Raw genomic sequence first — 72,089 nt, 5'->3', positions numbered from 1 at the left:
TGCGTTATTAGGGCAGTTTACGAGTTCTGAGCGTATCTACACATCTGTGTGAAGAATTATTTAGTAGCAGTTTGCTATAGTGTGTACTGAAATTATGATTGGGTGCGTGTCTGTGGGGTGCGCAACATGGTCCAGGGCACATCTGGGTGGGTGTTTTGTGGTAGCGTGGTAAATGTAATGTATGGTTAAATAAGTTGTTCGAAAAAATAAATAGAGTGTTCTCAATGATTACACGCACCTGCAGCACAGATCAGAGTGATTGGTTTTCCGTCACCATGTCGGCTGCATGCGAGTAGTAAATGTTTTCCCAGCCACGTTAATCATGTGTGTCAACGAGCTATGTTCTATTCTGAGAATAGACGTGAAGGCAGGTCCCGACCTGAGACGCCGGCGGTATACATGAGAAGGACAATGCAGCTTTGACATGTGTCAGAGGAGAGTGCCCTTTCTGGGCGGCTGTCGCGAGCGCTCGGATGCTGAACTTGGTTGGAGGTTCTGGAATCCCCACACCCGCCGACCGCACGCGTGCGCGGCCTGCCTTGGAGCGTAATCTGAGGCGCATAGGCCATATCAATTTCTCCAGTGTTAGGCACGGATGCGACTGTGTTGAGGTCGTGTTTAGGGGAGGCCGAGCAGAGAGTTTTGGTCGGTTTGGCAGCTGTGGGTGTTTGGGCGCGTCTGCTGCACTATTTCCTGAGCATGTCTGTGCACTGTGCTGTGCTTTATTTGGAGAGTTTAAGAGTGCAGACCTCGTCTGCTGATATTGTGTACTGCATTATTTAAGAGCTGTTTGTTATTTTGTGGTAAAATTAGGAGTTGTTTACGTGTTTGTGGCCTGTGTCAAATGACCACAGTCGGATCGGTGCGGGTGTTTTGTGACAAATATACTCCACGACTAAATAAAAGGGCTCCAAATAAATAGAGTGCAGTCCTTCCTTACTTCCCCGAGCAGCACAGCACAGTCTGAGTGTTTTTTGCGCAAAAACTGCAATCTGGTCAGACTGTGAGTGATTCAACAAATAACTGGACAAATTTATCTGTAGAGGAGTTAGAGGTGTGGATTGGAATGAATATCTTGATGGGTGTGGTTGTGTTGCCACGTGTAGTGCACTACTGGAGTTCAGAACCTGCCTTATGTCAGCCTTACATATCGAAACCTATGGGATACAAAAGTTTCAAAAAGATATGTCCCAAATAAATAAAGTACACTCGTTCCACCTTCCATCAGCCTATGGACTGAAAATATTTACGAAAATTAGGACTTGTTTGGCTATTTGGACGTAAATATTTTGCATTATTTACGAGCGGTTCGCATGTATGTAGGCTGTTCAATGAATTACTTTCAAATGTTTACAATTGGCACGCGTGTGTCTAGAGCATTATAAATGAGTTATGTAGGAGTGTTTTGCAGGTCTGTATGGTGTGGAACATGTTGGTGTGATACATATACTCCATTCCTAAATAAAGTAAATTGGTTCCTCTATCCATGGGCCTAGTGCAGGGTGAGTCCTTTTAACCGAAACGTGTAGGAAGAGGTTGAGTGCTGGTGGCTTAGTTTAGTGGTGATGAGCTTCGTTTGCAACAATTTTCTTAGGTTGGTGGCGGAAGCGCAAGTGAGCTTTGTTTACTGGCAGATTTCCAACTTGGTGCTGGATACTAGGAGGAAGTGGCGGTCGGGTGGCTGAGCTTAGTACAAGTGCCCTTACTTTCCAACAATTTTGTTTGTTCGGTAGAGAAAGCGGAGGTGACCTTTCTTTACTGCCGGAATTCAAACTCGGCGCTGGTTCCTAGGAAGAGTTGGCTGTCTGGTCCTCGAAAAGTAGTTGAAATTCGTTAGCTGAACACCTTTGTATAGTATATGAGACTGATGACCATAGTGACCATAGTGCTCAGAGCCATACGTATATGAAATTGTAAATTGAATTATTTAATATGATTAAAACCAAAATGGCATTAAGGATTTAGGTATTTACAGAAGACTAGGTATGTCGCGTGTATGGAGGGTGTGTGACGCAATCGGGGCGGCGGCGCAGCGATTGTACAGTTATTACACGCGCACTAGAGAGAGTCAATTAGCGAGCGTTCTAGTGCCAACCTAACGTGCTGTGATACAGTCATGGCGGATTCCACTGTCGAGCAAACTTTGCCGCCAAAAGTGTAGCACTGCGTTCTCACTCGCACAATGACACGTGGTGGATGGTGAGCTGTCAGCATCGACAGATTTGAACGTGCCCAAGAAAACAACTTTGGCACCAAAAGTGTGGCAGGGAACGGCCGACCGTTGTGTGATTCAGCTCCGAGGCAAACAATTTTGGCGGGAAACGTGCAGAGGCGACGAATACATGTGGTGGGCGGACAAGGGACCGCTGTGACGTCAAACTCGGCAAGTTACAGCCTGTCCAGCGAAAACATGTTTACGACGTGGGAGCGATCGCTGGGCTCGCCCCCAGCGTACCGGCGGTCCAGGGTGAGTCGCCGGCCACCTCGCGTGACAGGCTCGGCAGTGTCTCCGCGCGAGGATTGGAACTAATTCAGTTGGAGTGCGGACGTCGTGGCGACTGCGCTGCGATATCAAAGATGATTGCTGATTGTGTTGGAGAACAAGTGATGACTGTACTGCTTGAAATAAAGTCTTCAGCCCCTTCCCCCCTGCAAAATCAAAGGACGTGACTTACGTTACTATAAGTGCAGCTTATTATTTGACGCGATTATGATAGGCTACCAGCGAAAAAAGATAAGTGACGGAGAAAGTACGTACGTTTGATCGATTATGGTGTTGGGATTTGAACTTGTGATAGATTTTTGTTATGGATGTAAGGAAAATGGCTTTCTCGCCGAGAAAATCGGACATCTTGAATAAATAATAAATGATGATAATAAATAGAAGTACAGTTTTCGAGACATTATCGTGTTGGAATTTGGAGCAATTTTCTAGGGCAGGTAGGCCTATAATAATAAATAATAATAATAATTGATAATGAATGATAATAAATGATAATGAATGATAATATATGACAATGAATGATAATGAATGTTAATAAATGATCATGAATAATAAACAAAAGTAAGGTTTTGCAGCCATTATCATGTTGGAATTTGAATTTGGAGGGAATTTTCTAGTGGAGGCAGGTCAATAATAATAAATAATAATAAATGATAATAAACAGTAATAAATGATAATAAATAAAAATAAATGATAATGAATGTTAATAAATAATAATCAATAATAATGAATAATAATAAAGATAAGTACAGTTTTGCATGCATTATCCTGTTGGAATTCAAACTTCCCGCCATTTTTTCTTCTGGAGTCTTAGGTTAGTGGACGTGGCACAATTGGTCTATTTTCCCGCCAAAATTCAAACTTCGCGCCATTTTTTCCTGAGGTTAGGTTAGTGTACATAGCACAATTGACCTATTTTCCTGCCAAAAGTGGCCATCTTGGATGACGTCATGCACTGTTGCCAAGTCTAAATGCTGCCATCTTGGATGACGTCATCGCTGCCATCTTGAATAAATTTGGCAACAATGCAGCGTGCCCTCGTACATTGGTTGTCCTTCTACTAATATGGTCAGCACATCACTTTACTGACCTTGCTTGTATCTATTAAACAGATGTTTTGTGACAACATCATGGTATTTAAAATCTTTCATCAAATGGACTGTCAAGAACAGTCAGATAGCGAACTGTCTGTAGTGTTAAGAAGAGAAATTTTTGGTACATTTCACAATTATCTACACGATAAATTATCCTAGTTCATCTCGGCAAGGCATGGAGTCAAGGTGAAGCTACCGTTTCTCTCACATGGAAATAATTGTAAATGACATAGCCACAGCGAGGGGCATGTTGGAAAAAAACTAGAGAAGAAGCAGTGGAAAACATACTTCTTAATTAATATTTACGTTATAGCAAAGAAATACTTACATTAAACGAATTAGTCTTTGGAATAAGCCCAACGTAAACAAGCAACATGCATTATGCAATATTCTTTAGTAATCTAACTTATATTTCATCATCATCAGCATTCTGCCATAGGGCATACTTTCTTCGTTTTTCGTAATTGTTTCCTGTCCTTGTACTACCCACCACCTCATTCCTTCTTCTTCCACTCATCGTTCCTTCCATAGTATCCATCAATCTCTTCTTATCCACTGTTCAAGCCAGTTGTGTTCCCTCTTCGTGATTACCTTTAAAATTTCTCTCTCTTCCCCCCTCTCCTCATCACCTACTTATTCCTCTGTTTGTTTACCCATTTTATCCCTTTCGTCATGCTTCAGATCCACATCTCACGCGTCTGTATTCTTCTTTCTTCCTCTTTCCTAAGTATGCATGTCACAGCTCCGTGTAACGCCACACTCCACATGAAGCACTTGGCCTCTCCCTTCCTCACGTTTATGTCCCTGCACTCACATAGAAGACACCTTTGGCTCTTTAATGTCTCATTGACTATTTCTATACGTGTTTTCAGCTAGTTATTACATCTCATGCCATCCATAATAATTCTTACCAGCCTTATGTTCAAATGTGTGTGAATTCCTAAGGGGCCAAACTGCTGAGGTCATCGGTCCTTAGACTTACACACTATTTAATCTAACTTACGCTATGAACAACACACACACACACACACACACACACACACACCCATGCCCGAGGGAGGACTCGAACCTCCGGCGGGAGCGGCCGCGCAATCCGTGACATGGCGCCTCTAACCCCGCGGCCCCTCAGCGTGACTTACCAGCCTGAAAACACTAACGTATTCTATATGTCTTAACTTTATAGTTGTTCATACTTTCGTTGAACTTACCACCAAACATTTTATCTTTTTCTTATTAATTTTCAGTCCAAATTCCTCAAGCCATTGTTTAATTCTTCTAACATTCCAGTCATAGCTCTTCCACTCTCTGCCAATAGCATCATATACATTCTGTTCTTGCCCGGCCCCTCCCGCCAGAGGTTCGAGTCCTCCCTCGGGCATGGGTGTGTGTGTATTGTTCTTAGCATAAGTTAGTTTAAGTAGTGTCTAAGTCCAGGGGCCGATGACCTCAGCAGTTTGGTCCCTTAGTAATTCAGCCACACACATTCTGTCCTCCTACCAAGAACCCACACGCCTCTATTTTGTTTCAAACATTTCTGGGTAATATGCTCCATATATACGTTAAACATTATTGGGGTGAGGTATCAGCCTTGCCTCATTCCCCTTCCAATTGTGCTTCCTTCTGTCATGTCATTTCCTGTCTGTAGTTGTATTCTCTATTGTAGGTGTAGGTTTTTAAACAGCCTTCCATCCGGAAAGTCGATACCATTCTTCCTTAGAATGTTCATTAATTTAGTCGACTGTACCCTATCAAAGGCTTTCTCCCAGTCAATAGAAACAGTATACACTTATATTTCACACTTCTGGAAAAATGTAAGCAGAATATCGACAATAGTACCTACGATAAACTCCGATGTTTCGTAACATTTTCATTCACTGAAAAACAATGGATCTTAAGGGTTGAAATGTATGAGGTAAGATAAACACGGTTCTAGTCGCTACAGTCTGGAGCCGAGTGACCGCTCCGGTCGCAGGTTCGCATCCTGCCTCGTGCATGGATGTGTGTGATGTCCTTAGCCGGCCGGAGTGGCCGTGCGGTTCTAGGCGTTACAGTCTGGAGCCGGGCGACCGCTACGGTCGCAGGTTCGAATCCTGCCTCGGGCATGGATGTGTGTGGTGTCCTTAGGTTAGTTAGGTTTAATTAGTTCTAAGTTCTAGGCGACTGATGACCTCAGAAGTTAAGTCGCATAGTGCTCAGAGCCATTTTGTGATGTACTTAGGTTAGTTAGGTTTAATTAGTTCTAAGTTCTAGGTGACTGATGACCTCAGAAGTTAAGTCGCATAGTGCTCAGAGCCATTTGAACCAACATAAACATGCAGTAAAACAGCATATGAGGTTGATCTGCAATAAGACACAAATCGGAAAAGACTACCGTTAGCAAAATAGACTGATTATATCGTTAGATCAGATGGGCACATATTGTGCAAGACGGGGCAGGAGACGTGGATAGCTTCACGACTCCACCAGCAGCGTCGCCCGAGAGATGCGTACAGCCAGAAGGCGGCGGGCGCGGGCAGAAGACGGCGGGGACTCCTGAGGGAGGCAAGAGGCTCGGCCGGACAACACAGTGGGGCGAATTCCGAGTTGTTACATCCACTCTGGTGAGGAGAGCTGATGGGTTAATTATCGGTCGGAAGGCGGTATAAGGAGACCGCAACGTGTGGTTATAAATAAATGAACAACTTTATTTTCAGAGAGCGAACAGACGTGGTGCACTAAGGCAAAAAGAGTCCGGTAACAATTGAAAAGTGTCCAGTAATTGTTGGCGTCAGAACTATAGTGAAAGTCGAATGAGAATAATAAAAGGAAGAGAGTGTTGGTTTTTCTTATTTCCAGTCCAGTCCAGTGGCAACAAATTTACACAGAAACACAGACGATGGTGGCTGTAGTGGTAGATGAGCTGCATCTGTCGTTAGCATCACATGCGAGCATGTTTTATGATCCTTGAGTACTAAGACTTTCTGGTCTACACGGAAGGATGCCGGTGATGGGAGTAGCTCAGAGGTTTTGTAGGGAAGCAGCCTACTCACGCTGTAGTAAATTCACATCAGTTTCCATTGTGTGCCAGCCAGTCTGCTGTAACTAGCTCTGACGTCATAAATGTTGCGCAATACCTTAAAATTCAAGCAAATGATCTGAAACTTTTCCAGCATGTAAGGAATAATACTAAATTAATGTGTATTAAATATCAGTTCGATAACTTCAGCCATGTTTGTAATTTGGACGTTTTTCTAAAAAAATAATTGGCGCAACAGAAAGGAGCTAGAGACTTCAAAATTTATATTTAGACTCATCTTTCATAATGATTTAATAAAAACTGTACTTTGGATTTCACAGGTTGAGACCTTAGTGGAAATTCATGATTTTCTGGTTTTCATCTCAAAACTGAAGGAAGCAAGATAGATTAAGTAGGCTGATGAATAAGACCAGGATGTTAGATTTAAATAGGTTGGAGGTCCGCTATGACTATGAAGATGTGAAAAGTTTCTTTTGAATACCTATAAAATTATAGCGATAGCGGATCTCCAAAGGGCCAGTTCAGAGCTCATATGCTGCGTGCAGCGTAACTTAATTATTTCTCTCGCCCAAGATATTTAACTTAGCCACGTCATAATTTTATTATAAATACTTACCTGCGTGCTAAATGCACGATTAAATTAACAGCTTCATAAGCCATCAGCAAAAGAAGCTATAAATTGTTATGTAACTTGAAGTGGTGCGTTACTAGCCCAGCGGCCAGTCGTGAGAGCCGAGTTAGAACCGGCGTTCTCTTAGCCGTCCGCACCGAGGCTATATATATAAGAGCACTGCGCGAGTAAGGCAAGGCCCCAGTTCTCTCCAGACGCTGAATAGCACGTCAGCTGTGTCGGGAGTCGCTTCGCTACGGTAGCGCTGCTACAAACTGCCTCGGGTGCCGTATTGAGTTACGATGTATACGCGTAACTGTGAAAACATTTCAAATGAAGGATTATTTTTGGAATGATTTTCATTATCTAGCTTCAGTTTGCGTGTTGTTGTATTTTCACGTGCCGTCGCGGGACAGACATTCTACCAATTATTTAGCGTGGCGTTTGATGAGATTTTCTCATCAAATTTTGGCGAGCATTCTTTTGACATTCAATTCGGACATTTATAGTTGCATCAGCGAATTAGACTCTGAACTGCTCTGTTTGTTAGGCTGTTGGGATAATTGTGATGTTATCAGTGAATTTCAGAATATACTCAACTATTTTGGAAAATTGTTTTTGATTAGAAATCCCGAACAATCTCCTACTTCTTCAGAGCTATAAGCTGCAGCTATAATAAAATTCTCAGGTTAAGTGGGCACTAGGAACTCTCATTACAGGCTCCACGTTTCGTTAAATCACTTTCTGGGTGCCAAAAAGCAAAGAGAGAGCCAGTGTTGAGAACGGCGAAAGACAGCATTATACAACATTCCAAAAGCCGGGAAGTGCAGTGTTTTTCCCACGTTTAAATAACAAACTTTATTTCACAAGCAATTTGCTTACTCACTCGCCGCCCCACATATGGTGCATCGGCCGGGAAATCAACTAAGTGAAAGTGATTTTTAACTATTCGGATTCGCGAGTGAAATGCGACACGCAACTGAGTAATGGAACAGTGAAAGTGTGACATGGGCAGGTGGGCAACGCAGTTGAATTAACAACGCATCTAGATTGACGGAGCTGGCACTGAGTCTAGCGGTGCTGCCGGCATCGCGAGAAGCCAGTTTCGCCGTACCGCAGTCGTCCGCCGTAGCAGCCGTAGCCGCGCCTGCAATTGCGGGCCACGCAATTGCACCACAGCCGTCGGAGTGCCGTCTGCAGTTCAACGTGCCACGTCGCATCAGGAATCCTGGTACGCCGCGCCGGCAACAACAACGTCGTGCAGAAGGAACTAAGTTAAGTGAAAAACTGTTTAAAATTTTACTAACCTGCACTAAAAGACTGTCGGCGATGGAACCGCCAAAAGAAACTGGGGTTAAACTTAAATCAGAACCTATGTCTGTTGAGCAAACTGTAAATCCAGACAACGTTTCAAGTGTAAATATGCATAAAAGTGGTAATGTTAAAGTAAAATATGAAGTATTATCTCCTGACAGTAGTGTGGGAAGGGGTAATGATTCAATAATAGAGACCCCTGTAGTAAAGCAGAAAGTAGAAATTGTAAATTTATTGGATGATAGTTTCTCTGATGAATTAAAAATGAAACAGTCATCAGAGATGGTAGAGTTTAAGAAGGAGAAGTTAGATAGGACTAATCAATCAGAAGTTTCATTTAATTTTGATGATTCTGGTGTTGGAGCTAGTTTTTCGTCACCTGAGTGTGATAAAAAGCCAGCTAGTGAGCAACCCAAAAATGCTGGGGCTGTTGATCTAAATGTTATATTACAAGCAATCGCTGCCAGTAATGCACAAATGACAGCTGAATTAAAATCTGAAATAACTGAGGTCAAAAATAGTAATGCAAAAATAGCTGCCAGTAATGCTGAATTAAAGTATGAGATTATGGCCAGTCAAACAAATTTTAATAAAAGATTGGAGGTAATGGACGATACCTTCAAGGCTGGTTGCAATAAGTTGAAAGAGGATCTAGACAGTTTGAATTATAAAATTGATTACAACCATGAGGATATTAAGAAAAAGGTTGCTCAACAATTTTCTGAAATGTATAAAACAGTTAAATCTGAAGTTGCTGAGGTTCGCAAAGACTTCCAAATGGAAGATGCGAAGCTGGAGCACAAATTAACAGAAAAGATCGAGTCGGAATCTGAACTGTGCTAAGATAGATTTAAAGATGTTAATATTAAAGTAAACATATGTCAAGCAGACGTAGATGCAATCAAAAGTGATACTACTCATATTGTACAAAGAGTAGATAATGTTGAATTGAGAGTAGAAAATATCAGTACTAACATTGCTAACATTGAGAGTAAAGTAGCTTCAGTAACTTCTGGTAATGGTAGTGTACAACAAGTTGTAGCTGCAAACGCCGCATTTATCGGGTGTCGGCAGTTCTTGCGGTTTGATCCAGATAAAAATATCCACCCGCTAGATTTCTGGAACGATTTTGAAGATGTAATTCCACCAAATTGGTCTGAACGAGAGAAAATCTCATTTATTAAAAGCCATTTAGCAGGTGACGCCTTGCGTTGGTCCGCTGATGTTATGTTGAAGTGTAAAACTTTAACGGAGTTTAAAACAGCTTTCATTAATGAATATTGGTCTAGTAATAAGCAAAATGAAGTGTTAAGAGAATTTTGGAGTGGAAAACGCTTCAGTGCAGGCAAGGAATCAATTAAAGAATTTGCTAGGTCATGGATTTCACGTTTGTCACATTTGGCGGAAAAGCTAAAGCCAGAAATGATTATATTAGGTCTTGAAGCCAAACTGCCATGGTATTGGCAAACCAGAATTATATCGGCCCCTAGAGACAATCTTGATCGTTTCATTGAATATCTGGAACGTGTAGAACGTGTTGCTGCCAATGAGGAGCAGGCACGTAATAACAGAAATGCCACTAACAATAATAGTAATTTTAGGAATGAGCAAAATGGTAATGTAAACATCAGAACAGTAGGTATTCGCCATCCTAAGAGAGGTAGGAATTGGGGAAATAATTATCAGAACCAACAATGGCGTCCAAGGGATAATAATTTTGTTCCAAACAGAAATATGCATGTAAACAACAGTACGGAAAGTAATGCTGTGCCAATCAACTATAATGAAACTAAAGGAAACAGCAGTAGGCCGAGGCAGGAAAACTAGTTCCCGTCTATGAGGACACTGGCGCTCACCAGGCGGTTACTTTTCCTAAGCCAGTAGTTAAGGGAATTGGTAAGACAGATCAGAATACTCAAACTGAACATGTGGATGAAGAGTCGGTAGCATCTAAAGATACAACAGAAATATTAGATCACTCACAGTATTTGATAGATACCGTGTTAGAAACGCTTTCTAAGTGGGAAGAGAAAGAGAAGGCGCAGCAGTGTAACAATAGGGAAGAGCTACAAAATATTGAATTGACAGGTGAAGAAGCAGAAGAAATTCATGCTTATATTTACGATGAGGATGATGTGCTCTTATCTAAAGTGCCTCTGCAGGATGTTGATAATGTACTAATAGACTTAGGACAGGAGATAAGTGAGAATGTAGAGGGTAGGCTGTTGAGGGTCAATGAACCCAGTAGCTGTGACCAGTTGTCACTTGAGAAGGAAACCGACGATAATGGTGAAAATAGTTTAGCTGTAACTAGTGTTATGCCCGGTCTGGAGACGCAGAATCGCTCAGACTACAGTAATTTGGGTTATGTTCAGCAAACTAAATGTAATGAAGTCGTGAGGTGTTTCGATTTAAAATTAATAGACCGACTGGAAAAGGCAGCTGAAAATGTAATTCAGGAAACCCCTACACACTGTGACCTAAATGTAATGAAGACAGATGTCAATCACTTTAGTTGGAGACAAATCCAAAAGGAACTACTAGATGAATTTGAGGAACCACCTGTACAACCTAGAATAAGCCACCCTATAATAATAGTGAATATGTTGGGTATCAATGTACGTTGTCTCTTAGACAGTGGAAGTGAGGTGAGTGCAATATCTCAGGCCTTCTTTGATGCATTACCTGGTAAAGACAAGCTTCCAGTAATGAGGGTATCAGGACTAAGAATAATTGGTGCTACTGGCAAGGTTTCAAAAACGGTAAAGCAAGAAGCTTTACTACCCTTTAACATTAATGGTAATTTAATTGATCATCCATGTTTAATTGTAAACAATCTCAGTATTGAGGTTTTAATTGGTATAGATTTCTTGTCAAAATATCAGAGTGTTGTGGACTTTGAGAACAGCCAATTAAAAATGGTCTTACCAATAACCGGAGTAATTATAGTACCTTTTAGTGATAAACATGTAGTAATTGATCATGAAACTTGGGAGCTGCCTATACGAGTTCTTGAAAAATAGGAAGTATTGGGACGAAGGTGTTAATCTTAGTAACAGTAAGCTGAACACAGAAGAAGAAGAAGAAGCAATTATTTTAGACAAAATAGAAGCTAAATTGCAGGAAATCGATAAGATTTCAGACAATCAAAAGGAAGAACTGAGACAGGTTCTAAAAAGGCATCATAAGGTATTTTCAGATCGACGTGGCGTGGTCAAAGGCTATGAATGAATGCTGTAGGGAGGAGGTTGTTCTGTAACCTCTACACAGTGTGGCAGCTGTGCAGTCCCAGCTGTGTGAGATCTTCTTTCCCTTTCAGGTCTCACTCATTCTTCCTCTTTCCTGTCCTCAACAATTTCCACCTCTTCTTTCATACATTAAATTTTCCGGTATGGTTATCAATACAGCATTAAACTAATGAATGCTGTAGGGAGGAGGTTGTTCTGTAACCTCTACACAGTGTGGCAGCTGTGCAGTCCCAGCTGTGTGAGATCTTCTTTCCCTTTCAGGTCTCACTCATTCTTCCTCTTGCCTGTCCTCAAAAATTTCGACCTTTTCTTTCCAAATACTAAAATTTTCCGTTATGACTATCAAGCCAGCATTCAGCCAATGAATGCTGTAGGGAGGAGGTTGTTCTGTAACCTCTACACAGTGTGGCAGCTGTGCAGTCCCAGCTGTGTGAGATCTTCTTTCCCTTTCAGGTCTCACTCATTCTTCATCTTTCCTATCCACCAAAATTTAGATCTCTTCTTTCAGACATGAAATTTTTCTGTCATGACTATCAGGCCATGAGTTATGTTACCATTCTATCTACCGATCAGTGAAGAAAGATACCTAATGTGATAAACTGAATAGTGACAAACAATAGAGAAGTATGATGTAATTAAGATGCAATGTATTTGAGTAACAAGTATGTATAGAACCCTGGTAATATGGTAAGTACAAAGTGTTGTTTGGTTGGAAATGGTCCATCAACAGTAATTTAAAAAGATGTATGAATTCGTGTACAAGCAGAATCTGAAGTAGTAATGAAACCTAGTGGATACATTAGAGCTAACTAATAAATAATAAGAAAGAGATTGCTAAGTGTTATGAAAAATATGCAGATAAGTTGTAAGTTTAAACTCACCTGATGTAGCAAGGAAAGGCAGTGTAATAGAAGTGAGCAGTGTTTGTGGTTGAGTCGTGAAGGACACATCCCTGAAGTATTTATAAGGTTGGAGCTGGCCATTATTTTAGTGTAGTGTGTGACAGGATACACCTACGCGTATTGAGGTTATGAGTTGGAAGCGTGAATGCGACCATAGGTACCCTTATGTTAGATGAGACAGAGCAGCTCATGGTGTCCTATAGGTTTAAGGAATTTAGCATTACGCTCGTCCATAATTATTTGATGCACTTTAGTGGTAGGTCCGATAGAGACTACCTGAGGTTTCAGCATCCGATCGAGTGGAAATGGATTGCCACGTGAGCAAACTAATCAGCCGCAATACACTATGAATATGAAATAAATGTGCTGTCCTATGCTTTAAATATTAATAGAGTGAGTGGTAAATAAGTACATACACTAGCAATATAAATAAGAAACATAATAGCAGACGTGAAACAGTAATTTTAGCTCAGCATAAATACACTTCAAAGTAAGTAAGACCCTAATTGCAGATGTGGAACTGACAACAGCAGAGGACCAATAAGTGGATTTTGTAGGCAACTAAACGTAGTGTGTTTTGAACACTCAGGACTGTACTATTACCAAAAGTTACTCACATATACAAAGAAGCTGAGAAAACAACCACTAATCATACTCATACTATCTCTAAGAATAAGATAATCAAAGATGATTCAGTTAAGTGCTTAATATACAAATGTCAGGAATGTACCGAGCATTGGTTCAGTGTTCCGGCCCAGAAATAATAAATTGACGTTAAATAGGATTCATGATTGTATGCCATGAGCATAGATTTTCTCTAGTACGTGACTAACGGCGTTTTGAGCCATTTATTTACCGATTTTATGACATTTAAGTAACCGCAAGAGTAATGTTGAAAAAAAAAAGTTCTGTTAACTTTGTTCCAGTAATATATTGGAAGTTAAAATGTATATATCCCCATTTCATTGTGACCCACCCTTAGATATTAAGTGAACAGAGTCTGAGGCACTCTTTTGTTTGTTCTACAGGACAAACCAGATAATGGCAGCCTGGTAGCTGCGTGAAAGCGTGGAGTGACTTGGACACAACTCACAGTGACCCTCCCCTTTCCCCCATGTAAGTTAGAGAGAACGTGAAGGACGCACACCATAGCAACTTCCCCTCCTCTACCTTTGTGAATGGAAGTGTAGGACGCCAGCCAAAGCGGCTACAACCACGTGTGTAAAAATTATTTGTGAACTTTCTTTCAGGTTTAGAAAAGACTGCTAAGAGATAATCATCTGTTTATGTATCATGTTATTTTCTTTGAATTTGTGTATGTAAAATTGTATTTAATGTATTTAATGGGTCTAAGATTTTCATAAATTTTCAATTCGTATGTGTTTGTTTGTCTAAGGCAATATGTATGCCAAAATATTTCATTGACTTTGCTTAAAATTTTGAGTAATGACATTGTTTAAAAGGCAGTGAACATGCCCACAATTTAAATAATTAATGTAGGTAATCAGTTTTCTTTAATGTTTCTACATGTTTATATTTCAATTTTGATTTTTATAGGGTGTTAAATTGTACTCTTGCTTCCCTTTTTATAATTAAATTTTTTTTCTCATTCATTAACATTCATAAACAAAAAATTTAAGTAGAGGGTGATGTAGGGAAGCAGCCTACTCACGCTGTAGTAAATTCACATCAGTTTCCATTGTGTGCCAGCCAGTCTGCTGTAACTAGCTCTGACGTCATAAATGTTGCGCAATACCTTAAAATTCAAGCAAATGATCTGAAACTTTTCCAGCATGTAAGGAATAATACTAAATTAATGTGTATTAAATATCAGTTCGATAACTTCAGCCATGTTTGTAATTTGGACGTTTTTCTAAAAAAATAATTGGCGCAACAGAAAGGAGCTAGAGACTTCAAAATTTATATTTAGACTCATCTTTCATAATGATTTAATAAAAACTGTACTTTGGATTTCACAGGTTGAGACCTTAGTGGAAATTCATGATTTTCTGGTTTTCATCTCAAAACTGAAGGAAGCAAGATAGATTAAGTAGGCTGATGAATAAGACCAGGATGTTAGATTTAAATAGGTTGGAGGTCCGCTATGACTATGAAGATGTGAAAAGTTTCTTTTGAATACCTATAAAATTATAGCGATAGCGGATCTCCAAAGGGCCAGTTCAGAGCTCATATGCTGCGTGCAGCGTAACTTAATTATTTCTCTCGCCCAAGATATTTAACTTAGCCACGTCATAATTTTATTATAAATACTTACCTGCGTGCTAAATGCACGATTAAATTAACAGCTTCATAAGCCATCAGCAAAAGAAGCTATAAATTGTTATGTAACTTGAAGTGGTGCGTTACTAGCCCAGCGGCCAGTCGTGAGAGCCGAGTTAGAACCGGCGTTCTCTTAGCCGTCCGCACCGAGGCTATATATATAAGAGCACTGCGCGAGTAAGGCAAGGCCCCAGTTCTCTCCAGACGCTGAATAGCACGTCAGCTGTGTCGGGAGTCGCTTCGCTACGGTAGCGCTGCTACAAACTGCCTCGGGTGCCGTATTGAGTTACGATGTATACGCGTAACTGTGAAAACATTTCAAATGAAGGATTATTTTTGGAATGATTTTCATTATCTAGCTTCAGTTTGCGTGTTGTTGTATTTTCACGTGCCGTCGCGGGACAGACATTCTACCAATTATTTAGCGTGGCGTTTGATGAGATTTTCTCATCAAATTTTGGCGAGCATTCTTTTGACATTCAATTCGGACATTTATAGTTGCATCAGCGAATTAGACTCTGAACTGCTCTGTTTGTTAGGCTGTTGGGATAATTGTGATGTTATCAGTGAATTTCAGAATATACTCAACTATTTTGGAAAATTGTTTTTGATTAGAAATCCCGAACAATCTCCTACTTCTTCAGAGCTATAAGCTGCAGCTATAATAATAGTCTCAGGTTAAGTGGGCACTAGGAACTCTCATTACAGGCTCCACGTTTCGTTAAATCACTTTCTGGGTGCCAAAAAGCAAAGAGAGAGCCAGTGTTGAGAACGGCGAAAGACAGCATTATACAACATTCCAAAAGCCGGGAAGTGCAGTGTTTTTCCCACGTTTAAATAACAAACTTTATTTCACAAGCAATTTGCTATACTCACTCGCCGCCCCACAGTTTGGATCCGGACTTGTTGCAATGAAAATGGCAGCTCTGGTTCAAGTGACAGGTGCTGTGCAGGAAGAAACTACGGCCATGTGTGTAGTTTTTTCCTTAAACAGTTTCCGCTGTCAGTGTTCCGGTGTCTGGTTTGAGAGCTGTGCGGAGGTCCAGTAAGACCAAAGGCAGCACGGCGGTACAGCTGTTCCGTGGCACGTAAGAACGACTTTTACAGTTCTGTACCCTATTGCTTCCAGGATGGAGTCTAGTCATACGGTCGTGTTCGTAAGCTTACTTTTGGACAGTTCGATGAACTACATCGACTCAATGTCGCGCCCTTGGTCAGTAGTGATAAGACTTGCACAACCGAAAAGGAAATTCATCGTGAAAAAGGTTATTGCGGTTCTTTCCTCTCAGAAGTCACTGACGGCGTCGCCTTAGTCCATCAAGTGTATCAACAGCCGTAAATATATATAGACAACCCTCTGACGGAGAAATTGCACCCACAAGATCTATGAGTAGTTGAAAGAAATGGCGTGTTGTTTCAGGAAAATCTCCGACTATGTTGTAAGTTATATATATTTGACGATTTTGTACTGCTGACTTATGACACAGGTTCTCGACTGGTGGCAATGGTCTTTTTTGTGCTGGGTAACACTTAATTCTCTGTCATTAGTTTCATGGTGGCTTTCATGATGGAATGGGCGTGGGTATCAACGCCGTCAAATACTGCTTTACGTAAAATTTCAGACACGAATGTTCTGGTTGAGGGTCGAGACACATGATACCAAATGAAGTCTTTGTTATCTATTAACTGTTTTTTTTAAGCTGGCGGTCAGTTCAGTTGCTTAGCAAACACTCCTGTAGCTTTTTCTTGTTCTAAATGCCGTCATGGGTCCCAAAAATGTTATTAACCAGGTAGTTAACTTCGGTCAGCTACAACCATCTTCAGGCCTGGGTGAGTCCAGTGTAAATGGTACACACACAATAATGAGCCATACAAACTTCTTCACAAAATCCAAAAATTTTTCCGGGTATCGTGTACGCTATTACGTTAGACATGTTGACACTGTACAGAGTTGAGATATACACAAACACAACGAAAAAACACTAATTAATACATACAATTCGTCTCTAATCACCTTATATAGTGAGAGTGTAACAATATAAACCACACAACACCCGTCCTCTCTGTCATACTTAGGCCTAAATTTAAACCGACAACTTGCGTTGTTACTGACACTGGAAACCTAAATTATACCAAGTGGTATGATCCTTAGCCCAGAATAATACAAAAAACGTGCCTATGCTTGTTACATATCTCTTTTGTGACGACATGATGGTAATTAAAATCTGTCATTAAATAGACTGTTAACAGGAATTAGAGAGTGGACGGTCTGTGATGTTAAAAAGGGAAATGCATGGTACATTTCACTGTTATCTACATGGTGAGAGATCCTAGTTCATCTCGGCAACACAAAGCATCAAGGCGAAGCTACAATTTCTCCGACATGGAAGTGACTGCAAATGACGGTGCCTCAGCAAGAACTTGTAGATGAAACAGTGGAAATCATTACGGTGAAATATAAAAATCCTGTGTCTCTACCACATAAAATGGAATTTTTTGATGTTAAACTGACTGTTCTGATGGACCAACTGCCTGAGACAATGCAGTAGCTCTTTGTTACCTTACGAGCCTTGATATAACGAAAGATTTAACTAGGACTGCTAAAAAAAAACGAAGATCTGCAACTGCCAGACATAACCCACAGCTTTTATGTACAAGAAGCCTACCTAAGAAATGCCGATTTCATTGTAAACAATGATATGAGTTTTGGGATAGATTGTTTACTTTGATGAGCTACTATTGTAGAGAAAAGATATATAACACATTTATATGTCAAATCATAAGCCCAAGGGTGAAAGAAGTTATTGGTAACCATTTTATCGATTTTATAAAATACCGCCGTATATGAGAAAGTATATCATCTTCCTTGGCTTATCAGAGTGGAGGCCACAACGTACAATTACCCAATATATTATGCGTTTGACTCTATGTACGACTGTTTAAGTGTCTTAAGCACCAATGAGGAGCATTAACAAAGCGCTCCCATATACTACGTGCTAACTGCTTCCATGCGGTGTAAATTATTATTCAGCTTGTAGAAGAGTTGTTGTGTTATGCTTAACAGTGTTCAATCTTACCACGTTTTAATTATTTTACTGCAAACTATGTGGAAACCGTTAACAGAGACTGTAACAAACATGGTTTAACTATTATACACAAGAGTTATATTACAGTTAGAAGAAAAAAGTTTTCTCCGCAAAATCACCAAAAATTCATATTGTTGAATTAGGAATGGTTCCTGTGTATAATACTGTTCCTTAGGTCTTACGAAAAAGAATAAATGTATCAAACAGACTTACACAGTTCCCTACAAAAGAAATTATTTCTTTCAGTGCAATTAACGTATTATGTATACACAAAAGAGAACTGGAAATGAAAGAGATGGAAGTCAGAAAAACGAAAATTGAAATATTTGGCGGAAACAACTGCCACAATAGAGAAATATAAACTACAATTTGAAAAAGAAGAAAGCGTTCCAGATGTGCAAGAAAGGCTTACATATTACGTGGAAAACAGTGTAAGGAAACATCTGAATATTACTGTGGAACACAATATATCAACTTTTACTGTAAATGGCAATGGAAAGTGGTCCCATGTTGTAGTACTAGCAGAAACCAATGGATCCAAAAACGTTTACAGCATTGATATACAAAATTTCTGTTTGTAGACCACCACTCCTGTTACGATCTGCTTAAAAAGCATAGTTAAATTGTATCTCTGTATAGGGGACTGTACAGTGTGCATTTATCAACAAGAAAACCAGCTGCACAGTTTAACCCTGCTGTTCTGTTCGGGTCTATATGACCCGAAACGAATATGAACGTTATTTTACATTATGTAAATACCAATATATATTTATGAAACTTTGTGACTTTGTCTGAAAATGGATGAGCAGCATGTGTTTTAAAAGGTTTTAAAAAAGTTTAAGAAGTTTGGGCTTCAACTGTAATAGTTGCATATGTAATGTTCGGGTCATAATGACCCGACACAAATATGTTTAGTGTAACTCGTATTTATTTCTAAAATCTGGAAATGGCGAAAATTATTTTTGTTGTGTTGTGTGGGAATAGTGACTGCATCATTCCAACTTACTCTCAACAATCACCTAAAGCTCCATGCGTTCACAACAATGGGCTTGTTTGTTGCTTTCCCCAGGAAATAATAATTGGCAGTTCTCAATAATTGGAATGCTTTGTTTCTGCCCAGTTTGACTTGTGACACCATGGCGATGAGACCATTGAATGATCGTGAGTTGGAAGAAATAGTAAATGCCTCACCAGATGAAGGATCACTTTCTGAGTTTGAAGATCACATCAGCAATGCATCTGAAAGCGAGTGTTCCGATGACAGTTACGACAGTCCACAGCCCATACAAAATAGTGTAGAGACTTTTCTTTCTAAAAATGGGAATATAGAATGGCAGTTGCATCCACCAGCACAACATGGTCGCCTACCAGCTTCGAACATCATCAAGAGTACCCCAGGAGTTACCAGGTATGCAGTCAGCAGAATATCTGATGTAAAATGTTCATTTGAAGCAGTATTTCACACAGCGCTTCAAAATGAAATAATAGAGATGACAAATATTGAAGGGCAGCGAGTTTATGGTGAACAGTGGACAGATATTGATGGTTCTGTTTTCCATGCATACTTAGGACTCTTACTCCTAGCGGGTGTATATCGATCTCATGGGGAGTCTACAAAAAGTTTGTGGGATAAAGATACTGGGCGAAACATATTTCGAGCAACCATGTCTCATGAAACATTCTGTAAGATATCACGTGTCCTGCGATTTGACAAGAAATCTACTAGAGAGGAAAGACGACGTACTGACAAACTTGCCGCAATTCGTAGTATTTGGGAGAAGTGGGTAGAGGTCCTTCCTCAACTGTATAATCCAGGAGAAAATGTTACTGTTGACGAGCAGTTAGTAGCATTTAGAGGTCGCTGTCCATTCAAGCAGTATATCCCAAGTAAACCGGCAAAATATGGGATCAAAATATGGACCATGTGTGACAGCAAAACTTCATACGTACTGAAAGCCCAAATTTATACAGGAAAGGTGAGTGGAGCGGCACCAGAAAGAAATCAGGGAATGAGGGTGGTATCTGATCTCACTTCTGAGTTACGTGGTCAGAATATCACGTGTGACAACTTTTTTACGTCGTACAATTTGGGGCAGCTGCTTCTGAAAAGGAAATTGACTATGTTGGGAACTATACGGAAAAATAAGCCGGAGCTTCCACACAAAATGACCAACAAGGAGGTACACAGCTCTTCATTTTACTTCACAAATGACACTACTGTGGTTAATTATATTCCTAAGAGACACAAGAATGTTGTACTTATGAGCACTCTCCACCATGATGCGGAAATCAGTGACAGGGCTGATAAGAAGCCAAAAATGATTTTGGACTATAATTCAACCAAAGGTGCTGTAGACACGCTTGATCAGTTATTAGGTACATATACATGCAAACGAAAAAGTAATAGGTGGCCAATGATAGTTTTCTACAATATTCTTGATGTTTCTGCTTATAATGCATACGTTTTGTGGATTTCGGTTGACCCTAATTGGAATGCAAGCAAATTGACTAGAAGGAGAATATTCTTGGAGGAACTTGGAAAGTCACTGATAAAAGAACATATTGCATCAAGAACGCATTTCCCAAGAACAGAAGATTCTTTGAGAATGGTCACAAGCATCCAAAACCCGAATGATGTGGGTGGTGTGTCAGAATCGGTAACAACAAGAAAATCTACAAAACGTGCACGCTGTAAGTTCTGTCCATCAAGTAATGACAATAAAACAAACATGGTGTGTGGAAAATGTAGTAAACATATTTGCAAGAAACATGTAACCTACTTGTGTCCACAGTGCAAGCAGTAAGAAAAGAACTGTAGTATTTTATAAGATGATTGTATTGAAAATTCTGTTGTTTCAAATTTATGTGAATACTTGTGCCTAAACTACAATCAGTAAGAAGAGAGGATTCTAAAGTTGTAGTGCTTTCTATGTTGGAATGTAATAAAAAAACTGTAGTGTGTTCTGTACTGTAGTGTGCTCTAAGATGAATATCTGTAATGACAACTGTCTGTTGTTAGAAAATGTCAATACTTACGTCTAAACTGTCAACAATAAGAATAGAAGTATGGAAAAACTGTAGTGCTTTCTAAGTTGAATGCCTGTAATGGAAACTGTCTGTTGTTTCAAATTTATGTGCATATTTAAATGAAAAATATCCCTCAATAAAGTTGTATGCATTGTTATTATTATTATTATTACCATTATTATTATTATTATTATTATTATTATTATTACTAACAAGGTACTGGAATAGAACAACAATGTCGATAGCTAAAACTGTACCAAAATTTATGTTTCTAAAGCATTTTGATATGTCGGGTCATATTGACCCGAACAGTATATATGTCAAGTAAAAGTGAACAGAACAGCAGGGTTAAAAGCAATCGTATGACTGCATTAATGAGAATTCATTTGCTAAAATTGCAAACTTAAAATTTTATCCAGAAATCCACAAGATTGTGCAGCAAAACATTTGCTAACTTACACTCAAGATGACATGGAATGCTTTAAGAATAGTGCAGTGTAGGAAATAGAAGGTCAAATAGAAAAAAAAACACATTTATGCTCTTGGCTAGAAGCATTGCAAGAAAGAGTGAACTAATTGTTAAAGCCATGAAACGGATAGTTTACATCTTTGTTTTTATGAAATTACTGAGTGGAAAAAGAACTCGATTATTTGGCTGTAAACTTAAATCATCAATTAAAAATAAAGCTGGATCTTAGCACGACTACATCAGCCAAACATAAATAAACGGTTGTGTTCTGTGTGTTAAAGGATTGTTGTTGTTGTTGTGGTCTTCAGTCGTGAGACTGGTTTCATGCAGCTCTCCATGCTACCCTATCCTGTGCAAGCTTCTTCATCTCCCAGTACCTACTGCAACCTACATTCTTCTGAATCTGCTTAGTGTATTCATCTCTTGGTCTCCCTCTACGATTTTTACCCTCCACGCTGCCCTCCAATACTAAGTTGGTGATCCCTTGATGCCTCAGAACATGTCCTACCAATCGATCCCTTCTTCTGGTCAAGTTGTGCCACAAACTTCTCTTCTCCCCAATCCTATTCAATACTTCCTCATAAGTTATGTGATCTACCCATCTAATCTTCATCATTCTTCTGTAGCACCACATTTCGAAAGCTTCTATTCTCTTCTTGTCCAAACTATTTATCGTCCATGTTTCACTTCCATACACTTTTAACGCTGGAAATGCATATCCTCTTATTTCCATTTATTGTACTATAAATTTGATTACCTTATTTTTGTTACCTGAATATATAACATTTCTGTGTCTTCGTATATTGTAATGGTTTTACTATTTGTATATACATATTTATGCATTTATGTCGATGTACACTCCTGGAAATGGAAAAAAGAACACATTGACACCGGTGTGTCAGACCCACCGTACTTGCTCCGGACACTGCGAGGGCTGTACAAGCAATGATCACACGCACGGCACAGCGGACACACCAGGAACCGCGGTGTTGGCCGTCGAATGGCGCTAGCTGCGCAGCATTTGTGCACCGCCGCCGTCAGTGTCAGCCAGTTTGCCGTGGCATACGGAGCTCCATCGCAGTCTTTTACACTGGTAGCATGCCGCGACAACGTGGACGTGAACCTTATGTGCAGTTGACGGACTTTGAGCGAGGGCGTATAGTGGGCATGCGGGAGGCCGGGTGGACGTACCGCCGAATTGCTCAACACGTGGGGCGTGAGGTCTCCACAGTACATCGATGTTGTCGCCAGTGGTCGGCGGAAGGTGCACGTTCCCGTCGACCTGGGACCGGACCGCAGCGACGCACGGATGCACGCCAAGACCATAGGATCTTACGCAGTGCCGTAGGGGACCGCACCGCCACTTCCCAGCAAATTAGGGACACTGTTGCTCCTGGGGTATCGGCGAGGACCATTCGCAACCGTCTCCATGAAGCTGGGCTACGGTCCCGCACACCGTTAGGCCGTCTTCCGCTCACGCCCCAACATCGTGCAGCCCGCCTCCAGTGGTGTCGCGACAGGCGTGAATGGAGGGACGAATGGAGACGTGTCGTCTTCAGCGATGAGAGTCGCTTCTGCCTTGGTGCCAATGATGGTCGTATGCGTGTTTGGCGCCGTGCAGGTGAGCGCCACAATCAGGACTGCATACGACCGAGGCACACAGGGCCAACAACCGGCATCATGGTGTGGGGAGCGATCTCCTACACTGGCCGTACACCACTGCTGATCGTCGAGGGGACACTGAATAGTGCACGGTACATCCAAACCGTCATCGAACCCATCGTTCTACCATTCCTAGACCGGCAAGGGAACTTGCTGTTCCAACAGGACAATGCACGTTCGCATGTATCCCGTGCCACCCAACGTGCTCTAGAAGGTGTAAGTCAACTACCCAGGCCAGCAAGATCTCCGGATCTGTCCCCCATTGAGCATGTTTGGGACTGGATGAAGCGTCGTCTCACGCGGTCTGCACGTCCAGCACGAACGCTGGTCCAACTGAGGCGTCAGGTGGAAATGGCATGGCAAGCCGTTCCACAGGACTACATCCAGCATCTCTACGATCGTCTCCATGGAAGAATAGCAGCCTGCATTGCTGCGAAAGGTGGATATACACTGTACTAGTGCCGACATTGTGCATGCTCTGTTGCCTGTGTCTATGTGCCTGTGGTTCTGTCAGTGTGATCATGTGATGTATCTGACCCCAGGAATGTGTCAATAAAGTTTCCCCTTCCTGGGACAATGAATTCACGGTGTTCTTATTTCAATTTCCAGGAGTGTATAATTGGTTTGTTTCGTAAATATTATTTGTATTTTTACGCTGGGTCTTGCCTAGGGAAAACTGCTATCGAACGGATACATCGATAGGTCGTGTGAAGAATCAAAGTGTGTAGCATCTTTGGTAGTGTTAACTCTGTCGCGTAGAGCGCGGGCTGAGCAGAGAGAGAGGGAGTCTGGCTGGAGTAGCGAGTGGAGCAGGTGTGTTGTGTGAAGCTCCCGCGAGTTGCCGCGCTTTCGTGGTTTGGCAGCATGTAATTGCGCTCGACTTGCAATGATAGTTTCTGACATGGTGTCGCGGACGGGAAGCATTAGCTGGCGCACTTCAAGAGCCCGTTTCGCATGGTGACCGTGTCGAGAAGAAGGCGCGCCAACATCCAGCTTCTGCAACAGCGACGGCCGACAATGAGTGACTGTCGCCACCTCCTCGATCGACGGCTTCAAACCTTCAATCAACCAACAAGGAAGACTGGAAGCACGTAAAGTTTCAGAACTGTATGGCAGACCTCAGCTTTTCAAACTTTTAAAATTGTCGCATCTAAATTCCAGCAACTTAGCATGAACCTTTGTTGCTCATTGTCCCAATTGCATTACCAAGCAGGGTCCCTTCCTTTTCCGGAATGAACCCGAATGTCGTTGAAATTCAAATGCCAGCATTAAAGCAATATGATTTTATTTCACTGCTTTAATTTCAAAGTTCAGTTAAGGTGTTGATAGCTGGCTACAGTATTTAGATTACACAAGCACAAATTAAGAGTGTGAGTTTTGTTACCATATTTTAGCTTGCCTGTGACTGCAGCTCAGCTTGGTACGTACTAAATTTTACTAGTGTTAATTGTTCAGAATCATTTAATTCAAGTTCAAAGTTAAATCTCTTATTTCTAAATTGTGTAGATTCAAGTAGCTTTTGAAATGATTGTTGAGGTAGTCCAAGACTAACCGTATTTTACTGAATTTCGATGTGCTTCAGAAAGAAAGCTCACTATTAACTTCAGTCACTAAATTAACTTTCGATTTTCCTGTTTTATTAATTCTTTTGCTAAATTAAGTCAGAGTGTAGCGAAATTTATTACTTCTGACAAACTTTCAGTTTTCACACTGTATGTGTCAACCTTCAGTTGCCACGCTTCTAGTGCTAATTATATGTGTAATAACCTTTCTTTTTCAGTTACTATAGTAATTGTCCTTAGGACTGGCGACCATAATTTCCCCCAAATCTCAAATATCTAATTACCGCTAGTTGATTGTTAACGTAATGGCCGCACATTTACTTTCTTTATTAATGTTACCCCTTTTCAAAATTAATTTCCACCAGTTTCATTTGCATTTTTCCTTTCATTCAGATGTAACCCTTTCCTCCCTCTTTACCGACAGGTTAACTTCGGTAACAATTGCTTTCCCAAAATTCCCATTAGGTACACGCGGTTTAATTTTTCACTGTCATTAAGGTCGATAAGTGAGGGGGAGGTTAGACACTCCATACAAATACTTCAGAAATGACTTCTAGACACTTAAATCTATACTCGATGTTAACAAATTTCTCTTCTTCAGAAACGCTTTCCTTGCCATTGCCAGTCTACATTTTATATCCTCTCTACTTCGACCATCATCAGTTATTTTGCTCCCCAAATAGCAAAACTCCTTTACTACTATAAGTGTCTCATTTCCTAATCTAATTTTCTCAGCATCACCTGACTTAATTCGACTACATTCCATTATCCTCGTTTTGCTTTTGTTGATGTTCATCTTATATCCTCAGACACTGTCCATTCCCTTCAACTGGTCTTCCAAGTCCTTTGCTGTCCCTGACAGAATTACAATGTCATCGGCGAACCTCAAAGTTTTTATTTCTTCTCCATGGATTTTAATACCTATTCCAAATTTTTCTTTTGTTTCCTTTACTGCTTGCTCAATATACAGTTTGAATAAGATTGGGGATAGGCTACAACCCTGTCTGACTCCCTTCACAACCACTGCTTCCCTTTCATGTCCCTCGACTCTTATAACTGCCATCTGGTTTCTGTACAAATTGTTAATAGCCTTTCGCTCCCTGTATTTTACCCCTGCCACCTTTAGAATTTGCAAGAGAGTATTCCAGTCAACATTGTCAAAAGCTTTCTCTAAGTATACAAATGCTAGAAACGTAGTTTTGCCTTTCCTTAATCTTTCTTCTAAGATAAGTCGTAAGGTCAGTATTGCCTCACGTGTTCCAGTGTTTCTACGGAATCCATACTGATCTTCCCCGAGGTCGGCTTCAACTAGTTTTTCCATTCGTCTGTAAAGAATTCGTGTTAGTATTTTGCAGCTGTGGCTTATCAAACTGATTGTTCGGTAATTTTCACATCTGTCAACACCTGCTTTCTTTGGGATTGGAATTATTAAATTCTTCTTGAAGTCTGAGGGTATTTCACCTGTTTCATACATCTTGTTCACCAGATGGTAGAGTTTTGACAGGACTGGCTCTCCCAAGGCCGTCAGTAGTTCCAATGGAATGTTGTCTACTCCGGGGTCCTTGTTCCGACTCAGGTCTTTCAGTGCACTGTTAAACTCTTCACGCAGTATCGTATCTCCCATTTCATCTTCATCTACATCCTCTCCCATTTCCGTAATATTGTCCTCAAGTACATGGCCCTTGTATAGACCCTCTATATACTCCTTCCACCTTTCTGCTTTCCCTTCTTTGCTTAGATCTGTGTTTCCATCCGAGCTCTCTTGATGTTCATAGAAGTGGTTCTCTTATCTCCAAAGGTCTCTTTAATTTTCCTGTAGGCAGTATCTATCTTACCCCTCGTGAGATAAGGCTCTACATCCTTACATTTGTCCTCTAGCCGTGCCTCCTTAGCCATTTTGGACTTCCTATCAATCTCATTTTTGAGACGTTTGTATTCCTTTTTGCCTGCTTCATTTTCTGCATTTTTACATTTCCTCCTTTCATCAATTAGATTCAATGTTTCATCTGTTACCCAAGGATTTCTACTAACCCTCGTCTTTTTACCTACTTGATCCTCTGCTGCCTTCACTACTTCATCCCTCAAAGCTACCCATTCTTCTTCTACTGTATTTCTTTCCCCCATTCCTGTCAATTGTTCCCTTATGCTCTCCCTGAAACTCTGTACAACCTCTGGTTCTTTCAGTTTATCCAGGTCCCATCTCCTTAAATTCCCACCTTTTTGCAGTTTCTTCAGTTTTAATCTACCAATAGATTGTGGTCAGAGTCCACATCTGCCCCTGGAAATGTCTTACAATTTAAAACCTGGTTGCTAAATCTCTGTCTTACCATTATATAATCTATCTGATACCTTTTAGTATCTCCAGGGTTCTTCCATGTATACAACCTTCTTTAATGATTTTTAAACCAAGTGTTAGCTATGATTATGTTGTGCTCTGTGCAAAATTCTACCAGGCGGCTTCCTCTTTCATTTCTTAGCCCCAATCCATATTCACCTACTACGTTTCCTTCTCTGTTAAAGGATATTATACAATTAATAAATACTTTGTACATGAATTTTTCTATTCGGTTACCATGTTAAAAACCCAAAAAAACTAAGTCTTGTGTCTCTTCGATGGCGATCTTGAAAAATAGCCAGAAGTAGGCACGTTTGTGACCTGGAAAAGTGGATGAAGCTGGATACCGGAAAGCTCAGCATGCCCCATTTCGTAACTATTTGATATATACACAACGCGGTGTTTTAGTCGGGTAACGCCTGTATAAGACAAATGTCAAGGGCGCAATTGCTAGATCGGTTACTGCTGTTAAAATGGCAGGTTATCAAGATTGAAGTGAGTTTGAACGTGGTGTTTTAGTCGGCGCACGAACGATGGGACACAGGATCTCCGAGGTAGCGATGAAGTGGGGATTTTCCAGTACGACAATTTCACCAGTGTACCATGAATATCGGGAAACCGATAAAGCATCAGGTCTCTTACATCGCTTCGGCCGCAAAAGGTCCTGCAAGAACGGGACCAAAGACGAGTAAAGAGAATAGTTCAACATGACAGAATTGCAATCCTGCCGCAAATTGCTGCAAATTTCAATGTTGATCCATCGACAAGTGTCAGCGTGAGAAACATTCAACGAACTATCATCGATGCGAGCTTTCGGAGCCGAAGGCCAGCTAGTGTACCCTCGATAACAGCTCGACGCAAAGCTTTAGGCCTCACCTGGGCCCGTCAACACCGACACTGCACTGTGGAAGACTGGAAACATGTTGCCTGGTGAGGCGAGTCTCCTTTCAAATTGTATCTACCGATATGGAGACAACCTCATCAATCCGTGGACCCTGCATGTCAGCAGGGGAGTGTTCAAGCTGGTGGATGCTCTGTGACGGTATGGGGCGTGTGTGGTTTGACTGATATGTGACCCCTGATACGTCTAGATGTGATTCTGACAGGTGACAGGTACGTAAGCATCCTGTATGGTCACCTGCATCCATCCATGTCCGTTGTGCATTTCGACGGACTTGGGCAATTCCAGCAGGACGATGCGACACCCCACACGTCTAGAATTGCTACAGCGTGGCTCCAGGAACTCTCGTCTGAGTTTAAACACTTCCGCTGGCCATCAAACTCCCCGTAAATGAACATTATTGAGCGTATCAGGGATGCCTTGCAACGTGCTGTTCAGAAGAGATCTCTGCTTCCTCGTATCCTTACGGGTTTGTGGACAGCCGTGCAGGATTCCTGGTGTCAGTTCCCTCCAGCACTGCTTCAGACATTAGTCGAGTCCATGCCACGTCGTGTTGCGGCACTCCTGCGTGTTCGCGGGACCATACACAATGTTAGGCAGGTGTTGTAGTTTCTTTGGTGCTTCAGCGTATTTAATTTCTATTGCAATTTACTGATATGGCTGGTGAGCCACTCTTTAAGCCATTACTTAAAGCCAGTAAGAAAAACGTAGTCTAGTTCACAACATTTTCATCATTTTACGCAATTCAGGTAAATTTTTTGTGTGTGTGCTGTATTTTTGATAGGTAATTCAGGTCCTTCAGATCACTTTAGGGCACACTCCAGATGAGGCTACACTGCAATTGGCTCTGTCATTTTTATGGTAGCCGAATACTAACTACTGATAGAATGGAGGTAGTAGACTGTGTAGTGTGTGTGTGTGTGTGTGTGTGTGTGTGTGTGTGTGTGTGAGTGAGTGTGCTTCCATAATTCAAAGACAATTACTTGGCATTAATATATTTGCCTTTCACGAAAGTTATGTGTACCTTAGACCTGCGTGCGTGTGTGTGTGTGTGTGTGTGTGTGTGTGTGTGTGTGTGTGTGTTTTGCGCTTACATACTTACCATTTTAAGCATCATTTTAATATTATATTATTATTATGGGGGAGGACCAGGGGATGTGACATGGAGAGACCATGGAGGTAGCAGTACAAAGTACAAGTGGACATGTTCTACAATCCTGAATTTTTTAAAATTCATTTCAAATTACATGTCATTTTCCATTTTAATCTTTCTACTTCCCTCCAGTTTTTAAAATGCCTGACATCCACCATGTATTTATGAATTTTGCATGCGACTGCAGTCCCTACCAGCGGTGGAAAATTGAACTATGGGCCAGATAGCAGGGGATTACCCGTGGTCTAGGGGTAGCGTCTTTGATTCATAATCAAAACGTCTTCGGTCCCAGGTTCGATCCCCGCCACTGCCTAAATTTTGATAAATAATCAGCATTGGCGGCCGAAGACTTCCAGCATAAGAAGTCAGCCTCTTTCTGCCAACAGCCTTGTCAAAGAGGGCGGAGGAGCAGATAGAGGTTCAGGGCACCCACTTGTCCTAGGGGTGGGAAATTGCCCCTAAAGGCGGAAGAATCAGCAATGATCAACGACATGAGGATGCAGAAGGCAATGGAAACCACTGCATTAAAGACACATAACGTGTATCCACAGGATATGTGGCCTGTAATTGAAGAAGTGTCATGATGATCTCTCCATCGGCAAAAGATTCCGGAATAGTCTCCCATTCGGATCTCCGGGAGGGGACTGCCAAAGGGGAGGTTATTGTGAGAAAAAGATTGAATAATCAACGAAAGGATAACGTTCTACGAGTCGGAGCGTGGAATGTCAGAAGCTTGAAAGTGGTAGGGAAACTAGAAAATCTGAAAAGGGAAATGCAAAGGCTCAATCTACATATAGTATGGGTTAGTGAAGTGAAGTGGAAGGAAGACAAGGATTTCTGGTCGGATGAGTATCGGGTAATATCAACAGCGGTATAACGGGTGTAGTATTCGTTATGAATAGGAATGTAGGGCAGAGGGTGTGTTACTGTGAACAGTACAGTGACCGGGTTGTTCTAATCAGAATCGACAGCAGACCAACACTGACAAGATGAACAGATAGAGAAAGTATGTGAGGATATTGAAAAGGTAATGCAGTATGTAAAGGGGGACGAAAATCTAATAGTCATCGCCGACTGGAATGCAGTTGTAGGGGAAGGAGTAGAAGAAAAGTTTACTGGAGAATATGGGCTTGGGACAAGCAATGAAAGAGGAGCAAGACTAATTGAGTTCTGTAACAAGTTTCAGCTAGTAATAGCGAATACCCTGTTCAAGAATCACAAAAGGAGGAGGTATACTTGGAAAAGGCCGGGAGATACGGGAAGATTTCAATTAGATTACATCATGGTCAGACAGAGATTCCGAAATCAGATACTGGATTGTAAGGCGTATCCAGGAGCAGATATAGACTCAGATCACAATATAGTAGTGATGAAGAGTAGGCTGAAGTTCAAGACATTAGTCAGTAAGAATCAATACGCAAAGAAGTGGGATACGGAAGTACTAAGGAATGACGAGATACGTTTGAAGTTCTCTAACGCTATAGATACAGCAATAAGGAATAGCCCAGTAGGCAGTAAAGTTAAAGAGGAAGGGACTTCTCTAAAAGGGCCATCACAGAAGTTGGGAAGGAAAACATAGGTACAAAGAAGGTAGCTGCGAAGAAACCATGGGTAACAGAAGAAATACTTCAGTTGATTGATGAAAGGAGGAAGTACAAACATGTTCCGGGAAAATCAGGAATACAGAAATACAAGTCACTGAGGAATGAAATGAATAGGAAGTGCAGCGAAGCTAAGACGAAATTGCTGCAGGCAAAATGTGAAGACTAAACACAGTTCCGACCTGGTGTTTCTTCAGAATGCGGGCGATTTTCCCGGACAGTGCGCCTGTGTATGGAATAAATGCAGTGCCTACCTCCTCCGTCGTGACTTCATCCATCTCAACAGGTTGTGCTGCAGTGGTTGGGCGGAGAGCGCGTTGAATCTGCCAATCTGAGTACCCATTTTTTCGAAATACAGTTCTCAGGTGTTCCAATTCCTGGGGTAGACTCTCTGCGCCAGAGATAGTGCGCGCCCTATGTACTAGAGTTTTAAGTACCCCGTTCCTCTGTGAAGGGTGGTGGCAGCTGTCTGCGTGCAAATACAGATCAGTGTGCGTTGTCTTCCGATACACCCCATGACCTAGGGTGCCATCAGCCCTTCTCTTCACCAAGAATTCAAGGAAAGGTAATTTGCCCTCCGTTTCAGTCTCCATAGTGAACTGTGTTTTGTCCTCCAAATAAAACTCGTGCACTGGTGGGGAGCGCCAAAGATGACCTCGGTTTGAGGAAGGCCGGCGTGTACCAGATTCCGTGTCAATGTGGCAAGTCGTATATTGGTCAGACGTTGCGTACCGTCGAGGATCGATGCCGTAAACACCAGAGGCACACTCGACTGATGTATCCGAGCAAGTCGGCGGTCGCTGAACATTGTTTGTCGGAAAATCACGCCATGTAGTATGACCGCACGAGGATTCTGGTACAGACGTCGAGAGACTAGGACAGCGTTGTTAGAGAGGCCATCGAAATTCGCACCAATGACGACCTCATAAACCGTGACTGTGGCTATAATCTTAGCATGGCTTGGGAACCAGCGATTGGGTTAATCAAGAGTAAATCGAGCAAACGTATAGTTGTGACAACCACGGCGGACAGAGCCATCACACCGACGTCATCTCAGACGCCGTCGCAATCTGTTCCACCGCGCGACCGTGGCGCGGGGCGCGGACGGCGGAGGGTATTTAAATCGGCCGTCGCCGCGACCGAACCCAGTTCCCTCTGAGCAGCCATAGCATACGGATCTCCGTGCCGGCATGTTCACAGGAGCTCAGTCCGTCAGTTCACCTGATGATGGCGACATGTATGATCGCCGAAATATTGTGCCCGTTGGACATTATAGACCGGCAGCACACCCGTGGATATTTTGGTTATCAAATACGCCGGGAGAAACTCAAGAATCACTTCATATAGCATGTCTGCCAATTCCACAGCAGTGTAGAAACGGTCAGTTATGATATTGTACCCAGTGTCCTCTACTGCCTCCACCAGTCTCTCCGCAAACTCAAGAGGACCTCGTTCACAGGCAGCTCCACTGTCTACTCCTGCGAACACTTCCATTTTTATTATGTGTCGTTCAGTTGCAATACTAAGAATTTTAATAAGAATACCCTATTTTCCAGGTTTGTCTTCCGGGAAAACTTTAAAAAGGGCAACGACCTCTGAAAAGAAATGGTATTTCATCAACTGTATTGTGAAGTCCACTTCTTAAGTACCTTCGGAATCCTCCATTTAATTCTTCAAATATTTCACATAGCGGTGTAAGTTTGTCACTTACACTTCTTTCTGTCCTGGTGCCCTAATCATCAAAGAAAAGAATCTTCAGTAGCTCATATGCTTTTGACTTACTAGTAGTTTCTCATTATATGGTTCTTCCCAATAAATTTGACCACAATTCAGATAACGAAATACTGGCGTCCTGGTAAATTCCCAATAGAATTAAAATTCCCAACAAAGCATTTATTTCAGGAAGTCTAACAGGAGGTGCTTTTTTTCTTTCAGCTTCTTCATTTGTATGGTCAACAATTTTCTGCACTATTTCAGGACTGAAAAATTTCTTGAGTGATTCATATTTACTTGTTACTTTCACAGGAGCAGTTATTCCCTGATGTTCGCGGACTATGATGGCAAAATACCTTTTACAATGCCTTGGAGCTTTCGCAGGATACACTCCATCAGAACTTGTAACATATTTATTTGTAGCGTTACCTGCATGCTTTGTTTCTCCATTGTCCTCGGTTTCTTCATTTGAATTCCCTTCTATTTCTCTGTAATCCAACTAAAAATCAATGAAATCTGATAATTCGTCGTCAACTAAAAGTTCAGTAAGAATTTCTGCGTCGTTCAGGCCTCTGGACCTCATTTTAAGAAATGAGCTTTACATGAAAGGCGGTTGGTGTCCTGCGACAAACTGCTAATAATAATCAACAATGAAAATGAAACTCAACAATTAGACTCTCAACAAGGCACTGTAAAACTTACATTCGAGATTGCCAAATGAAATTTAATAAAAGAAAAATATATGGGCAATTTTTGTCAATGCTTGATGATTGTAGGAGAGACAATAAAATTATGGCCGCATGTAGTACCAACCCGGAGCAAACTGTGCCCTTGGGCAAAAAATTTCTATTTTTTATTTGCAATTTTTAAAATTTTAGCCACATAAATGTACAGTTTAGTATTTAAAAGGTGAGAAACAAATAGAAAAAGGCCCATAAACACAGAAGGGTATTTGTTATGATTTTTTAATAAGAGAAATGTGTGTGGGCAATTTTTGCCTGTTCTTGGTGATTGTAGGGTTTTTATCATTACCTGTAGGAGTAGTCACTGCTTTTAACCACCACTCACTTCGGTACAGTAAGCTATCGAGTGTTAACAAAATAAAATCCGGAACATGGTAGGCGAAGCCAAAGAATCTGCACAACACCTAACGCGACAAGACGTCGTCGTGTTGACACGGCTTTGTCACATCTGAGCATATAACAAGGTAAAACTGGACGTCACAGCCGTATCACCCAGTAGCAGGCAAAGATAACGCAAGAGTAACTTATTTTAAGTACTTGTGGCTGCATCCTGTTCTTGTTTCTAATCTATGTCACCGTTACCTACAAACCTGTTCTCTAATTGACACCCAAGATCGTTTAGTTGTCGATAATTCTGAATTAATAAATGAAAAGTACCACTTTGCTTTTGTTCTACAATATTACTTTTATTGTAAACCGGTTTTCGGCTTACAATAAAAGTAATATTGTAGAACAAAAGCAGACTGGGGCTTTTCATTTACTATAATGTTGTTCTACCAAGAACCGACGGAAGATTCTGTTAATATGATTTCTGAATTATATTGCTAGAGAATATCAAACGTTCCACCGAAACTTCCCTGAGAGCTTACATAAACATTCACTACTGATAAACGTGGAATTTAAGAATCTGAATGTTTACATAATTAAATCTTCTTCTTGAAATCTTTCAGTCAATAATACAAAATCTACAGTAATTTAAAGTTTGTTGTTGTAAGTAAGTTACAGGTATGGCAGTTCAAATCCCATCCCGGCTATTGAGAATTAGTTTGTCACCAACACGGGATGGTTCCTTTGAAACGGAATGACCGATTTCCATACCCAGTCTTCCCCTTTCCGAGCTTGTGCTTTGGCGATATTTACCAAGTCGACGACAGTGTGTTAAAATCTACTCTTCCTTCCTTCATTCTTTTCAGCCGCCTGCCTGTTCTCGGAGTGCGGCAGGCAGTGTGATGCCATTTGTGCAATTGGAACACCCCTCAGAGGTAAACGAATCCCTTAGCTTGGCCCTCTGTCTTCTATGAACTACACAGGTCCAGTAACCTTGAAGAAATTGTACAGTCCTGAATTCTAATTAATCACAGCGTAACTTGTGTTAAGCAGAGGGCCTCTTTATCCTGCAGAAGTGTAGGGACTGCGAGAAACGTGGAGGGGTAGCACTGCGTGAAGAGCGAGACTCGAACTCAGGTCCCTGTCATTCAGGGCGAGTGCGCCACCACAGCAGAAACGAGTCTAAACTCAAACGTTTCGCTGCGTTCCCTCCGAAAGTCCACAGAGGCCCCTTCACCATACTGTGGGACTAGCGCTCACCGAAATCGCATACCGACGAAATGAAGCTTTGACTCGCTCCAAGAGGCATTCTGCATATCTTTCAAACATATTACGTAACGTGTGGGCGGTTAGGTGATACTCCATCGGTCGTGCATCATCCTTTTCCTTGAATCAGAAGGAGGCCATTGAACACGTGATATCTGCAAATGAACTGAGTTTCTTTAATGCAGTGAACAATTTTCCCTGTCTTCACATTGGAAATTTGTGTTAGTTGCCAATACCTTCTATCTGAAAAAGTTTGTAATTTTTATCTGGTTTTTGACGATACATCTTCCTAAATTGATTTCACTTAATAACTAGTCGTGTGTAGTAGAGTAAAAATGTAACACAGAGACTATTGAATAGAATAGTGACAAGATTCTGTGGAACACTTACAAATTGGAGTAGAATATTTGTACCTAGGTACATGACCATGCTGTATCTTAGAACAGTTTCACACATTTGGGGAAACGTCACTTTTCTGGAATAACTTTTGCAGTTTAAGGTTAAGAATTCAGCGTACATAAAGTGAATTTTCAAAATGGAATAAGGAAATATAATCAACTTCTATCAAAGGACTGGCTAGAGGCGAAAGTCTGAAAAGTGTTCCATGGTATAAAACTCTTTACTTCCAAATAACTGAATTTGTCACTCAAATGAATTGATAACTAAAGTGGTAGTTTTCTAAGACCACATATATTATCTGTGGTTGAGATGTTGCTTTTGATATCTGCGCAATACATGTTGCATTTGAATTTGGTTTGGATATTTTTGTAGTGATTTTCGTTTTTGTATCTTTATAGCCTTTGTATCTGCATGTTAATCCGTTTGAATCGATAAGTTACACACATGATTTGCTGACAAATAAAACCTGAAGATCCCTGAACATTATTTTGATCCATGGTATTGGCCTTCAGTGACACTGGAAAGTGTAGAAATAATAATTTTATTGATAAAACACTCGTTATTCTGCAATGTAGATTTTTTTTTGGCGCCTTAGGAATGTCGCAAACCACCATAATAAAAGTTGTGGACAGTTCTTGATAGACTTCAGTTAGACAGACCAGTTACTTGCAGAGTTATTCCGGTTATTCAATTCGGTTAAATGGTGCGGTGGCTATTCTGACTACATAAAGTGGAAGTGGAACAGTATGTCTTTACTTTCTGCTGAACTGGATGAACAAAGACTACAAAAAGTTAATTTTCTTCAAATATTTGAAATCTCTTCAAACATTATGTAAAGCCACAGACTAAATAACCATACATAAAAATTTGGGAACTGTGCGTTTGAGAATCTGGTAGCGGCTAGAAATTTACAGCTTTATATTGTGATGATGTTACCAGTCTTCAGGGATGATGGAGAAGGGCAAATGTATCAGTTTCAGAAATGATGGAGTCGGAAATTATAGGCGAAAATTTTTCTCGTACCTCTGATTGTGGAATACATGTACCGGTACATGGCTAATAGTGTAGGGTAGACAACTCTCAGAGGTGCTACTTTAGACCAAAACAAGAAAAAAATTATAGTGGACTCTACAATGCATACTTTAACAACCATTAGCTCTTGTTGATCTTCGTGGCTGTAAACACATTTCTTCTATTGGACAAGTGGGCATAGCTCTTAAGGTATGTATTGTAGAGCATACTTTAACAACCATTAGCTCTTGTTGATCTTCGTGGCTGTAAACACATTTCTTCTATTGGACAAGTGGGCATAGCTCTTAAGGTATGTATTGTAGAGCCCATGCTTACAGGACATTCTTTTTGACCCATGCTACGACATCTAAATGTTGCCTACCCTACAATCGTGGCAACAATAGTACTGGTACATGTGTTCTTCTGTCAGAGGTAACAATGGCTTTCGCTTCTAACTGTGGACCAGGTAGTTTCCTGACCACGGTCCTATTGTCTCTTGTTGACACACTTACCATTCTACGTAATCCCTGAATGTTTGTAACATTGTCACGGAAGCTACTTTCGTATGCAAAACAATTGCTGGTAGATGTCAGTAGTAGCCTGTTTCCTGAATAAGTTCTTCGCACTTGCCGGTGCTACAGCTACGCTACGGCCACTGGGAGATGCCGCAGCGAGGGACAGAACAGAGGGAAGAGGCGTCTTCATGAAATCACCGCCCACCGCTTCATTATTCACCCTCCCCACGCGTCGCTAACTTGGCAGCTGCGAGAGAGTCCTTTAATTTATTTACGCACCGCTCAAAGTCGCACAGTCACCGCGCGCTGACATCTGGCGGGCGTACGCGAAGGCTCGACTCCGCGGCAGTGGGGCTCTTAAGCATCGCGGCGTTGTTTCCCCGCAGTATGGCAGCACGCGCAGTAGTACAGGACGGCGAGTTTCGGCCGTCGTATTTAGTGGAGGAGGTATTGGCAGCGAACGAGACTGAGTGAGGTCGTCTACAGTGCAATAGTGTTGTTCTTGTAAGGTTCCGTTAACATTGGCAGTTACGCTTTTAGATCAGTGCGTGATACGAACGTGGCATACTGGCGTGGGTTAAGAGGATGAAACCGTGGAATCGACTGACTAAGTGCAGGGTAACATTTCAACACTGATTTATAAACATCTGAGTGAATTACAGAAGCGCAATTTTACCTCAACAATAAACCTGTCCTAGTAACTCCGATCAGATAAGGACAGCAAAAAACCTAACACTCAGACTCATAAAATTCTAAAACATTTAGGATCCCTAGAAGTTATCCTAAGCATAAACGACCAGTTGTTAATACCTCCAATTTTTACTCAGTCTTAAAAGCAAACACTGACAAAACACTAGCCAATCGCAAGGTTTGAAGTGACTGTCACTAATTTACCACAGAATCCAAGGAAATAAATTAAATTTCTTGTAAATAAGAAAAACACTTGTTCATATTATAAATTTTCAAACAGATCGGTATCAGATCTGAACATCACACGAGGTGTATTCCATAAGTAATGCAACATATTTTTCCTCAACCAATTTCGGCTAAAAAAGAGTGATATATTTTGTGGGGCATCGTGGAATATTCCCGCTTCAGGCCCTACAGTTTCAAGATAGGTGGCTGCCTATACGTAACCTCCGAAATAGCGTTTACAGCGGAGGCGCGTTCCAAGCAGAGAGTTTCTTTTGGCGGAAAATCAGAGCACGGCAAATATTCATATTCCCTTGTAAAGAGACCTTCGGAGATAAGAGAACCACTTGCATGAATATCAAGAGCTCAGATGCAAACCCACTTCTAAGCAAAGAAGGGAAAGCAGAAAGGTGGAAGGAGTATATAGAGGGTCTATACAAGGGCGATGTACTTGAGGACAATATTATGGAAATGGAAGAGGATGTAGATGAAGATGAAATGGGAGATAAGATACTGCGTGAAGAGTTTGACAGAGCACTGAAAGACCTGAGTCGAAACAAGGCCCCCGGAGTAGACAACATTCCATTACAGCTACTGACGGCCTTGGGAGAGCCAGTCCTGACAAAACTCTACCATCTGGTGAGCAAGATGTATGAGAGAGGCGAAATACCCTCAGACTTCAAGAAGAATATAATAATTCCAATCCCAAAGAAAGCAGGTGTTGACAGATGTGAAAATTACCGAACTATCAGTTTAATAAGTCACAGCAGCAAAACACTAACGCGAATTCTTTACATACGAATGGAAAAACTAGTAGAAGCTGACCTCGGGGAAGATCAGTTTGGATTTAGTGGACATGTTGGAACACGTGAGGCAATACTGACCCTACGACTTATCTTAGTGGCTAGATTAAGGAAGGGCAAACCCACGTTTCTAGCATTTGTTGACTTATAGAAAGCTTTTGACGATGTTGACTTGAATACTCTCTTTCAAATTCTGAAGGTGGCAGGGGTAAAATACAGGGAATGAAAGGCTATTTACAATTTGTACAGAAACCAGATGGCAGTTATAAGGGTCGAGGGGTATGAAAAGGAAGCAGTGGCTGGGAAGGGAGTAAGACAGGGTTGTAGACTCTCCCCGATGTTATTCTATCTGTATATTGAGCATATTGCGATAGGTACTGGGAGATGAAGAAGCTTGCACGGGATAGAGTAGCATGGAGAGCTGCCTCAAACCAGTCTCAGGACTGAAGACCACAACAACAACAACTTGTAAAGCGCCTACGGAGACCGGGCAGTAAACAAAAGCAAGGCGAATCGTTGGGCGAGGCGTCTGTCATCACCGCTGCTAGGTCGCACAGACATGTTCCATCTCTCGCGTGTCTACTGGCCGCACACACCAGTGAATCCTGCATTTTTGGAACTCGAAGACACTCTCATTCGAGGTGGTCGGCGGATCACAAACAAACACCTCGCTACACAACTAGACATCTCTGTTTGTAATGTGACACACTCTTCCACCAGTTGCGGTAATTAAAGGTGTGTGCCCGCTGGGTTGATCGCAGTAAACAGAAGACCATAAAGAGCAATGAAGGACCATCTGTGGAGAATTGCTTGCGTGTTAAGAGGCTGATCCTAACAATTTCTTGTCGAACGTCGCTACAGGGTAGGAAACATGGATCCATCATTTCTAACCGGAAACAAAACGGCACCACATCGCCCCCTCTCCGAAGAAACAGTTCAAGGGCGCCGCCTCAGCCGGTAAAATCATGACGACCTTTTGCTGGGGTTATTCTGTTTGATGTACTCCGTCATGGTGGAACGATCAGTTCTGAAGGGTAGTGTGCTACCGTCAGGAAATTGCAGAAGCTACTTCACCGTGTTCGTCGACACAAAAATGCAAATGAATTTCTCCATGGCAACACAAGGCATCACCCAAGTCTGCGCTCTCAGAGCATCTCACAAAGCTACATTGTATTGTTCCTCCTTATCCACCTCACAGCTCGGATCTTGAACCTTCCGACTTCGATCTGTTTACCCCAATGAAGGATGCAGTAAGTGGGAAGCAGTACATGGGAAGCTTGTTGGTGCAGCGAGGTGTTGACTTCGACGTCGACCAGTAAAGTGGTAGCATGCGAGCATACAGGCCTTCCCAGTAAGATGACATAAGGGCGACACACTGAACAAAAATAATGTTTGAAAAATAGGGTTTTTGTAGCTCAAATAGTGGGCAATAATATGGTGGATTCGAATCTAAAAACAAAACCAAGCTGCTTCAAGGAAAAACGTGTTACATTACTTGTCGAATGCCCCTCGTAGATCTGTAACAACAGTAGTAACTTCCCTGGCATAGTCTGCTGTGTTCTAAGCGCTGGTTCTGTCATAACATGTACTTCGACGTCTGACCGTCACTGCATTACGGTTCATACAGATATAAAGGTCGTTCGGTAGTGTTCTCGCTTCCCTCGCCGGGTTCCCGGGTTCGATTCCCGGCGGGGTCAGGGATTTTCTCTGCCTCGTGATGACTGGGTGTTGTGTGATGTCCTTAGGTTAGTTAGGTTTAAGTAGTTCTAAGTTCTAGGGGACTGATGACCATAGCTGTTAAGTCCCATAGTGTTCAGAGCCATTTGAACCATTTGAACAGATATAAAGAGACGTGGCAAGCCAACAGGAAACGACTCACTAATAGCAACAGGAAATTGTTACTTCTTAGCGCGGTCAGACACTATAGGGGTACTATCTGAACGGCTAACGATAGAAGAAAATTGAATTGCAGTGAGCAGTCTGATTCGTAGAAACTGTCCATTAACAAAGTACACTGACGCAAAGTACTTCGCTGTACAAGGTGTGCCGGCCGGAGTGGCCGAGTGGTTCTAGGCGCTTCAGTCTGGAATTGCGCGACCGCTACGGTCGCAGGTTCGAATCCAGCCTCGAACATGGATGTAAGTGCTGTCCTTAGGCTGGTTAGGTTCAAGTAGTTCTAAGTTCTAGGGTACTGGTAACCCCAGAAATTAAGTGCCATAGTGCTCAGAGCCATCTGAACCATTTATACAAGGTGTGACAGGTAAAAGTGCAGATATTGTTATTGGTGCCCGAGGACAGTGTACTGAACAATACTTCGTTAGTATTCACTTCATTTGCAGACTGATAATTATAGCCATGAGTAGCAGCATGGGTTTAGATTTGTTAGTACCTCGAAGTACATGTGGCAAGAGCAAGCCATTAAAGCTTATTTTCCTCCGGCCAGTAGGTCGGGTGTTGAGGTGTGGACGCAAAACGGTTAGTCAATACTGAGAATTGTAGTCCACTTACTGTTTCAGTTATGACCATGTGGAAAACATCAGATAGCAAATTATGTGACATGTTTGTGGAAAGACTTGTCGGCGAAGGAGAAAAGACAAGCAACACGCTGAAGTGCATAAATATTAAGGTAGCGGATATAAAAATATCTGCATGTGTAATACTTACACTCTGTATAAAACCATTTGGACACAATGTACGACAAAACCCATGAACACAGTGTAAATGCGTTCTGTCGGCACACAGTATCTGCCATATGGCCACACCAGTCACTGTACCAGTTTCAATCACAAGCATACTCGCATGTGGATTGTGACTAGAATTCATTCCATGGCTCAAACTAGAGCAGACATACTATAGTCACTGCCCCAAGTAGAGGCTGCACCGCCTCCAGAAACCACAATACAGCGGGCCAGTGAACGAACAGTGTGACCCGTAAGCAAACCACATTGTGAGGTACGACGAGGCCCTTTCCTAGAGAGCAAGAGATTGCCTTTCCTCGCTGCCCCGTGCACCGTCTGACGGAACACATGCGTATACTTATATGGATATGGTGTCTGTTCTTTTGGACATGTCCATATCCATGTAAGTATATAGTTTTGGCACTACCGGCCATGACCTTCCTCTTCTGTGCGGATGCACACATATTATCCGAACTCTTACGGGACTTGGTAAGAATGACTTCCACGAGTAATGAGTGTGCTGGGGTGGGACACTACGAATGTAGTGTGTGGGCATATAATGTGAGAATGTGGGTCTCTCGGGAGGCGTGCTCGAGTCTGCAGTCTCACTATCCTCTGTGCCTTCGATGGCTCAGATGGATAAAGCGTCTGCTATGTAAACAGGATATCCAGGGTTCTAGTCCAGGTCGGCGCACACATTTTCATCTGTCCCCGTTGATATATATCAACGCCCGTCAGCAGCTGGATGTATTAATCTATAATTCTAATTTCGACCACTTACTTGTCCCCACTGCAGCCAAGTAAACACTTCCGCAACTAGAGAGAGAGAGAGAGCGCAGAGCACACCGCACTGGGAAATGTAACCAACCGATGACTTACAGCTGATGTGTCAACCTAAGCAATAGTCCCAGACACGGCACAGTAGCGGCACATTTACTGGTATCCCTCTTAGTAGCCATGAGGCGTGTTTTGTCTGGGTTTTCACCAGAGATTCACAGCTTCAATTTGGCACTGAATAGCTGCAGTCAGCCCAGACAAATAGTGCTCGTCATGTGGCACCCAGCATCGATGGGAAGTGTCGTTTTGTTCCCTTTACAAATAAAATGACTTTTAAAGTAGAATATTAAGTTCTCGTATGACAGAGCGGCCCCAATCAGTTTACTGCAGTATTAGTTTCATCGATACGTATTAAGAGCGACAGTAAATCACGAACAACAACCAGCCATGCACCAGCAACAGCGCCGCCCTGGCTCTCACCGACTACTGCCTCCGCCCTGCAGCTGGTTATTCTTCGTCTTTTTACTGTACCGTTAATACATGCCCACGGAACGAATACTAACTTGGGACAGCTCTGTTCAATCTGCTTCTCTCTATTTTTTTTCCATGTATTCATCCCTCTACTGTGTTAACGCGTAAGTAACTGCGGAAATAAATGTTTGTTACATAATGGTGGAGATATCGCGAATTTGGGCTCGTCTACCACCTACACAATGGCGTTTTAACCAATTGTCAAAACAGGAGGCCAAACAATAAATAAATAAAAAAGAAAGCTGGAAGCTCGTTTCATCAGACTCTCTTCAGTTGTCGTTGGTCCCGTTCTTTCAGGATCTTTTTCCGGCCGCAGTGATGTCGGACATTTGATGTTTTACCGGATTTTTCATATTCACGGTACACTTGTGAAATGGTCGTACGGAAACATCCCCACTTCCTCGCCACCTCAGAGATGCTGTGTCCCATCGCTCGTGCACCAACTATAACACCACGTTCAATCTGACTTAAATCTTAATAGCCTGCCACTGTAGCAGCAGTAACCGATCTAACAACTGCGCCAGACACTTGTTGTCTTACACAGGCGTTGCCGACCGCAGCGCCGTATTCTGCCAGTTTACATATCTCTGTATTTGAATGCGAATGCCTATACCAGTTCCTTTGGCGCTTCGATATACACTCCTGGAAATGGAAAAAAGAACACATTGACACCGGTGTGTCAGACCCACCATACTTGCTCCGTACACTGCGAGAGGGCTGTACAAGCAATGATCACACGCACGGCACAGCGGACACACCAGGAACCGCGGTGTTGGCCGTCGAATGGCGCTAGCTGCGCAGCATTTGTGCACCGCCGCCGTCAGTGTCAGCCACTTTGCCGTGGCATACGGAGCTCCATCGCAGTCTTTAACACTGGTAGCATGCCGCGACAGCGTGGACCTGAACCGTATGTGCAGTTGACGGACTTTGAGCGAGGGCGTATAGTGGGCATGCGGGAGGCCGGGTGGACGTACCGCCGAATTGCTCAACACGTGGGGCGTGAGGTCTCCACAGTACATCGATGTTGCCGCCAGTGGTCGGCGGAAGGTGCACGTGCCCGTCGACCTGGGACCGGACCGCAGCGACGCACGGATGCACGCCAAGACCGTAGGATCCTACGCAGTGCCGTAGGGGATCGCACCGCCACTTCCCAGCAAATTAGGGACACTGTTGCTCCTGGGGTATCGGCGAGGACCATTCGCAACCGTCTCCATGAAGCTGGGCTACGGCCCCGCACACCGTTAGGCCGTCTTCCGCTCACGCCCCAACATCGTGCAGCCCGCCTCCAGTGGTGTCGCGACAGGCGTGAATGGAGGGACGAATGGAGACGTGTCGTCTTCAGCGATGAGAGTCGCTTCTGCCTTGGTGCCAATGATGGTCGTATGCGTGTTTGGCGCCGTGCAGGTGAGCGCCACAATCAGGACTGCATACGACCGAGGCACACAGGGCCAACACCCGGCATCATGGTGTGGGGAGCGATCTCCTACACTGGCCGTACACCACTGGTGATCGTCGAGGGGACACTGAATAGTCCACGGTACATCCAAACCGTCATCGAACCCATCGTTCTACCATTCCTAGACCGGCAAGGGAACTTGCTGTTCCAACAGGACAATGCACGTCCGCATGTATCGCGTGCCACCCAACGTGCTCTAGAAGGTGTAAGTCAACTACCCTGGCCAGCAAGATCTGCGGATCTGTCCCCCATTGAGCATGTTTGGGACTGGATGAAGCGTCGTCTCACGCGGTCTGCACGTCCAGCACGAACGCTGGTCCAACTGAGGCGCCAGGTGGAAATGGCATGGCAAGCCGTTCCACAGGACTACATCCAGCATCTCTACGATCGTCTCCATGGGAGAATAGCAGCCTGCATTGCTGCGAAAGGTGGATATACACTGTACTAGTGCCGACATTGTGCATGCTCTGTTGCCTGTGTCTATGTGCCTGTGGTTCTGTCAGGGTGATCATGTGATGTATCTGACCCCAGTAATGTGTCAATAAAGTTTCCCCTTCCTGGGACAATGAATTCACGGTGTTCTTATTTCAATTTCCAGGAGTGTATATATCTCAAAGGCTACAAAAAAAAAAAAAAAAAAAAAAAAGGAGGCCGATATTTATTCAGTCACCCTCATACAACTGAGAATAAATTTTATAGCTCAGAAAAGATAACTGTAACTAAATATTATCAATCAAGATAAATTTATCGTTCTTTCAAGTCAGTAAAACAGGACACACACACACACACACACACACACGCAGTAAAATGGAAAACAGTTTGAATACAGCGCTAGCTTCAAACGAAGCAGAAGTCGGTTTCAAAAATGAATGAGGAAATTGTACCAGCCGAAAGGAAAGCAATGAGCACACTTAATTGGTCCGAGGAATAAGCAGAACACACAAAGCTGATGCTGGAGAACGTACGTTCACGCTAAGCCAGTGGTGTATGGAATCGCTAAATTTACAAACACGCACTTCCGTGAGCTATTTCCGTAGAAGATTTCGTGATAATCCCTCTGCGGTGGTGCCTCTGTTACGCGAGCTGTAATAGTCGGATGCACGAAGCAGTAGGACTGAGTGCGTATTAACTGGCCGGCTCTACTCCATGTAGGCCGAGGCAGAGGGTCGTTGCAGTCTCCCCGAGCAAGCTGGAGGCGGTTTCTGTTTAAATAATCTGTCCTGTGCAGAACCTAATTACCTTTGTCTGGTTCCTGTTACACTCGCTTTCTTTTTTCTCATCGCTATTCCCATGACGCAGAACATAAATTTGCTGTAAGCGAAGTGGAATAGCTAATGGAGATAAGCGTTATATTCACAAAACTGGACCTGATTTTGGAATCTAGCACTGTATGAACGTTAATGTTATGTTCCTAATTGTTTTGCAGTACGTACCTATTGAGTACCTTAAAACATTCTACTTAGGAGTGCTGTGCGCTTAGTTTTCGTAATGATTTGTAGATTTATTAATGACGCAACGCTAGAGAAGTATCTTTGGCAGAGAGGAATGTGAATCTGTACGTTACTTTCTTTCTTTCGGTTCAATGAAACGTTTATACGTTTTGATATCATACCAATAGGGAATACGATGACTGAGCAGCAGTCTGTTAGTGTTTGCCGGTGACACGAAAGAGTGTCACCGTTGACTCGTTGTTGGAGAATATGGGATGACTTTGACATAGTTCCTATCTGGTGCCATGACTGGCAGCTGGCTGTTCAAATGGTTCAAATGGCTCTGAGCACTGCGGGACTTAACATCTGAGGTCATCAGTCCCCTAGAACTTAGAACTACTTAAACCTAACTAACCTAAGGACATCACACACATCCATGCCTGAGGCAGGATTCGAACCTGCGACCTTAGCAGTCACGCCGTTCCAGACTGACGCGCCTAGAACCGCTCAGCCACACCGGCAAGCAGCTGGCTGTAATTATAGAAAAATCTAACTTAATACAGGTAAGTAGGAAAATCAGTTGTGTAAAGTTTGGATACGATGTTGGTAGTGTGCTGTGTAGCGTAATTACGTCCGTTATATACCTAGGACCCCCCATGAACCATGGACCTTGCCGTTAGTGGGGAGGCTTGCGTGCCTCAGGGATACAGATGGCCGTACTGTAGGTGCAACCACAATGGAGGGGTATCTGTTGAGAGGCCAGACAAACGTGTGGTTCCTGAAGAGGGGCAGCAGCCTTTTCAGTAGTTGCAGGGGCAACAGTCTGGATGATTGACTGATCTGGCCTTGTAACATTAACCAAAACGGCCTTGCTGTGCTGGTACTGCGAACGGCTGAAAGGAAGGGGAAACTACAGCCGTAATTTTTCCCGAGGACATGCAGCTCTACTGTATGATTAAATGATGATAGCGTCCTCTTGGGTAAAATATTCCGGAGGTAAAATAGTCCCCCATTCGGATCTCCGGGCGGGGACTACTCAGGAGGACGTCGTTATCAGGAGAAAGAAAACTGGCGTTCTACGCATCGGAGCGTGGAATGTCAGATCCCTTAATCGGGCAGGTAGGTTAGAAAATTTAAAAAGGGAAATGGATAGGTTAAAGTTAGATATAGTGGGAATTAGTGAAGTTCGGTGGCAGGAGGAACAAGACTTTTGGTCAGGTGAACACAGGATTATAAATACAAAATCAAATAGGGGTAATGCAGGAGTAGGTTTAATAATGAATAAAAAAATAGGAGTGCGGGTTAGTTACTACAAACAGCATAGTGAACGCATTATTGTGGCCAAGATAGACACAAAGCCCATGCCTACTACAGTAGTACAAGTTTATATGCCAACTACCTCTGCAGATGATGAAGAAATAGATGAAATGTATGACGAGATGAAAGAAATTATTCAGGTAGTGAAGGGAGACGAAAATTTAATAGTCATGGGTGACTGGAATTCGTCAGTAGGAAAAGGGAGAGAAGGAAACATAGTAGGTGAATATGGATTGGGGGAAGGAATGAAAGAGGAAGCCGCCTTGTAGAATTTTGCACAGAGCATAACTTAATCATAGCCAACACTTGGTTCAAGAATCATGAAAGAAGGTTGTATACCTGGAAGAATCCTGGAGATACTAAAAGGTATCAGATAGATTATATAATGGTAAGACAGAGATTTAGGAACCAGGTTTTAAATTGTAAGATATTTCCTGGGGCAGATGTGGATTCTGACCACAATCTATTGGTTATGAACTGCAGATTGAAACTGAAGAAACTGCAAAAAGGTGGGAATTTAAGGTGATAGGATCTGGATAAACTGAAAGAACCAGAGGTTGTACAGAGTTTCAGGGAGAGCATAAGGGAACAATTGACAGGAATGAGGGAAGGAAATACAGTAGAAGAAGAATGGGTAGCTCTGAGGGATGAAGTAGTGAAGGCAGCAGAGGATCAAGTAGGTAAAAAGACGAGGGCTAATAGAAATCCTTGGGTAACAGAAGAAATATTGAATTTAATTGATGAAAGGAGAAAATATAAAAATGCAGTAAATGAAGCAGGCAAAAAGGAATACAAACGTCTCAAAAATGAGATCGACAGGAAGTGCAAAATGGCTAAGCAGGGATGGCTAGAGGACAAATGTAAGGATGTAGAGGCTTATCTCACTAGGGGTAAGATAGATACTGCCTACAGGAAAATTAAAGAGACCTTTGGAGAGAAGAGAACCACTTGTATGAATATCAAGAGCTCAGATGGCAACCCAGTTCTAAGCAAAGAAGGGAAGGCAGAAAGGTGGAAGGAGTATATAGAGGGTTTATACAAGGGCGATGTACTTGAGGACAATATTATGGAAATGGAAGAGGATGTAGATGAAGACGAAATGGGAGATAAGATACTGCGTGAAGAGTTTGACAGAGCACTGAAAGACCTGAGTCGAAACAAGGCCCCCGGAGTAGACAACATTCCATTTGAACTACTGATGGCCTCGGGAGAGCCAGTCATGACAAAACTCTACCACCTGGTGAGCACGATGTATGAGACAGGCGAAATACCCTCAGACTTCAAGAAGAATATAATAATTCCAATCCCAAAGAAAGCAGGTGTTGACAGATGTGAAAATTACCGAACTATCAGTTTAATAAGTCACAGCTGCAAAATACTTACGCGAATTCTTTACAGACGAATGGAAAAACTGGTAGAAGCCGACCTCGGGGAAGATCAGTTTGGATTCCGTAGAAATGTTGGAACACGTGAGGCAATACTGACCTTACGACTTATCTTAGAAGAAAGATTAAGAAAAGGCAAACCTACGTTTCTAGCATTTGTAGACTTTGAGAAAGCTTTTGACAATGTTAACTGGAATACTCTCTTTCAAATTCTGAAGGTGGCAGGGGTAAAATACAGGGAGCGAAAGGCTATTTACAGTTTGTACAGAAACCAGATGGCAGTTATAAGAGTCGAGGGGCATGAATGGGAAGCAGTGGTTGTGAAAGGAGTAAGACAGGGTTGTAGCCTGTCCCCGATGTTATTCAATCTGTATATTGAGCAAGCAGTAAAGGAAACAAAAGAAAAATTCGGAGTAGGTATTAAAATTCATGGAGAAGAAGTAAAAACTTTGAGGTTCGCCGATGACATTGTAATTCTGTCAGAGACAGCAAAGGACTTGGAAGAGCAGTTGAACGGAGTGGACAGCGTCTTGAAAGGAGGATATAAGATGAACATCAACAAAAGCAAAACGAGGATAATGGAATGTAGTCAAATTAAGTCTGGTGATGCTGAGGGAATTAGATTAGGAAATGAGACACTTAAAGTAGTAAAGGAGTTTTGCTATTTAGGGAGTAAAATAACCGATGATGGTCGAAGTAGAGAGGATATAAAATGTAGACTGGCAATGGCAAGGAAAGCTTTTCTCAAGAAGAGGAATTTGTTAACATCGAGTATAGATTTAAGTGTCAGGAAGTCGTTTCTGAAAGTATTTGTATGGAGTGTAGCCATGTATGGAAGTGAAACATGGACGATAACTAGTTTGGACAAGAAGAGAATAGAAGCTTTTGAAATGTGGTGCTACAGAAGAATGCTGAAGATAAGGTGGGTAGATCACGTAACTAATGAGGTGGTATTGAATAGGATTGGGGAGAAGAGAAGTTTGTGGCACAACTTGACTAGAAGAAGGGATCGGTTGGTAGGACATGTTTTGAGGCATCAAGGGATCACAAATTTAGCATTGGAGGGCAGTGTGGAGGGTAAAAACCGTAGAGGGAGACCAAGAGATGAATACACTAAGCAGATTCAGAAGGATGTAGGTTGCAGTAGATACTGGGAGATGAAGAAGCTTGCACAGGATAGAGTAGCATGGAGAGCTGCATCAAACCAGTCTCAGGACTGAAGACCACAACAACAAACAACAATATACCTAGGAGTAACGTTGCAAACCGATATGAAATCAAACGAGTGCTTCATTCCGCTAGTAGCTTAGCCAATGGTCTCGTCTTCGGTTTAATATGACAAATCTAGGAAAGCGTAGCTTACGTTTAAGGAAGGCCACGGCTAGTACCCTTGCGACACACATACTGTAATACTGCTCAAGTGCGTAGAACTGCTTCTACCAGGTAGGATTAAAGGGAGGCACACTATTTCAAGTATTCGGACATCCCCCAACACATAGGTTTTTCATATTACATGCATTGTGCTGCCACCTACTGCCAGGTACTCCATATCAATGACCCCAGTAGTCGTTAGACATCGTGAGGGAGCACAGTGGGGAGTTCCGCGAAACTCAACGGACCTCGAATGTGGTCAGGTGATTGGGTGTCACTTGTGTCATATGTCTGTACGCGAGATTTCCACACCACTAAACATACCTAGGTTCACTGTTTCCGATAGGATAGTGAGGTGGAAACGTAAAGGGACACGTACAACAGAAAAGCGTACAGGCCGACCTCGTCTGTTGACTGACAGAGACCGCTGACAGTTGAAGAGGGTCGTAATGTGTAATAATCAGACATCTATCCAGACCATCACACAGGAATTACAAACTGCATCAGGATTCACTGCAAGTACTCTGACAGTTAGCCGGGAGGTGAGAAAGTTAGTTTTGAGGTCGAGCGGCTGCTCATAAGCCACACACACGCCGGTAAATGCCAAACGACGCCTCGCTTGGTGTAAGAAGAGTAAACATTGGATGATTGAACAATGGAAAAACGTTGTGTGGAGTGACGAATCACGGTACACAATGTGGCTATCCGATGGCAGGGTATGGGTGTAGCGAATGCCGGTGAACGTCATCTGCCAGCGTGTGTAGTGTCAACAGTAAAATTCGGAGGCAGTGGTGTTATGGTGTGGTCGTGTTTTTCATGGAATGGGTTCGCACCCTTTGTTGTTTTGCGTGGCACTATCACAGCACAGGTCTACATTGATGTTTTAACCACCTTCTTGCTTCCCACTGCAATTCGAGGATGGCGATTACATCTTTCAACACGATCGAGCACCTGTTTATAGTGCACGGCCTGTGGCGGAGTGGTTACACGACAATAACGTCCCTGTAACGGACTGCCCTGCACAGAGTCCTGACCTGAATCCTATAGAACACCGTTGGGATGTTTTGGAACGCTGACTTCGTGCCAGGCCTCACCGTCCGACATCGATACCTCTCCTCAGTGCAGCACTCCGTGAAGAATGGGCTGCCATTCCCCAAGAAACCTTCCAGCACCTGACTGAACGTATGCCTGCGAGAGCTGAAGCTGTCATCAAGGCTAGAGGTGGGCCAACACCATACTGAATTCCAGCATTACCGATGGAGGGTACCGCGAACGTGTAAGACATTTTCAGCCAGAGGTCGGGACACCTTTGATCAGTGTATCAAATCAACTTAGAGGCGTGCTAAATTTGTTACCAGTAGATTCTACCAAAATTCGAGTGATATGGAAATGATCCATGACTTCAAAAGCGAATCCCTGCTGGAACGCTATTGAGAACGTTCAGACAACCGACATTTGCGACTGGCTGCAGTACGATCTTTCTGCCACCTCTGCTAAGCACATATCGCCTACGGACCGTGAAGGCAAGGTGAGAGAAATAGGGGCTTGTCCGGAGGCATATAGAGTGTCTTATTCCCACAGTCCATTAGCGAGTGGAACAGGAAACGAAATTTCTAGTGTTGGTACGCGGTACTTCCGGCATGCTTACTATGTTCGCTTCCAGCATGTGTAGGTAAATGAAGATACAGAATGTCAGCCAAAAAAATCATTCGATATCAAACAGCTACACTAGTGTTTGAAAGCTAATTACACTCAAGAAATTGTGTTCACAGATTAGAACGGTGCCAAGGCGGACAGGTGGTGTAGGCAGACACGAATTTTCTACTCGGCAGCCAAAATTTAAACATCTTCGACTGATGTCAACGTTCATCAGCCGCATAAAACTGGCAGAGAAGTGTCGGTGGATCAACTAAATCCCTCGCCCAAAGCAACTGCTTTCATTGTGAACGCGTATCGCGGGGAAATATGCTGTAAGGTGTTGGTCATCACGCAGGTATTAAACCCAAGGCTTCTGCTTTCTCAAAGATCTAATCCCTACAGTGTTTCATTGCTTCAATTGATACCAGCTCATATTCCAAGACGACAGGGGTAGGACATAGATATGGAAACACCAAAAGCGGAACACATTACAATGCCTGATACGGTTGAACCGTGAGAATTTACTTTCAATTTTTTTCTTAAAGAATTTAATTTATTGACTAGCGATTGACCAAGAACATTAACACATTTAATCACACTAGGTGAGCGTGGAAGTAGTTGCCAGGAAGAAACTGATAGAAAGTAAAATTACCTTTAACAAATGTGAATTTTATTCCTAAAAGGCCTTTTCAAAAACAGATTTAAAATTAGAACCAGAAAGCACCCTCTAAATATCAAGTTATAATTTTTCAGAGGCAGATCAACAATTTGTAGGAGCCTTCGGGCTGAGAAGCTTCCGCCCCCTTTCAACAAAGCCGTACTCACGACCGCTCACGACCTCTGAAAGCGTACACTGGTGCAAATCTGCAACACACCAGGCTACTTTAAACTAAAAATTTTAACATGTCATACAAACACATTCAAATACATTACCTATGCACCCCGTAAGAGGGATGGAAATGGTACAAAAACTCACACTAAGAAATTATTTGCCGCCAAAAGTGAAATTTGTTTTTAAAAGGGCTCTTACGGTGGAAGGTTGGCAACTTTATAAAAATGACTATTTAAATAAAACCCATGAAGTTCAGACTTACATAAAGTGTACAACATGCTCTACATTACACATATACCGCCTCGCTAGATGATAGGCAAGATAAAAACATATTTCTGGAATCTGGCCTTTACCTTAATTTTATAAATTCGTTAACACCGAATCCGACAAACATGACAGAGACAGCTATTAACGTACGGCAGATTGACGGGGGCGGGGGGTTACTAAACAACCCGAACCGCAGATTGCTCTAAACCTCCCCAATTCCACAAGCGAAAAAAGGACCACCCAATTCACTAATAACCACCTTCCCGCGGGTGGGGAAACGGAGAAGAATGGTGGGACGAACCCAAAACAAAGCGGCTGGTGACCTCACCAAGAAAACAAGTAGTATTTAACACGTAAATGAAACAACATATCTCCAACCACTTGCGGTTTCTGGCGAAGACCTGGCGCAGCACCCCCAATGCTCTCCCGAACCGTCCGCCGCCAGCCGCTTCAACGGACGCAGGAAGGCGCGCCGATCTGCCGTCTCACGGCGTCGCGGCTCGCCCCGGGCAGCTCGATGTCTTGGTTTCGCTCCTGTTGCTCTCGTGTGAACCGCGAAGCCACTACCCCTTTCTATACGGCGCTGGCCACTGGACTCACGTGGCGACCTCACATGCGCCGACGCTCAAGGTGGACAAGTCATTTTTTTTCTTTATTGTTATTTTAAAACCTGTACAACAGGCAGGCTGTCAGCAGCACTCTACGCTGCTCTTCAGCCATAGGATACACAATGAGAAAAAACAGTGAGAAGACACATAAGTTACAGAACGGTGGGCAATAAAACAGTAGACACATAAAGACAGACACGGAGCCGTTCACACTCGACGATAATCCACACTGCAAACTGTTGATACAACGCACAAACACTGAAGATGACGATGGCACTGGTGAACGATGGAGTGTGACGGTAAACACTGAACACTAAACACGACGGCACACACGAGACACTGATGGCGGTGATCTCCGGCGAGCGAATGTCCACTTAGCGTGTGCGAGTCCGGGGACCTGCCAAGAGGGGAACGAGGGTGAGGTGGGGGAGAGAGGAGAACAAGGATGCCAATGGCTGAGGATATGGGGGCAGGAGGAGAGGGACAGGGGAGGGGAAGCCCGGGGGAGGAGTGGGGAGAAATGGAGGAGGGAGGGAAGAGGGAGAGAAGGGCGGGAGGGTGCCCAGAGGAGCAAACACAGGAGGAGGGTGGGAGGATCAAAGTTGGTAGGAGTGGTAGATGGAGGGGAGGAGGGCATCATCAGGGAGAGGGAGCTGGTGGAAGCCACCTTGGGAGAGGGTAAGGAGGGTGGAGAGATGGAGACCGGGTGAGACGTGGGAATACAGGCGCGGCAGCGGGTGGGGATGGGAGAGGATCGGGGAGACTAGCGGGTGAGGAGGATCGAGTGTACGGGAGGTGTACAAGATCCGTATCCTTTCAAGGAAAAGGAGGAGGTGGGGGAAGGGGATGAGATCGTACAGGATCCGCGTGGGGGAGGGGACAAGTCATCTCGTGTGTCAGTGCGCGACCGACCAACCGACCGATCCAACACGAGCAGACTGGCGGCCTGACGCGCAGACTCAGATGCAGGAACTCAACCCCGACCGGGCGACCATTCGCTATTCTCTTACTGGCGGAGTGGAAAGACTCTCATTTTCTGGCTTTAAACTTTGATCCAAACGACAGACATTCTAGCACTCCGACGACAGACAGACACTAACTGCCGCACACTGAGCCGGCTGACCAACTGACTAGACTCAGACGGACAGACTGCCCCCCCTGTGGAGCTCATAGCGCCCCTTAAATGCACGTGAACAGGCAACCTTTCCCCTTTCCCACCAGAGGGAGACACCAAAGCAGCGACTGCCACAGCGGCGCCGCCGCCAGCAACGGAGGGCGACTGCTTCACACTACGCGTTGCGGCGCGCTTTTCAAAACAGCAATTTTTTTACTACTACGGATCAACTGTGTTGGCATTCTGAACAGCTGTGAGTCGACTCGGAGTGGATAAGTACATTCAATGCGTGGTTTTCTGGGTAACAGTATACATCCTTCCCGCAAGACAGTGACAATTCTGGCAACGATGGTGGAGGAGGATAGCGAACAAGTACACTTGTCTCCAAAGTAGATCACAACGGCTCAACAACAATGAGCTCTGGTGATCGTGGTGGCCAGGGGAGATGCTACAGATGGTCCTAGTGCTAACAGAACCAGTCACGGTCGATGCTGTCGTCTCGTCTTGGAATACGGCAGGCCGGTCGGAGTGGCCGAGCGGTTAAAGGCGCTACAGTCTGGAACCGCACGACCGCTACGGTCGCAGGTTCGAATCCTGCCTCGCGCATGGATGTGTGTGATGTACTTAGGTTAGTTAGGTTTAAGTAGTTCTAAGTTCTAGGGGACTTATGACCACAGCAGTTGAGTCCCATAGTGCTCAGTGCCATTTGAACCATTTTTTTGGAATACGGCAATACTACTGGGGAACAAGCATTATACCATTGTTTAAACCTGAAAAGCCAAAATAGTCTCAAAGTCCTTGACCGTAACACGACCTTCCACAGTAACCATGGAGCCCATGGAATACCACGATTTGAGTGCCATTGTTATCACCGAATTCCCACCATGTTTCACTGTTACAACGTAAACTTGGATACTGTGTGAGACAGGACACATACGACCGGATGACTTTCCTCCATTGCTCCGTAGCCCAGATTTTATCGCTTGAGTGCCACGTTTCTCTCTAACGGGCTTCCGCATCGCTGGTGACTGGTTTCGGAATTCCAGCTCTCCCTATAATTCTCGTCTTAGGGAACTCCATCGTTGCTGACAGGGTTCGAGAGTGCGACATTCACTTCTGCAGCGGCATTTGCATCTTTCCTTCTGTTATTCTTCGTCACAGCCTTCAATGTGCGTCTGTGTCGATCACTCATCACACACTTTCCTCAGCGATGTGACTTAGCGAATAGTATTTTTTTCACTTTCGCTGCATGCAGTGTAAATTTTCGAGACGGTTCCGCTTGAAACATAGACACTTCGGCTACCTTTGTTACCGAAGCACCCAGCATATGAGCCACAACAATTTTCCTACATTCGAATTCACTTAGCTCCGACATAAAGCAGCCACGACCACACAAAACATGTTCTGACCACGACTCATATTTGCTACTGCAGAGGTGCCTTTGTGGTTAAATGCAACACTGTCAGATGTTGGCTTGGCTAGCATATGCATGTACAGAGGATAGGAAAAATAATGTGAACACCTGTACTTACTTGGGAATGGTTCATTAAATGGGGGTTGGATCGCCATGTTCCCGTAATACAGCTGCGATTCTTCTTAGATTACGGGCATATAATGCTTGTATAGGTTCCAGTTCAGTGTTATGCCACTCTTCTATCAGAACCTCTTCTAACTCCTGTAGTGGGGAGGGAGGCGGAAATCTGCTGCGGAGTCTGCGTTCCAATACCGCCCACAAGGGTTCGGTAATGTTCCAGTCCGGGGACTGCGCTGGCCACGGGAGATGGTGCAGTTCACCTGCATGCTCGTCATAACACGCTGTCTGAATGGGTGCATTATCGTCCTGAAATATGGCATCATTGTTGGGGAACAACATTTGAATCATGGAGTGTACCTGATCACCTAAAATTACGTAATCGTTGGCTGTAACACGGCCTTTGAGAGTAACGATGGGACCAGCAGAATACCACGATATGTCTGCTCACACCATCACACTTCCACCTCCATGCTTAACCGTTGGAATCAAGCAATCAGGACTGCAAGCTTCTTCTGGCGTTCTCCAGACGTAAACCCGGCCTGATGTTAGAAATAACGAAAACGTTGACTCGTCGGGCCATGTGACGCGTTTCCACTGATCAGCCGTCAGCTCCTGACACCGTGTTTTACGCTTGTTTCTGTTGGTTGTCCTCAGTACTGGTTTCATTATAGCAGACCATCGATGAATATTCGTTTTATGGAGTTCTCGGCGGACAGTATCGATAGATACGGGGTCTCGAATGCGACTTTGAGCTCTGCAGCCACTTTAGCCACCGTGGTTTTGTGTTGTTTCGACACATTTCGTGTTGAGTACGACAATCTGTGCCATTTAGTTTTCATTTGCGCCCGCTATGATGTTTACACCATGATATCTTTCCATGTTCTCTGTAGGCTATAATTATTGAAACAGTTGCTCTTCAAACGTTCAATAAGGTGGCTGTCTTGTTTAGTGATGCTCAAGCTAATCGGGCCACCACAATCTGCCCTCTTTGGAACTCTGTCAGGTCTTCCATTGCACGTCGACCTCGGCCTCCGATAGAAATATGAAATGTACACTGCTCGTTAACAACCAGCACTGATACCTAGCCCGTACTGAACCCGCACAGTAAAACCACTGACGGAGATTTATTTTCGTATAGTGTATAGGTGAAATCTTGCGAACTACGAGTTGACACACACTCACCCGTGCCGGCCGTTATGGCCGAGCGGTTCTAGGCGCTACAGTCTGGAGCCGCGCGACCGCTACGGTCGCAGGTTCGAATCCTGCCTCGGGCATGGATGTGTGTGATGTCCTTAGGTTAATTAGGTTTAAGTAGTTCTAAGTTCTAGGGGACTGATGATCTCAGAAGTTAAGTCCCATAGTGTTGAGAGCCATTTGAACCATTTTGAACACTCACCCGTAAAACGGAGGTAACGAGGAATTTAAACGGCGAGTAATAGCCTCCTACGAATCAAACAACGCTTGTATCCCATAATGAACAGAGGAGGGGAGACCAAACATTTTCATGGCTGAATGGTGGGCTCCATATGGTTCCCAAGTTGTGCAGCGACCATAAAACATAAAATTATCAAATAAGTAGCGACTGGTTGCTGCTTATTTGGTAGTTTCATGGCTGCGCACATAAAAAAATATTACGTTTCTTATAAACGCTGATATACCGATTGTTCTCTCGCTTTGCTGTCCGAGGTATTTCCAGATATCTCTGCAGGCTGATTACCCATCTGACTTATTGTCACCAACCACGGACACGTAACGAATCGAGATACCAAATAACGAGCTACCTCATGGGTTCAGGCATTTGCATTTCCATTGTACTATAGTAATAGTGTTCCATGAATACGACAAAAAGTGGTCTAAGGGATGTATGAAATCAACGATATACAATAGCTTTAATTTTAAAGAGCTACAGTGAAATGACAGTATCTTAGTGAAGAATATTTTATAACGATGATTATGAAATGATCGAAAACATTGAAGAGAATCTGCGGAGAAACTCTTCAATGGAGTGGAAGGAATTGCCCAACAAATGTCTTTTAATTTGGTCTCATACTCCGCCAGACTATCTAGTGGCATTAATGTGCACTTCCAGGTTACTGCGAGAGGAGTTCAATAAGTAATGTCTCACAGTTTTTTCCTCAGAACATATTTATTGCTAAGAGTCAGAATTTGGTACGATATACAACAACATTTATTGTTCAGGTCCTATCTTTGTACTTTGTCTCCATCATGTTCTATGGCCGTACGCCGACATGGAAGACCATGTATTCCCTGCGTGTAGAAGTTCTTGTCCTGCAGGCGTAGCCATGTTTTCGCTTCATGACTGACAGTCTCGTCATCTTCAAAGAGTGTTCCCCATAGAGAATCTTTAAGCGGCTCAAAGAGATGGAAGTTCGAGGGTGCCAGGTCTGCACTGTAGCGTAGATGTCCATCTCAATATGGCATGTGTTCCAGGGTTCTCAGACTTGTGCGTGTTGAAGGAAAATTTCTGCTGCATTCTTGTCCGGTCGAACACGTCGGAAACGGTTCTCGGAAACGGTTCTTGAGTATATTCAGAGTCTTCACGTATGCCTCTGAATTGATGGTTGACTCCTTTTGCATCACATCCTCGAGAATGACGCCATCACAATCCCAGGAGACTACCACCATGACTTTCCCGGCAGAGGGGGTTGTCTTGAATTTCTTCTTTTGTAGTGAATGAGGTTGGTGCCACTCCATCGACTGCCTTTCTGTTTCCGGTACAAAGTGGTGCAACCAGCATTCGTCCCCCGTAATGATCCGTGACAGAAGGGCCTCTCCGTCGGCCTCAGAACGCTCCAACAATTCACATGGAATGGCCTTACTCTGAATCTTGTGGTCCGCTGTGAGCATTCCTGGAACCATCGTGAGCACCTCTTTTAATATACAAAGTCTCGATCATTGCAGACCCATTTACAGTGCTGACCGACAACTGTAGAGCCAGTTGCCGAGTTGTGATGCGCCGCTCGGCACGAATAATGGCATCCGCACGATTCAGCATGTCTGGAGCAGCGGCTGACCATGGAGCTCTGTTTCTGCACTTCCTGAGGTTATAACTTCCTTTACCGATCGCCGAACTGTACTCCTATCAACTGCAGCATCGGCGTACACTGCACACAAACGTTCATGAGTGTGCACCACGGTTTCTGCACATAACAACACATTGCTTGTAACGTGAGTCGTATGTAGACGCCATTTTGACGCTGTACTACGGCTATGCCATCTCTCAGAACGCTTCGAAACTTCGTCGGAGCACAGAACAAACATCAGATTTGAAGCACCAACAAGGACGTTTGTGTAAGTATAAAAAAATTATGTTCAAATGTGTGTGAAATCTTATGGGACTTAACTGCTAAGGTCATCAGTCCCTAAGCTTACACACTACTTAGCCTAAATTATCCTAAGGACAAACACACACGCACCCATGCCCAAGGGAGGTCTCGAACCTCCGCCGGGACCAGCCGCACAGTCCATGATTGCAGCGCCCAAGGCCGCTCAGCTAATCCCGCGCGGCTGTAAGTATAATAATGGCTTTTTAATGAATTGTGACCGGCCGCTGTTTCCGAGCTGTACTAGGCGCTTCACTCCGGAACCGAGCTGCTCATGCAGGTTCGGATCCTGCCTCGAGAATGGATGTGTGTGATGTCTTTAGGTTAGTTAGGTTTAAGTAGTTCTAAGTTCTAGGGGACTGATGACCTCAGATGTTAAGTCCTATAGTGCTTAGAGCCATTTGAACCATTTGTTAATAAAATGTGGGTCATTACTTTTTGAACGACCCTCGTAAATACACGTGTAGTCAGTACATGACTCCTTCCGGTACTGACGGTAACCCCTTCAAGTTTTTGCAGATGGGATATTTGTGTGTTTCACTTGTTTTTGAGAGAACATAGATATTGTTCATGACGAGCGATATTAATGAATATATGCAATGTGAAAGAATTGTCAAAATATTAAAAATTTTGAAATTCCTATGCAGGATGTTCTAACATTATTACCAGATAGAATTCTTACAACAAGCTTCTGTATTCTGAAAATACTGTGTATGTCTGTTGAGTTTCTTCAGAAAATGATTCCACGACTCACTAGTGAATGGAAATACCCGGCTTCTGAGTAGTAATGACTATCCGAAACGATGATAGTATAGCTGGTTGCAGCTTTGGCCGACGTTTCATCGCTGTTTGTGAATAACACTACCGTCGGTGCTTTCGTGGCCACTGATAGGGAATCGGTCCATCTGTGACTTTTCGTGACGTTAGGAAGTGTTTTGTTACCTTCTTTAAACGCTCAAAATGTTACATACGCAGTTCTTTAAAACTTTGTGTAGCGTTTTCCTGACACCCCCGATTGATATAGATTTAAATGTGCGAACATCTACGTCCAAGTATTAAACCCTGCACAACTTTAAATGTGATCCTCCTTGGTACACAAAACGGGTTAGAACACTGTTGCAGAAACAACGAAACAAACACGCCAAATTTAAACAGACGCAAAATCCCCAAGATTGGCGATCCTTTACAGAAGCTCGAAATTTAGCTCGGAGTTCAATGCGAGACGCCTATAACAGTTTCCACAACGAAACTTTGTCTCGAAACCTGGCAGAAAATCCAAAGAGATTCTGGTCGTATGTGAAGTATGTTAGCGGCAATAAACAATCAATGCCTTCTCTGCGCGATAACAATAGAGATACTATCGAAGACAGTGCTGCCAAAGCAGAGTTACTAAACACAGCCTTCCGAAATGCCTTCACAAAAGAATACGAAGTAAATATTCCAGAATCCGAATCAAGAACAGCTGCCAACATGAGTAACGTAGAAGTAAATATCCTCGGAGTAGTGACGCAACTCAAATCACTTAATAAAAGCAAGTCTTCTGGTCCACACTGTATACCAACTAGGTTCCTTTCCGAGTATGCTGATGCATTAGCTCCATACTTCACAATCATATACAACCGTTCGCTAGACGAAATATCCGTACCCAAAGACTGGAAAGTTGCACAGATCACAGCAACATTCAAGAAAGTTAGTAGGAGTAATCCACTAAATTACAGTTCCATATAGTTAACGTCGATATGCAGAAGGATTTTAGAACATATATTGTGTTCCAACATTATGAATTACCTCGAACGAAACGGTCTATTGACACACAAACAACATGGGTATAGAAAACATCGTTCCTGTGAAACAAATATAGCTCTTTATTCACATGAATTGCTGAGTACTATTGACAAGGGATTTCAGATCGATTCCGTATTCCTGGATTTCCAGAAGGCTTTTGACACTCTACCACCAAAGCGGCTCGTAGTGAAATTGCGTGCTTATGGAATATCGTCTCAGTTATGTGACTGGATTTGCGATTTCCTGTCAGAGAGGTCACAGTTCGTAGTAACTGACGGAAAGTCATCGAGTAAAGCAGAAGTGATTTCTGGCGTTACCCAAGGCCCTTTGCTGATCCTTATCAATATAAACGATTTGGGAGACAATCTGAGCAGCCGTCGTAGTTTGTTTGCAGATGACGCTGTCGTTTATAGACTGATAAAGTCATCAGAAGATCAAAACAAATTGCAAAACGATTTAAAAAAGATATCATAATGGTGCGGAAAGTGGCAGTTGACGCTAAATAACGAAAAGTGTGGGGTCATCCACATGAGAGCTAAAAGGAACTCGTTAAACTTCGATTACACGATAAATCAGTCTAATCTAAGGTCCGTAAATGCAACTAAATACCTAGATATTACAATTACGAACAACTTGAATTGGAAGGTACACTTAGAAAATGTTGTGGGGAAGGCTAACCAAAGGCTGCGTTCTATTGGCAGGACACATAGAACATGTAACAGACCCACTAAGGAGACTGCCAACACTACGCTTGTCCGTCCTCTTTTAGAATACTGCTGCGCAGTATGGGATCCTTACCAGATAGGACTGACGGAGTACATCGAAAAAGTTCAGGGAAAGGCAGCACGTTTTGTACTATCACGAAATATGCGAAAGAGTGCCACTGAAATGATACAGGATTTGGGCTGGAAATCTTTAAAAGAAAGGCGTTTTTAGTTGCGACAGAATCTTCTCACAAAATTCCAATCATCAACTTTCTCCTCTGAATGCGAAAACATTTTATTGACACCATCCTACATAGGGAGGAACGATCACCACGATAAAATGAGGGAAATCAGAGCTCGAGCGGAAATACAGGGCTATTACAAATGATTGAAGCGATTTCATAAATTCATTGTAGCTCCATTCATTGACATATGGTCTCGACACACTACAGATACGTAGAAAAACTCATAAAGTTTTGTTCGGCTGTAGCTGCACTTCAGGTTTCTGCCGCCAGAGCGCTCGAGAGCGCAGTGAGACAAAATGGCGACAGGAGCCGAGAAAGCGTATGTCGTGCTTGAAATGCACTCACATCAGTCAGTCATAACAGTGCAACGACACTTCAGGACGAAGTTCTACAAAGATCCACCAACTGCTAACTCCATTCGGCGATGGTATGCGCAGTTTAAAGCTTCTGGATGCCTCTGTAAGGGGAAATCAACGGGTCGGCCTGCAGTGAGCGATGAGAAGGTTGAGCGCGTGCGGGCAAGTTTCACGCGTAGCCCGCGGAAGTCGACGAATAAAGCAAGCAGGGAGCTAAACGTACCACAGCCGACGGTTTGGAAAATCTTACGGAAAAGGCATTTCTTAAACAGGAGATTGGAAAACCGATGGATCGGTCATGGTGGAGATCATGATCAGCAATTCATGTCATGGCCCCCACGCTCTCGCGACTTAACCCCATGCGATTTTTTTCTGCGGGGTTATGTGAAAGATTCAGTGTTTAAACCTCCTCTACCAAGAAACGTGCCAGAACTGCGAGCTCGCATCAACGATGCTTTCGAACTCATTGATGGGGAGATGCTGCACCGAGTGTGGGAGGAACTTGATTATCGGCTTGAAGTCTGCCGAATCACTAAAGGGGCACATATCGAACATTTGTGAATGCCTAAAAAAACTTTTTGAGTTTTTGTATGTGAGTGCAAAGCATTGTGAAAATATCTCAAATAATAAAGTTATTGTAGAGCTGTGAAATCGCTTCAATCATTTGTAATAACCCTGTATATATGTGTTCATTCTTTCCGCGCGCTATACAAGATTGGAATAATATAGAATTGTGAAGGTGGTTCGATGAACCCTCTGCCAGGCACTTAAATGTGATTTGCAGAGTATCCGTGTAGACGTAGATGTAAATGTAGATGTAGATGTACATGTACATGAGTTTCGATACTTTCAAAGTAAGAACTTTTCCTGGAAATTTCAGATACCTTAGTTCACAGAACGTACTGTTGCTCTGGTTACTCGCTAAGGTAACATTATATCGTGTATATAGTGAATAGAGGCAAGAGTTGGAACAGTGGGTGTATGGAGATGTGGAAGCCTGTAGTCTGGAGGGCTGATGAGGGGGGCCGCCGTTTGTTCCGTTTTGCAGGGGTCCGCCAGAGGCTGAGGACGCCGATTGTCTACGGACGGTCCCCGTCTGATGTTCGCTTCCCTGTCTTACAACAGGAAATCGGATTACTTAAAGGCTTAATTGGGAACTGAGGGTGTTCACCGAGGAGCGCCGCTGTTCTCAGGTAGGGTATCTGCCGGGACAATACAGCAGAGGAGTCCGTAATTCACCCCACTGTTCTTCCCCCCTCCCCCCCTCTCACACGCCACTCTTGATCGATCGCCGCGGATGTGCAGTGGTCGGGGTGTGGCACAAGTATGGCTACTGCCCCGCTGTCATTACGCAAGAGATATACAGGAGGAGGTGTCCGAGGCACCCAAACGGTTCAGGGCTTTTTTTATGGATATACACACTATCCGATCGAAATTGTACGGATACCTATCACTGGATATGTAATGTTGCATGTGTCCTCCCTTCACGTCCACGGTGGATAGAACTGTGCTGGGCACTCTCTCAGTGAGGTGTCTGAACGTCTCTGGAGCAATGGCGGCCCATCCTTCCACCAGATATGAAAACAGTGAAGGTACCGAAGTTGGATGCTGGGGTTTTGAACAAAGTCGACGTTCTCACTCATCCCAAAGGTGCTCTGTTGGGTTCAGGTCGGGACCCTGGTTGTTGTTGTCTTCAGTCCTGAGACTGGTTTGATGCAGCTCTCCATGCTACTCTATCACATGGTTCAAATGGCCCGGAGCACTATGGGACTCAACTACTGACGTCATCAGTCCCCTATAACTTAGAACTACTTAAACATAACTAACCTAAGGACATCACACACATCCATGCCCGAGGCAGGATTCGAACCTGCGACCGTAGCGGTCACGCGGTTCCAGACTGTAGCGCCTAGAACCACTCGGCCACCAGCGGCCGGCTACTCTGTCCTGTGCAACCTACATCCTTCTGAATCTGCTTAGTGTATTCATCTCTTGGTCTCCCTCTACGATTTTTACCCTCCACCCTGCCCTCCAATGCTAAACTTGTGATCCCTTGAGACCTCAGAACATGTCCTACCAGCCGATCCCTCCTTCTCGTCAAGTTGTGCCACAAACTCCTCTTCTCCCCAGTTCTATTCAATACCTCCTCATTAGTTATATGATCTACCCATCTTATCTTCAGCATTCTTCTGTAGCACCACATTTCGAAAGATTCTATTCTCTTCTTGTGAAAACTATTTATCGTCCATGTTTCACTTCCATACATGGCTACACTCCATACAAATACTTTCAGAAACGACTTCCTGACACTTAAACCTATACTCGATGTTAACAAATTTCTCTTCTTCAGAAACACTTTCCTTGCCGTTGCCAGTCTACATTTTATATCCGCTCTACTTCGCCCATCATCAGCTATTTTGCTCCCCAAATAGCATCACCCGACTTAATTCGACTACATTCCATTATCCTCGTTTTGCTTTGTTGATGTTCATCTTATATCCTCCTTTCAAGACACTGTCCATTCCGTTCAACTGCTCTTCCAAGTCCTTTCCTGTCTCTGACAGAATTACAATGTCATCGGCAAACCTCAACATTTTTATTTCTTCTCCATGGATTTTAATACCTACTCTGAATTTTTCTTTTGTTACTTTTACTGCTTGCTCAATATACAGATTGGTTAGGCCAATCCATTTTAGGAATGTGATTCTCCACGGAACATTGCCTCACAGATCCTGCGTATTTGACATTGTGTGCTGACATACTGACTTCACCGTCCCCGAATTGTGCCTCTATTGTATGCAGTACGCGATACTGTGACATGTGCTCATATCCTTCCCCATGTAGCGCAACTTATGGACCTCACCCTAACAATGAAAAAAACCCCATACTAGAACACTAGCTCCTCTGTACTTGACTTTTCGTGCTACACGTGATGGAAGGAAAGGTTATTCAAGCATTCGCAGAGCCGAATACCTTCCATCGAGTTGCCACAGGGTGCATGGTGATTCGTCACTCCAGATCACCCGTTTCCAATCATCTTGTTTCCAGTGGCGTCGCTCTTGACTGCAAAAAATGTGGATGATCATGAAATGTCTTTTTAACTCCCTATGAACTGTGATTGTGCTACATTGACTGCGGGAAGCTCTTTCATCTACATCTACGTGATCAGTCTGCTAATCACAATAAAGTGCCTGGCGGAGGGTTCAATGAACCACCTTCATGCTGTCTCTCTACCGTTCCACTCTCGAACGGCACGCGGGAAAAACGAGAACTTAAGTTTTATCGTGATGATCATTTCTCCCTATGTAGGTGGGTGCCAACAGAATGTTTTCGCACTCGAAGGAGAAAACTGGTGATTGAGGTTTCATGAGAAGAACCCGTCGCAACGAAAAGCGCCTCTGTATTAATGATTAACACTCCAATTCACGTATCATGTCTGTGACACTATCACCCCTATTTCGCGATAACACAAAACGAGCTGCCCTTCTTTGTTCTTTTTCGATGTCATCCGTCAGTCCCACCTGGTGCGGATACTACACCGCACAGCAGTACTACAGAATAGGGCGGACAAGCGTAGTGTAAGCACACTCTTTAGTAGGCCTGCTGCACCTTATAAGTGTTCTGCCAATGAATCGCAGTCTATGGTTTGCTCTACCCACAATATTATCTATGTGATCGTTCCAATTTAGGTTATTTGTAATTGTAATACCTAAGTATTTAGTTGGATTTACAGCCCTCAGATTTGTGTGACTTACCGCGTAATCGAAATTTAGCTGATTTCTTTTAGCACTCATGTGAATAACTTCATACTTTTCCTTATTCAGGGTCAATTGCCACTTATCGCACCATACAAATATCTTTTGCAACTCGTTTTGATCATCCGATAACGTTACAAGACGGTAATTGACACCATCATCTGCAAACAGTCTAAGACGGCTACTCAGATTGTCTCCTATGTCATTAATAAAGATCAACAACAATAGAGGGCCTATAACATTTCCTTGGGGAATACCGGATATTACTTCTGTTTTACTCGATGACTTTCCGTCTATTACTACGAACTGTGATCTTTCTGACAGGAAATCAGAAATCCAGTCGGATAACTGAGGCGATATTCCGTAGGCACGCAGTTTTGCTAGAAGACGCTTGTGAGGAACGGTGTCGAAAGTCTTCTGGAAATCTAAGAATATGGAATCAATTTGACATCCTATGTCGATAGCACTTATTACTTCATGGAGTATAAAGAGCTAGTTGTGTATCGCAGGAACGATATTCTTTGAAACCGTGCTGACTATGTGTCAGTAAATCGTTTCCTTCGAGGTACTTCATAATATTCGAATACAGTATATGTTCTAAAACCCTACTGCAAATCGACGTTAGTGATATATGCCCGTAATTGAGCGAATTACTCCTACATCTCTTTCTGGGTGTGACTTGAGCACTTTTCCAGTCTGTGGGTACGGATCTTTCTGTGAGCGAGTGGTTGAATACAATTGCTAAATATAGAGCTATTTTATCAGCATACTCTGAGATGAACCTGACTGGTATACAATCTGGACCGGAGGCCTTACCTTTATCAAGTGATACTCAGAGGGCCATAGACACGGGTTCACAGGTAGATGCCGTGTTTCTTGACTTCCGCAAGGCGTTCGATACAGTTCCCCACAGTCGTTTAATGAACCAGGTGAGAGCATATGGACTATCAGACCAATTGTGTGATTGGATTGAGGAGTTCCTAGATAACAGGACGCAGCATGTCATTCTCAATGGAGAGAAGTCTTCCGAAGTAAGAGTGATTTCAGGTGTGCCGCAGGGGAGTGCCATAGGACCGTTGCTATTCACAATACACATAAATGACCTGGTGGATGACATCGGAAGTTCCCTGAGGCTTTTTGCAGATGATGCTGTGGTGTATCTAGAGGTTGTAACAATGGAAAATTGTACTGAAACGCAGGAGGATCTGCAGCGAATTGACGCATGGTGCAGGGAATGGCAATTGAATCTCAATGTAGACAAGTGTAATGTGCTGCGAATACACAGAAAGATAGATCGTTTATCATTTAGCTACAAAATAGCAGGTCAGCAACTGGAAGCAGTTAATACCATAAATTATCTGGGAGTACGCATTAGGAGTGATTTAAAATGGAATGATCATATAATGTTGATCGTCGGTAAAGCAGATGCCAGACTGAGATTCATTGGAAGAATCCTAAGGAAATGCAATCCGAAAACAAAGGAAGTAGGTTACAGTACGCTTGTTCGCCCACTGCTTGAATATTGCTCAGCAGTGTGGGATCCGTACCAGATAGGGTTGATAGGAGATATAGAGAAGGTCCAACGGAGAGCAGTGCGCTTCGTTACAGGATCATTTACTAATCGCGAAAGTGATACGGAGATAGATAAACTCCAGTGGAAGACTCTGCAGGAGAGACGCTCAGTAGCTCGGTACGGGCTTTTGTCAAAGTTTCGAGAACATACCTTCACCGAAGAGTCAAGCAGTATATTGTTCCCGCCTACGTATATCTCGCGAAGAGACCATGAGGATAAAATCAGAGAGATTAGAGCCCACACAGAGGCATACCGACAATCCTTCTTTCCACGAACAATACGAGACTGGAATAGAAGGGAGAACCGATAGAGGTACTCAAGGGACCCTCCGCCACACACCGTCAGGTGGCTTACGGAGTATGGATGTAGATGTAGATGTAGATTTAAGCTGCTTTGCTACACTGAGGATATCTACTTGTATATTTCTCATCTTGGCAGTTGTTCCTGATTGGAATTCAGGAATATTTACTTCGTTTTCTTTGGTGAAGGAGTTTCGGAAAACCGTGTTTAGTAACTCTGGCCGGCCGAAGTGGCCGTGCGGTTCTAGGTGCTGCAGTCTGGAACCGCGAGACCACTACGGTCGCAGGTTCGAATCCTGCCTCGGGTATGGATGTGTGTGATATCCTTAGGTTAGTTAGGTTTAACTAGTTCTGAGTTCTAGGGGACTGATGACCTCAGACGTTGAGTCCCATAGTGCTCAGAGCCAACCAACTCTGCTTTAGTGGCACTGTCATCAGTGACTTCCTCACCGTTGGCTGTCGGTCAGGTCAGACCTGGTCCTCCTTAAGCTGTTGTTGTTTCGTCAGGTTTCCATTTGATAACTACGCCACGAACAGTTGGCTTGGGCAGCTCTAGGAGGGACGAAAGGTCCGCGATGTACTCGCTGCTCAGGCGCCATCCGGTGACTGGACCACGGAACCGAACCCCCATGACCGAGTAGTTGTGCGGTTAACTGCTTCTCCGCTGGTAACACTGCGCTCCGCACCTAAGTTTACACTGGTGGCTCCGCCTCCAGTTGCCCACTACACACAACATAACACAAGGCTCTTCGGATACATTCGATCACATACTGTATTTACGTATTTTGATATCGGACGGAATTTTGGCACAAGGAATATTACTTGCTATGTAGAATGCCTCCCTCATGTGGTCCATGCAAATGCTATTTGACTGATAGAATGGTTACACTGTTAGACTAACTCCGAAACGTGGACAGGGTGTTACAAAAAGGTACGGCCAAACTTTCAGGAAACATTCCTCACACACAAATAAAGAAAAGATGTTATGTGGACATGTGTCCGTAAACGCTTAATTTCCATGTTTGAGCTCATTTTAGTTTCATCAGTATGTACTGTACTTCCTCGATTCACAGCCAGTTGACCCAACTGAAGGAAGGTAATGTTGACTTCGGTGCTTGTGTTGACATGCGACTCATTGCTCTACAGTACTAGCATCAAGCACATCAGTACGTGATGTCTTGATTGGGCCCCATGTTCTTCCACCTACGCTCAATGGAGCACGTTATCATGATTTCATACGGGAAACTGTACCTGTGCTGCTAGAACATGTGCCTTTACAAGTACGACACAACATGTGGTTCATGCACGATGTAGCTCCTGCACATTTCAGTCGAAGTCTTCGTACGCTTCTCAACAACAGATTCGGTGACCGATGGATTGGTAGAGGCGGACCAATTCAATGGCCTCCACGCTCTGCTGACCTCAACCCTCTTGACTTTCATTTATGGGGGCATTTGAAAGCTCTTGTCTACGCAACCTCGGTACCAAATGTAGAGACTCTTCGTGCTCGCATTGTGGACTGCTGAGATACAATACGCCATTCTCCAGGGCTGCATCAGCGCATCAGGCATTCCATGCGACTGAGGGTGGATGCATGTACCCTCGCTAACGGAGGACATTTTGAACATTTCCTGTAACAAAGTGTTTGAAGTCACGCTGGTAGGTTCTGTTGCTGTGTGTTTCCATTCCATGATTAATGTGATTTGAAGAGAAGTAATAAAATGAGCTCTAACATAGAAAGTAAGCGTTTCCGGACACATGTCCACATAACATATTTTCTTTCTTTGTGTGTGAGGAATGTTACCTGAAATTTTGGCCGTACCTTTTTGTAACACCCTGTGTATCAAGTATGTCATTTATATCTACGGCCTGTGTCCTACGATCTTGCTCTTTAAAAAAATAAAAGAAAATAGAAACTAAAAAAAATAAAAACCCTCGACTAAATCAATAAACTAATCTAAATAAAGAAAATGAATAAGACAATGTAAAGTAATTCCCAACCAGAAGCTACGGGGGTAATCCCAAAAGTAAGGTCTCCTATCTTTTTATAACTACATAGACCTGTTTATTTCTACAGTGTTTTACGTCAGTTTACAGCTTGAGCATTTAGCTATTTTTCGACATAATCACGATTTCTGTCGATGCACTTTTGTAGTTGCTGTGGTAGTTTTTGTATGCCCAAGTCACAACAACTCGCCGCCATGCTGTTCAGAAAGTTATGGTTCAAATGACTCCGAGCATTATGGGACTTAACTTCTGAGATCATCAGTCCCGTAGAACTTAGAACTACTTAAGCGTAACTAACCTAAGGGCATAACACACATCCATGCCCGAGGCAGCATTCGAACCTGCGACCGTAGCAGTCTCGCGGTTCCAGATTGTAGCGCCTAGAAGCGCTCGGCCATCCCGGCCGGCAGAAAGTTATGAACCTCTTCTTTCACCTCTTCGTCGGAGCTGAATCGCTTTCCGGCCAAATGTTCTTTTAACCTTGTGGTCAGGTGATAGTCACTAGGCGCCAAGTCAGGACTCTAGGGTAGGTGGGTGATTATGTTCCACTAAAACTGTTGCAGGAGGGCAACGGTTTGCCGATCGATGTGTGGGCGAGCGTTGTCATGGAGAACGTGTACGCCCTTGCTCAACATTCCTCTTCTCCTTGTCTGAATTGCCCGTTTGTGTGTTTCAGAGTCTCACAGTACCTGTCAGCGTTAATTGTTGTTCCTGTGGGCATAAAGTTGACAAACAGTACCCCTTTCCGATCCCAAGAAACGGTTGTCATGACTTTACCGGCAGACTGTGTTTGTTGGAATTTTCGCGGCTTTGGCGAAGAAGGATGCCGCCACTGGCGTGATTGTTGCTTGGTCTCAGGTGTAAAATGGTATGCCCAGGTTTCGTCACTGAGTCCAGAAAATCGTCCTGTTCGGCTGCAAGGCGGTGAAGAAATGCACGGGAAGCATAAACTCGTTGCCGCATGTGGTGCTCAGTCTGCATGCGTGGAACCCATCTTGCCCACACCTTCCGGTAGTTGAATGTTTCCGTTAAAATTCTGTGAGCGGTGCTTCAGGAAACCTCAGGAACCAACGTGCAGAGATCATCCAGAGTGATCTGCCGATCTTCACGCGTGCTTTGGTCAACCTTCAACATTGTCTCCTCAGGAACTGACGGTCTCCCGCTCCTTTGTTCGTGGTGAATTTCGGTGCGACCAGCCGCAAGCTCTCTACATCACTTACGAACATTAACATTTTTGACATCCATGCACGACTAACCACACACTTCCGTCAATTGGCGATGGATTTAATCGGCGCAGTGCCCTTCGCGTTCAAATACCGAATAACTGCGCGCAATTCGCACTTGGCGGTAACATCCAACGGGAGCTCCACTCTCAACGGCTGCCAAGCCAAGACTGGGCGCCTCAGAGCGGCGTGCGCATGTTTACACACAGCGCGTGAAGCACTCTTCATAACAGTGTGACCAACTGCCACACAAACAGAGTTGTGTACTCATAAAAAAATAAGAGACCTCACTTTTGTTATTATCGTAGAAATGAGGGTACATTTACGATGTCAGTGACTGCCGAAGCTACCTACCAAATTTCCATGCTAAAGAATTACTAACAACGTCTATAAAATATTGTTAGAAATTTTCTTAAATTACGTTTTATGAATGTTCCACATTGTTTCACAGATGGTTTTTTAAAAAATTGGGTATATGTTGTGGTAATAATTGAGGCACATGTAGTTGTATGTAATGGTAGATCCCTGCTTTAATCTGTAGTGAGATGATAGTATCAATTTGTACTACCACTGCGACATTTGATACACTTATATGTAAATAAGAATGTTTACTCTGGAGTCTGTAAGTTGTAACGTGGTGATGAATGTGATCACTTGTAATCGCGTAACAATTTGTGTGTACTTCGCTGTTATTGTGGAACTGCGGTGCAGATCTCTAGATTAATTCGCGATACCAACGTAGACATGCATTGTGTAGCACCACTTACTATACTGATGGAGCAGATTGTGTAATGATGTATACATAGGTATTTTGTTTTTCGATGTATTGTAAATTTTGGACTGTTATGTTAGTGGCTGCATCCTAGTATTTTCGGTCCCATCTTTTGCATATCCAGAGATGACAATAGAGAATTGCCGAAACCGGTCATCTACATGAATCAATGATCTTAGCGATCTTAGCAACTGAGAATTTTCAGTGTTCGTATTACCACACATCGCGCCCACGCTGACGTCGTCAGAAGTGCCTTTACATCGTAATTTCTTATTCTGGAGGACTGTTTTAATGTGTATCTGGGAAGCGCACTGACCTCTTGTTGAACGGAAGACAGCAGACCAGGAGAGAACTAGCCCATGTCCAGCAATTAGGGGGAGGGATCACAGTCCTCTTCAAAAGACAGCAGCTGCCACTGTAGTTGGGTTACAAGAAGTTAGAACTGGAGACAGTATGCTGCATGCGGGCCAAACTCCACTGAAGTAGTGTCGTCCGTCTTTGCGTTCTGAATGACGAAAAGCCTTTGTGTACTGTTCTTAACGTGGGAACTCCGCTGGAGCCGAAGAGATGCGTTGTGAGATAAGAGCGGTGGAGGGCGCAATATCACAGTGCCCTGTGCCCTGCAGACTAGAGATG

The sequence above is a fragment of the Schistocerca cancellata genome, unplaced genomic scaffold (genome assembly GCF_023864275.1).
Source record: "Schistocerca cancellata isolate TAMUIC-IGC-003103 unplaced genomic scaffold, iqSchCanc2.1 HiC_scaffold_1104, whole genome shotgun sequence".
In the NCBI taxonomy this organism is placed as follows: Eukaryota; Metazoa; Arthropoda; class Insecta; order Orthoptera; family Acrididae; genus Schistocerca; species Schistocerca cancellata.
The sequence above is the reverse complement of the archived record's forward strand: the minus strand, read 5'-3'. Positions refer to the sequence as shown.